Source organism: Peromyscus californicus, unplaced genomic scaffold, assembly GCF_007827085.1.
Source record: "Peromyscus californicus insignis strain IS unplaced genomic scaffold, ASM782708v3 Scaffold_14__1_contigs__length_90479793_seg_2, whole genome shotgun sequence".
Taxonomy (NCBI): Eukaryota; Metazoa; Chordata; class Mammalia; order Rodentia; family Cricetidae; genus Peromyscus; species Peromyscus californicus.
In genome coordinates, this window is record NW_026294436.1 from 28,772,458 (window position 1) to 28,844,546 (window position 72,089).

Sequence of the window (72,089 nt, forward strand, 5' to 3'; positions counted from 1 at the left end):
GGAAGGGATATTAAACAAGAATTCAGACAGCTATAAAAGTTCAAGCAATCATTCTGGAACCTATCTTTTTACATTAACGGTTATTTAAGACACAAATCTAATTCTCTTATGTAAGATTAGTGGTAGTTTCCAAACTCAAGTTAACTCCTCATATGAGGAGCTATGATTCTGAGGAGTATATAATTATACTGAAGAATACACATGAAGGTACATGGGAGCCCACAAAAGTTTCCTAGTAAGATCTGAGCATGCTTTACATAGCAGGGCTGCATTAAGGGATGGCTTGACTACGTGCATGGTCATCAGGTGTTTGGGATGGTCTGCACTTGGCTGTGCTGGGAGGAAGTCTTTTGCTTCATCCCTTGGCATTCCTTTAAAAGCCCTTTAGTAAAGACAGAAGGGGCTGGTGAGTTTTGACCCAGGCCCTCCCAAGCTACCATGTGTTCATAACTGTCTCTCTCCTCTACATTTCTATCTACATATTCCTCATTTCTCCCGCTCAAGAGTATCCTGGGGGAAAAAGGGTGGGGGCAGGCCCCCCACAAAGGTTAAAAAAATATCCCTGGAAGAAACTTATTACATTCTATACATGTTTCTGTTTTGGGTGTGATAAATGTTACATATATTTTTACATGAAACATATGTATATTAATATCTCTCTGTCTCTCTCTCTGCATGTGTGTGTAAAATTATTTGTCAAATATATCCCTATAATTCACTTATGTTGTATTTAAGTACATGAAATCAGTCATCGCCACTCTTTATAAGCCATTTTTCATCTGTTAAGTAACTAACAAACTCTGTAGTGAACTTTCCAGTGTCCCAAATTATACCACATTGAGTGTCCTTTGATGGAGCACTCTTTGATTTTCTTCAGCATGTACACTGAGTAATAGAATAGATTCTGCATAGTACTAATTTGACTTAATGCTGACAGATTTTATTCCAAAGTGGTTTTTCTGACCTGTGTTCTCATCAGTAGAATATGAAAATACCCTGTCCCTTAACTTACATTTCTAAATCTTATTTGTCAAGTAAGCATAACATAATGTCTATGTTACCATTTTTTGTTTTACTCTGATTATAAATGTGTGCTTCATTCTTCATAGGATTTTAGTTTTCCAGACTTCTCTGCCATCTGTCTATCATCATTGCCTGTCCATTGGTGATTTAGTCTTTTTCTAGGTGATATTTGAGAGTCTCTTGTTTATCTTAGTCATTTCAGATTTTTAGATAATTAGAATATTTTCTCATTAGGTGCTACATACTTGTCCATGATAGGTTTTGCTTTCTTGAATACAAAAATCTGAGTTTGGATACACTCTAATTCATCTATTTAAATTAGTTTCTGCCTTGTGTTTTGGGATATCTAGAAATATTTTCCACCTCACTAGCAACAATATTCCCAGAATATTCATATATTTTCTTTTTTTCAGATTTGTAGATCATAATTAGACCTTATCTCCACTGGATTATATTAGAAACTCAGTCTTGGATGTTTCTAATTTTGTTTTTTCAGGTTGTCATCATATAAATTTATATTTATATTATTGTTTATGTTTGTAGTCTATTGTATATGGTACCTGGCCTACGATGCCAGCATTGCCAGATAGGATGTATAAATTCCCTAATGCCCTTATCATCATCATTATAAGAAATATCAGGACATAACATGCAAAGAAACAAAGCATTGAGGGAAATTAACAACAGGTAGACAATGAAGAAAAGTGCAGTACATAATTAACCCCTGAAAATTAAGTATCTCAACTCCTTCTCAAAGTCAGAGTATCACTATTTGAACAAGACAAGGGAGTAAGATTTGCAATTATACAAAGGGAAAGCACTAAAAAAAAAAAAAAACTCAACAAATTGTTGCTCTGTCTATAAAGGAACCACCTGGCTCAGATCATGTGGGATCACTAACAGGGCTGTTTTGTTCCTTTTACTCTTATTTGTTTGACTTCTGGGACATCCCATGACTAATTGGAAGAACTTATACAATGTCTAGGTCCATCTCTTGATAGCCTTTGTTTTATATGTTCCCTTCTTTTTATAACTATTTATTTCATTTTGAGATTATACTTACAAAATATCCCACTTCACTTTCCTCATTGTAAACCCTCCTGTATACACCGCTCACTCTACTTCAAATTCATGCTCTTTTTTCCCACTAAATGTTATTGATTTGTGCACATGTATGTGTATTAGGAGTATGTTGTTAGGGACTATGTGTGATTAATATTGCTTACATGCAAATCTTCAGGGCTTAATGTTTGGCGGTGGACAAAGAATTGGGGTGCTCTTCCCTAGAAAAGACTTTCTTCTGTTACCTGTACTTCCTTATCTGGGGTTGAGGCTTCATGGTCTTTTATCCATCCATTTTGGCCTTTCTATTGGCACCATCATTTTTAAGGTCATATTTTGGAATCATGTGGCTAAGACTTTATGGGTGTAGCCTCTGATATTACTAGAAGACACAGTCTCACACCAAAATCCCTGATCCTCTGGTTCTGATAATCTTTCTGCCTCCTCTTCCATGTGATTCTCTGAGCCCAAAGTGGGGAGATTTTTATGGAGACATCCCATTTAGGGCTGAGTGTTCCAAGACCTCTCACTCTCTGCATAGTCTGGCTTTGGGGATCTATATTTTTTTCTTTATGTGGCAGAAGAAAGCCTCTTTAATGATGCCTCACCAAGGCATTGAGCTATGAGTAGAGCAGAATGTCATTAAGAATCATTTTGTTATCATAATAACAATTTATTTTGTTGTTAGGACAGTAGTGTTTGGTTTTATGTTAGGATCTTGAGTTATATAGTATCTGGTTATTGGTCACACAAAAAGTGTTAGGTATGAATTCCAACTCATGGAGTAGGCATTAAGCCTAACCACATATTTATTGGTTACTCCCAAAAAATTTGTGCCATGATTGCCCTAGCATATCTTGCAGATAAGACTAAATTGAAAACTAAAGGGTTTGCAGCTGTTGTGGATTTTGCATTTCTCTTTTGGTAGTGTACAGAGTAACTTTCTTGTAACAAAGACACTAAAACATGAGTGAAGTCTTTATGTAGGCACTAGTTCGACTTCTCAGTGTTCCATATGTTGAATAAGTGTTGTCTTCAGCAATGGGGCTTTGCTCTTTGTGGAGAGCAACCCATACTCTAGGTAATAACCTGTGTTATTTGGAGAGATTCCCTTTGAACCCTTTGGAAAACACATCAATTAGATGTAACCCAAATCCAATACTGGAAGGTGGAAACTTCTATTATCAAGTTGGGATGCTTGTCTGCCTCATTATATGGTGAATTAATTTATATATCCTACATATGTGTGTGTAGGAAGTTGCTACTGTATTAAGTTTTCATACTACCCCTCAAATGGCCCTCATTTTAGCTGTTCCCTCCCTGTATTCCCTCACTTGTCCCCCACTCTTCCCTCCTCCCTCCTTGATCCTCTGATTCCAGCCCCCCCATCCATACATAACTATTCAAGATGTATAACTGTTCAAAATCTTTTTCTAATCTGTGGGTTGCTGCTTTATCTGAATAATGGTGTCTTGCAGACATTTCTCAATTTCATGAGGTCCCATCCCTTCATTGTTGACCTTAGTGCCTATACTAATATTGTTATATTTAGAATGTCTTCTCCTCTGCAAATAAGCTCAAGATTAGTCCCTGCTTTCTCTTCTATCAGGTAAGTGTATCTGTTTTTATACTAAGTTCATTGATTCCTTGGACCTGAGTTTTATGCAGGGTGATAATTATGGATCTATTTGGATTTTTCTTTTTAATTTGTTATTATTTAATTGAAGATAGGTTCTTCTCATACAATACATCCTTACCACAGTTTCCTCTAACTCCACACCTCCCAGGTCCTCCCACCACTGATCTCTCTCAGATTCACTCCCACTTCATTTTCTCTTTTGAAAAAAGCAGGCCTCCAAGAGAGGACAGCAAACACAAAATAACAAGATACAATAAGACAAGGCAAAGGCTCTTAAATCAAGGCTGTACAAGGCAACCCAATCAGAGTAAAGACGTTTCAAGAGAAGGTAAAATATTCAGAGACACACCTGCTCTTAATATTAGGAGTCTCACAAAACACCAGGCTAACAGCCATAATTTTTATGCAGAGGACCTGGTGCAGCGACCCATGCAGGATTTGTGCTTGTTTCTTCAGCCTGTGAGTCCATGTGAGCCCCATGTAAGTTGATTCCATTGGCTGTATGTCCTCCTTCTCCTCTGACTCCTATAATTTTTCCTCCCCCTATTTTTGTTCTCTAAGGGGATGGACCCAAAGGAGACCTCCTGTTTAGAACCTTTCTCTGTATGTCTGGATGTGGGTCTTTAAACCCACTCATATCATGTGCCAGAGGAAGCCTCTTTGATGATAACTGGAAAAGGTACTGATTTATGAGTATAGGAGAATAGTATTAGGAATCATTTCATTGATTTTTTTTTTGCCAGTTGTATTTGATTCTTGCAGCCCTGCAGTTCGACCAGCACCATTTGTTGAAGATACTATCTCTTTTTCAGTGTGTGATTCTAGCCTCTTTATCAAAAATCAGGTATCCATAGGTGTGTGGATTAATGTTGTCTTCAATTCAATTTCATTGATAAACATGTAGATATTTTTTGTCCCAATACCATCCTGTTTTTATTACTATAGCTTTGTAGGACATCTCAAACAAGGAGATTATAGTACTTCCCACAGTTCTTTTATTGTTCAGGATTGTTTTAGCTATCCTCTTTTTTTTGTTGTTGTTGTTGTTGTTTTGTTTTGTTTTTGTGTGTGTGTTTCCATATGAAGCTGAAAACTGTCTTTTCAAGATCTGGGAAGAATTGTATGGAATTTTGATGGGAATTACATTGAATTTGCAGACTGCTTTTTGTAGGATGGCCATATTTACTATATTAATCCTTCTGATCCATGAACACAGGAGATTGTTCCATTTTCTGATATCTTCAATTTCTTTCTTCAAAGGTTTGAAGATTTTGTCATACAAGTCTTCAGGTTGCTCGAATAGAGGTAGCCCAAGATATCATGTATTATTTGAGGCTATTGTGAAAGGTGTTGTTTCCCTGATTTCTTTCTCAGTTTGTTATTTGTATATAGGAGGGCTACTGATTTTTGTGAGTTGGTTTTGTATCCAGCTACTTTGCTTAAAACATTTATTAGCTGTAGGACTTTCCTAGTGGGATTTTTAGGTTCACTTATATGTATTAACACATAATCTGCAAATAAAGATAATTTGATTTCTTCCTTTCCAATATGTATCCTCTTGATATTCTTCAGTTTTCGTATTGCTCTAGTTAAGACTTCATAGTATATTGAATAGTTATGCAAAGAATGGATAACTTTGTCCTTTTCCTGATCTTAGCAAATTTAGTTTGAGTTTCTCTCCATCTAATTTGATCCTGGCTATGGGCTTGCTGTACTGACAACCAATCAAAATCCAGGTCTGTGGTTCACAGGTTGATGAATATATCCAAAAACATTCTTGTATATAAGGCTTATGCTGTGTGATGTCTTTCTGCATGCTGTGAATATGTGTGGCTCTCATTGGATAATAAATAAAGCTGTTTTGTTCTATGACAAAAAAGCTTATAGCCAGGTGGGAAATCCAAGCAGAGATAAAGAGAGAAGAAGGGTAAAGTAGAGAGAGATGCCAGCCATCAGTGAAGGAGCAACAAGATGCCAGCAGACCAGTAATGCCACTGCCATATGGCAGCATATTGTTTAATAGGAGTGGGTTAATTTAAGATGAAAGAGCTAGCTAACCAGAAGCTGGAGCCATAGGCCATACAGTTTGTAATTAATATAAGCCTCTGAGTAATTATTTTATGAATAGCTGCAGGACTGGAGGGCCAGGGAGTAAGAAGCCCCACTACTTCACAGAGTGCATGTGGAAATACAGTCTATATAGGAAAAGGATTGCGTGCATACCAATTTTCCACTACAGATTTCTAAAAATAGTGGGTAACATGGAATTTAATAACTGCTGTATACAGCCCCTAATTCTTTGTTGCTGATATGAAAGAAAAAAAATAGTAAAACATGCAGCAATCTTATGTCTGATATTTGCTTTCTCATCTCAACCAAGTATGATCTCTCCTCAGTTTCCTGCTCTTTGTGTTACAGTTTATCCAGAAGTAGAGAAGAGGGTCACCAGGGCACTCATTTTGAGAGGGTCTCTTCTCTGAGTGATTGAGAGGGTCTCTTCTCTGAGTGATTATACTCTTGTTCTTCCAGGATAAAAATTGTCACTATTTTCTATCATTTTCCAGAACATATAATTCATTATAGTAAAAGACAGACTTCAACTCAATTACTCTTAAAGTAGGATCACTTAACTCAAAAATGTGAAGAATTATGTCTTAAATATCCATGGGAAGAGTGACATTTAAAATCCTTATATTGAAGATCATTGATTCTCAGGTTTAGTGACATCATATATCTGATTTTTTTTCAGTTCCAGTTTTTTCCACTATTTTGTCTTTAATGTATTAAAGTGTTCCTCCATAGATTCATTGGCATAATAAACTATTTAGTCTTATTTCCATTCAGTATGTCAATAAATAAGACTGTGTTGTATATGCATGTCCGTGAAATGCCTTGAGTTTAAATTGTTCTAGGTCATATGATTGAATTGATAGGCTTTTCAGATTTTCCCTCATTTTACTACCCTGCTAGTAAAGTTGAATGGACCTAAAACCTTGTAGGAAATTTTTTCAGATTCTATAATATTCCGGAGAAATGTGAAGTATTTCTGTTATAGTTTTTTACAGAAAAAAAAAAATTGCTAGATGAGGAAGTACTTATTCTTGCAGGAGAAGGAAAGGTATTTAAAGAGAAAACATCCTAAAATTCCCTCTCTCAACACTTTATGAGTGAAGACCTGATTAGGTTCTAAACATCTGTCCACTATTGCTTCAAGGTTCTACATCGGGTGGGGGATGTCCTGACATGTATGTAGTAGCTGTGCCAAACATTAAATTCAGCAGCTTAGCTAACATTTTTTCCATAGAGCGACTATTTTATAGGACTCCCCTTGTTCAAAGGGTGGTATCCATAAATCTTCTAAGATCTTTTTTAAATTATCTTGCATATTTGTGTGGGCAGAAAGGCTGTAATTTATTGCTGAACTGAAATTCAGCTCTCACATATGAAGGAAAAATAAAATATGCCTTTAAGTTTCAAGATACAAGGATAGTCTATATTTTTGAGCTTTGAATGATTTTTAAAAAGAATATTATTTGCCATGTACTTATATTTATCCAAATGAGGTAATAGTAAATGTCTAAGAATTACTATGCTAAGAATAAGGTATGAAAACAAAAGAATAAGGTCTGTTTTAGACTACCTTATAGATGTAAGATGTTTGTACTTACAGTAAAACTTTTCTTTCTGACTCTTTCCATTTCCCTTAGTGTGTGTGTGTGTGTGTGTGTGTGTGTGTGTGTGTGTGTGTGTGTGTGTGTAAATTAGTCTCTTTCCCCCAACAGTTTTCCCTTCCAATTTCATGTACTTTATTTGAAACCCACTAAAACCTTTTACTTTTTCCAGTATGCACAGGGATGTTGGGCCATGTATTGGAGCATAGGCAGCATTTCATATCTACAATATAACATATAAATATTATATGATTTTTATTATATTATAGAATAATATATAACTATACAATATAAATATATTATATATAATATTTGTCTCTCTATATGTATGTATATGTGTATATATAAGCCAGTATTCTGATTTATTAATTTAGGACATTTTGAATTGAAAACACCAAATTAAATATCCTCTTCAAAACATAATCCTTCTTTCTGTCTTTATTGATGAGCAGGAGTTACAGCAGCTGTTTTGATTACTGTGTCTAGGACTAAATTCGTAAGTAATTTTTATTTAAATATTTTAAATAACCATCTATGATGACAGCACTGTAGGCCTGTGGGAAAATAAAGATGATCCAGCTTTCACAGATGTCAACACCACAAGATTACTACCATCTATGCTTCCATGACTTCTGACATACAAAGTCTGACAAGTGGGACCAATCATTTCTTTCTCACCTCCTCATTACCCAAGATACCTAACTTGTTTTTACAGTCTTTTTTTTTTTGCGTCACCCACGTGCAAAATTTTATTATTATTATTATTATTATTATTATTATTATTATTATTATTGGAAGAAAGTGGATTTATTAGAATGTCTCACAAACTGTGGTTTAGATAGTCCATCAATGGCTGCTATCAATGGAAATTTGAAGAATTCAGTAGCTGTTCAGGTCATGAGGCTGTGTATCTCAGCTGGTCTTCAGTATACACCACAATTCTATGGAAGTATGCTCTAATGCTGGTAAAGTGGCAAACTTGGTAGTCAGAGCGAGGGCAAGCAGGGAAAACGATAGTTTCCTCCTTCAGTGTCCTTTATATATGTATGCTGCCACCAGAAGGTATGATCAAGATTAAAGTTGGATCTCATACTTTGTTTTATTTATTTTTTTTTTTTTTGGTGTTTTTGAGAAAGGATTTATCTGTGTAGCCTTGGTACTCATTTTGTAACCCTGGCTGGTCTCAAACTCCGAAAATCCAACTGATTCTACCTCCCAAGTGCTGGGCTTAATGGTATGCACGGCCACTAATTAGATGAAGGTGGATATCACCACAAATGATTTAGATTAAATTAGGTCTTTAATTTCAAGACCTTTCAAAAATTCCTCTCAGGTGTACTCAACTCTTTTTTGTTTCATTTCTATTTATTTATTTATTTATTTATTTATTTATTTATTTATTTATTTATTTATTTATTTTATTATCAGCCTGATATAGTACAAACTCTTTTTTATTTTATAATTTAATTTAATTTTACATATCAGCCACAGATTCACTTGTCCTCCCCCCTCCCCCTGCCTTCCCCCCAGTCCACCCCTCATTCCTGTCTCCTCCAGGGCAAAGACTCCCCTGGAGATTGAGTTTAACCTGGTAGATTCAGTCCAGGCAGGTCCAGTCCCCTCCTCCCGGGCTGAGCCAAGTGTCCCAAAGCAATCTACAGATTCAATGCAATCCCCATCAAAATACCAACACAATTCTTCACAGACCTGGAAAGAATAATACTCAACTTCATACGGAAAAACAAAGAAACCCAGGATAGCCAAAAGAATCCTGTACAATAAAACAACCTCTGGAGGCATCAGGATCCCTGACTTCAAGCTCTACTATAGAGCTACAGTAATAAAAACAGCTTGGTACTGGCATAAAAACGGACATGTGGACCAACAGAATCGAATTGAAGATCCTGACATTATTCTGCACACCTATGAACATATAATTTTTGACAAAGAAGCCAAAACTGTACAATGGAAAAAAGAAAGCATCTTCAACAAATGGTGCTGGCATAACTGGATATCAATGTGTAGAAGGCTGCAAATAGATCCATATCTGTCACCGTGCACAAAACTTAAGTCCAAGTGGATCAAAGACCTCAACATAAACCCAGGAACTCTGAACCTGATAGAAGAGAAAGTAGGAAGTAGTCTTGAACACATTGGCATAGGAGATCACTTCCTAAATATAACACCAGTAGCACAGACACTGAGAGAAACAATCAATAAATGGGACCTCTTGAAACTGAGAAGCTTTTGCAGAGCAAAGGATACGATCAACAAGGCAAAGCGACAGCCTACAGAATGGGAAAAGGTCTTCACCAGTACAAATTCTTATCCTAATAGTGAAATGTTTCACTGAGGCTTGCCCAGTGATTGAGTAATACTAATGGTTCTGGCATAACTCGATGTCAATATGTAAAAGATTACAAAAAGATCCATATCTGTCACCGTGCACAAAACTCAAGTCCAAGTGGATCAAAGACCTCAACATAAATCCAGTTACACTGAACTTGATAGAAGAGAAAGTAGGAAGTACTCTTGAACACATTAGCACAGGAGATTACTTCATAAATATAACACCAGCAGCAAGACACTGAAAACAAAAATTAATAAATGGGACCTCTTGAAACTGAGAAGCTTTTGTAGGGCAAAAGACACGGTCAATAAGACAAAGCGACAGCCTACAAAATGGGAAAAGACCTTCACCAACCCCACATCTGACAGAGGACTGATCTCCAAAGTATATAAAGAACTCAAGAAACTAGACATCAAAATACTGAACAATCCAATTGAAAAATGGGCTAAAGAACTAAACAGAAAATTCTCAACAGAAGAAACTCAAATGGCTGAAAGACATTTAAGGAATTGCTCAACATCCTTAGTCATCAGGGAAATGCAAATCAAAATGACTCTGAGATACCACCTTACACCTGTTAGAATGGCTATGATCAAAAACATTAATGACAGCCGGGCGGTGGTGGCCCACGCCTTTAATCCCAGCACTCGGGAGGCAGAGCCAGGCGGATCTCTGTGAGTTCGAGGCCAGCCTGGTCTCCAAAGCGAGTTCCAGGAAAGGCGCAAAGCTACACAGAGAAACCCTGTCTCGAAAAACCAAAAAAAAAAAAAAAAAAAAAAAAAACATTAATGACATTCTATGTTGGACAGGATGCAGAGCAAAGGGAACACTCCTTCACTCTTGACTGGAGTGCAAACTTGTACAATCACTGTGGAAATCTGTATGGCAGTTTCTCAGAAAATCGGGAATCAATCTACCTCAAGACCCAGCCATACCACTCTTGTGCATATACCCAAGGAATGCTCAATCATACCACAAAGATACATGCTCAACTATGTTCACAGCAGCACTATTTGTAATAGCCAGAAACTGGAAACAACCTAGATGCCCGACAACTGAAGAATGGATTTAGAAAATGTGGTACATATACACAATGAAGTACTACTCAGGAGAGAAAAACAATGACAGCATGAAATTTGCAGGCAAATGGATGGTACTAGAAAATATCATCCTGAGTGAGGTAACCCAAACCCCAAGGACAAACATGGTATGTACTCACTCATAAGTGGATACTAGATATAAAGCAAAGAACATTCAGACTGCAACCCACAGAACCAGGGAGGCTACATAGTAGGGGGACCCTAGCATGATTGTGGCTTATAATAAGTTTTGGTTTTTATAGTCTTTTATATCTTTTAATTTTTATTATCTGAAAATCTCATGTATTTAATAACAGAATTTTGTTCAATATCATCCCAGATCCTCCCCTGCAACCACTGTTTTCCTTTCCAATTTCATGTCCTCTTTTGGAAAGATATTATTTAAAAAGGGAAACTCTGGAAAAGTATTAATTACATTTACTTCTGCCAGTCCTTACATGATGTAGGACCATGCATTGGAGCATAGGCACTCATATCAAGCATCATACCTTGAAGATAATTGATGATTGGCCAAAACTAGCACTCCATGAGCCCCTCCTTCATCAATGCTTAGATTTTGTGTACCTTGACACTCTGTTTTGTTTTTGCATTCAGCCATGGCTACTGTTGAGTTCATATGTATGATGGCCCTGTCATGTTCAGAAAACTTTATTACCGTTGGCAAGAAACTCTTGTTCTTACAGTCTTTTTACCCCTTATTTTGTGATGATCTCTGAGCTTTGTAGGATTACAATTGTGATATAGATGTCATTTTCCTTGCCTCACACTGTACATCCTCTTATTCTCTGCACACTGATCTTTGTATTAATTGTTATCTTTGGCAAAGAGTAGCTTCTCTGATGAGGATTGAGTGCTACAATGACCTATTGGTATAAAATCAGTATTTAAGGAGCAGCTTAATAGTATATCTGTTTAGCAAAAGAGTAGGGGTAGATTCGCCATTTAGGTCTATGGCCTATCCAGCCATGGTTTGGACAGTTGACATGTGTCTAGAATACACAAAACATTGTGCATCAAGAAAACAACTCAAAAAATGGGTCAGGACATTAAATAGAGAAATAATACAAATGGCAAAATTGTGTGTATGTGTGTGTGTTTAACAATTTAACCAAAAGGGTGGGGCAAAATGCTTTGATATTTTATCTGAATGATATCCTAATCAGAAGGACTAATATCAAAAAAATAAATGGCAGCAAATGCTAACATGTGTGTGGGCAATGGGTAATGACTGTTCACTGTTGGGGGGCTATACAAACTTGTACAGCCACTGTGGAAATAACTTTATAGATCTAGAGATCTAGAAATAGAGTTTCCATATGACCCAGTTGACTCACTCTTGGGTATGTATTCAAAAGCCTCTATAACTTACTAAGGAGATACTTGCTCATCTATGTTCATTTTTCTCTCTCTTCATAATAAGCAGGAAAAGTAAACAGCCTAGATATTCATCAACTGATGAAAGGGTAATGGAAATGTGGTGCATTTACACAATGGAATCTTATGCACTTGTATATAAAATTAAAATTTTGAAATTTCCAGGTAAATAAATGGAGCTGGAAATAATTATTCTCAGTGAAGTGTCCCACACCCAGAGAGACAAATGCTTCATATTATTTTACTTTCTCATTGGATTTTAGGTCAACTTCACAAGATGCAATTCATCCTTGGTATTGTCTCCAAAATTGCATTGGCCAGGTAACCTTATCAAAATCAGTGAGCTGTAGGCTCAGTGAAAGTCCCTGTCAAAGTTAATAATGTGGATAGTGACAGACCAGAACATATTGTGTTGTCTCTAGCCCCTATATATGGTGCACACACAAACATGGAAAAATACTACAAAAAAAAACCACAGAACTTAGAAAATTCTAAGGTTCAACAAAATCTGTTTCATGAGAAGCTCTAAGCTATTGCCCTTTAAATTAGATCTCCATGGGATTCTGAGTACACTAAAATTTGAGATTCATTGATATAAATGGAACCAAATAAAAACTGAAGAACAACTCATGAATATATTGGCTACAGGTGTTCTGTAAGGATGCTTTTACAAAGGTACTAATTGTATTCTTTGGTGCTTTTTCCCCATGACAAAATTTATCTCCCAATGGCCCCATCTCCTAATGCCATCATTTTGGCAATAAAGATTTCCAACCCTGATGCTGTGATCAGTAACAGGGTTGTACTTTAGCACAAAGTGGGCATAGTCTCTAACCGATGATGTTAGTGAGTTCACTTGGATTGCTTCATGAATTTCTCCTTTTAGGATTATATTAGCTATATGTTTCTTGTATATAGCTTTTTATTTTGTTAAGATATATTCCATTTATCTCTCCATTCTCTAAGACTTTTATCACTGAGACATGTCAGATTTTGTTAAAGGCCTCAACACTATACACACACACACACACACACACACACACAAATGCAAGCAACTGAGTAAGCTGGTAGTGAGCAAGGTGGCCCTCCTGATGGAAGACAACACTAATTGGTGGTTCAGTGCCAAATCTTCAGACTTACAAACATACATGCAAGTAACATTATATGGACTCAACAGGTTATATTCAGAAATATATATGTATATACAAATACATATAAGCATACAAAAATAATTGATGAAAACAGTGACCATGAATTTGAAGGAGAGTAGGGAGGGCTGTATGGAAGAATGGAAAGAAAAAAAGAGAAAGAAGAAATGCTGTAAATAAAATACAATCTCAAAAATGAACAAAACAAAATAGTGAATATTTCACCAATGTTTAGTCTAAAATTATGTCCATGCTTTTATAGGATCCTACTCATTCTTTTCTCACTTCAGACATTTGGATATTTATTCTCAGTTACCATTCTAGATAAAAGATTATGATTATAATTTATGTAATTTTTTATTCTTTGTCTTTGTCCCTGCTATAGAAGACACTTGCCAACTTCTCTGAACTTGGCATTTGATCAAGCAATTCTACTCTGACTTCCAGACATGAAGTTTGATCAAGGTAAATGAATGTTTTTATTTCATTGAAAGAACATATTGTCTGATTCTGTAGACTACATATTTACTCCAACTTTTAATTCTTGGGTGGATTTTCTTAGAAGTAATTACTGTTTTGTCCTTGTAAGTAAGGCAAAAGTCTGTAAATTTTCTATGTGGTGTTTCTACCTTAATCCCAAATAGTTGGATTTTGTTAAGATGTAGGTCACCTGTCAACTTGAATCAGATAACACATTCTATGTCTATTGTTAGGCACAGTCGGACTATTTTGAGTGACTTGGCTGTCTTGTTCTGATTAATAGCACTATTTAGTATCTTTGGCCTGTGAACATCATGTGAAGACCATTTATCTAAATGATTAACAAGGAGAAGGAAGTACTTCTCATGAAGCAGCTATTCAAAGCAAGTAATGTGAGACAAGAGAAAAAAAGTTGTCTAAAATGCTAATTCTCATTAAAACATACAGGAAACTGAGGAACAAGTTATGCAACTTGTCCTATATTTAAAAGCCACAGATCATTAGTTAATTTCAGCATATGTTTGGCAGGAAGAATTAATCAGAAGACCCATTACGTTATTTACTAGCTTTGAAACTAAAATTATAGAATTGCAGAAATCCTAATTTTTTCCTTAATCATGTGAAAAATCAATTATTTCACCATTGTTAATTTGGGCCATTAATATAAAATGTAAATGTAACTGTAAAACACCATGGAACTTTGTGACTATAGTCATAAAACATAAAATATGAAGGAGTATTAAAAAAGTAGGCTCAATTTTTTACTTCAAACGAAAAAAATTTAGCAAGCTTTAAAAATCAATACATTAGGGGGCTGGAGAGATGGCTCAGAGGTTAAGAGCACTGGCTGCTCTTCCAGAGGTCCTGAGTTCAATCCCCAGCAACCACATGGTGGCTCACAACCATCTGTAATGAGATCTGGCTCCCTCTTCTGGCCTGAAGGGATATATGCAAGCAGAACACTGTATACATAATAAATAAATAAATTAATTAATTAAAAAAAAAGTTTAAAAAAAAAATCAATACATTAGATCCATCCATTTCCAGCATTCCCTCTGTTACCAGGGAGGCTACCTGGAAAACAGGACCCCAAGAAAGACACAGGGATTGCCCAATGACGGAGAAATGGATGAGATCTACATGAACAGCCTGGACTTGAGTCAGGGTAATGAAGGGCGAAGGTCGAGGGAAATAGAGCTTGGGGGAGCAGGAGATCCCAGCTGGATCAACAACAGAGAGGGAGAACAAGGAATAGGAGACCATGGTAAAATGAAGACCACATGAGAATAGGAAGAAGCAAAGTGCTAGAGAGGCCCACAGAAATCCGCAAAGATACCCCTACAATAGACTGCTGGCAATGGTCTAGAGACAGCCCGAACTGACCTAGTCTGGTGATGGGATGGCCAAACACCCTAATTGTCATGCTAGAAACCCCATCCAACTACTGAGGGATCTGGATGCAGAGATCCACGGCTAGGTCCCAGGTGGAGCTCTGGGAGTCTAATCAGGGAGAAAGAGGAGGGTTTATATGAGTGAGAATTGTTAAGACCAAGGTTGGATAAAGCACAGGGACAAATAGCCAAACGAATGGAAACACATGAACTATGAACCAATGGTTGAGGGGCCTCCAACTGGATCAGGCCCTCTGAATGGGTGAGACAGTTGATTGACTTGATCTGTTTGGGAGGCACCCAAGCAGTGGGACCAGGCCCTGTGCTCAGTGCATGAGTTGGCTGTTTGAAACCTGGGGCTTATGCAGGGACACTTGGCTCGGCCTCAGAGGAGGGGACTGGACCTGCCTGGACAGAGTCTACCAGGTTGATCTCAGTCCTCGGGGGAGGCTTTGCCCTGGAGGAGGTGGGAATGGGAGGTGGGCTGGGGGGAAGGGGAGAGGGGCAGGAGGGGGAGAACAAGGGAATCCGTGGCTGATATGTAGAACCGAATTGTATTGTAAAATAAAATTTAAAAAAATAAAAAAAACAAAAAAATTAATACATTAAGAAAAGGTGTTAAAACTATTATAATTTGCAGAAAGTATGGACATTCAATAAAGTAATAATTATCCCAATAAATGAAAATGGAAGTTCACAATAGGAATACACACAAACTATCTTGATGTTCATTTCTATAGAGGAAATGGGAAGAGTTTTATAAATTGTTTCCCAATATGCAGGGTAGAGTAATGGTTTTCTTTCACTTCTTACTCTATTGCAACACTGTATGAATTATCCAATGCTTTGTGGAATTAAAATGTTATTAAATTAAAATTTCACGAATATAAGGAGCTTGGTGATGTGGGACATGACTTCATAATAGCAAGAAGGGTATTAATCTAAAACATAAGTATAACACAAATATATTCTGATAAATAAAATACATTGTATATTGTAGTGCCTTAATCAATTGAGTATCTTACTGATGTGTGTGTGTGTGTGTGTGTGTGTGTGTGTGTGTGTGTGTGTCTCATACTCTTAGAAAAATTATGCATTCTTTTTAGGAAGAATCACTTGAGGTAAAATTGAAAAAATTGGAGTTCAATCCTATGAACTACCATGAACATACACAAGAACAGACACTAAGCTAGTGTCAATTATTTCATTTCCTTTATTGCCATCCTAGTCTGTTCTGAATAGATAATATGTCTATTGCTAATCTAAATAAATACTACATCATATCTGAACTTTGAGATGCATAGGTATGTATATATCTGCATGGGTATAAATCACAATAAACATATCAAAATATAGAATTTGAAAATTTGTTAGCAGTGTAATAAAATATCATTTACTATTTTAATACTTTTGAGGTTATAATATAAGTACATCATTCCTTTCTTCCCTATCCTCCCTCTAAATCTTCCCATGTACCTCCATTGCTGTGTTTCAGATTTATAGCCTTTGTTTTTAAGCTGATGCTGTTATTGTTTTAAATTACATATATGTAATTTTATGCACACATACCATAAAATATATGTATAATAACCTGCTCAGTCTGCACACATGTAATCATTATTATTTTATGGGAATATTTTAAAACAAACTCAAGAAATGAAAATTTCTAAAATGTTAATTATAGCCATATCCAACATGGGAGATTACGTCCTTATTAATGTTAGTGTTACTGAATATAATTTGCAAAAGTGTTATGGAAGATTTAAGCAATGCGACTTAAATGTTTTTTTAAATGAAAGGAGCCACAGTTCTTTATCAAAACTGTAACTAAGTTTGAAAGACTTGTTGAGCTGATCTGTGTTACAGAAAATGACACTCTTAAGAGTTTTTTAAAGATGGTGGCTGAAAGGAGAAGACCTATATTCAACTGCAAGATGATTGGACTGTTATTTCTGTGAAGTCAAAAAACTTCAAATAAACAATATAAGCTCCAATAAATAACATTTGTAAGATTTAAAAAAGAATAAACAGAACAAAATCTTCAAGCATTTGTACACATTATCAAGATTAGTGATATGCTAAGAGGTTACACATAGCCATGGAAGAAATACCATATGTTACCAAGAATCCTTAAAAAGAATCCAAGTAAATATTTTTCTATATTTCATTTTGGTTTAGATAAAAATAGATCAGTTTTAGTGGTTAGGATCTTTGGTTTAATGGGATCTAAAACAATAAAACAAAGTCCAGGAAAAAAGTGTATAAAATCTAATTTTAAATTATTCAAATATAATTAAAATATCAAGTATTTCTGTCTTAATAATAAATAATACTAGTATGAAAATAGTATGGCTATTTAACATGGAATTTCCTACAAACTGTTGAAGTTCTGATAGCACATCAAATGCACTAGTATTTGGTGGAACATTTCTTGGAAGTTAACTATTATCCTCAGTGAAGAAACTGAAACTTGGAGAAGGAAGAAAATTCTCTGTAAGTGGTACAAAGTTGGAGAGCACTTTGTGGCAGATTTTCATTCCCCGGTCTCAATGAATTGTGAATCAAGATTTAGTAGGGCTCACACACAAGGAACACTTTTTGTGGGAACACTTTTGTCACAAACAAAGTAAAGTCATTGAGTGCTTCCAAGCAGGCTATACTCAAAACAAACGGCTCTGTTGAACACACAGGATTTGTTTTCTCAGGGGAATATCTTTATCAATATAGCATGAAAAATCACTTTTAGCAGTCAAATACCACATCAAGTGATGACTGTATTTGTGTCATAGAAATGAAAGAAGTTGGCTACAAAAGAAAAAAAATGTGCCAAATGAAAAACCTACTTTTCAATTGTTCATCAAGGATAACCAAGTCTCCAAAAACAAGATAGGCTATCCCTATTTTCCTTCTTAGTCTCCTAACAGTTTAAGGTAAGTCCCTATATACTGAAGACACCATAGACATTAAACACAGAATTCAGAGGAACTGAGGTGGATCTGATCAAAAAGCTTCCTCCATAAGGTCTAGTTTTCATAGAACCTAAAGATTCTATGAAAGATTCCAAGGAAGGAAAGCATCCACAAGTTATACCCAGATGTGACACCCATAAACTACAACAAATGTCTGATGATGACTCTTGTATCTTAGCAATAACCAACAGTTGTCTAATTGGACCTAAGACCCACCCCACAGGAGGGAAATCATGCCTGGTACTGTCACTGTAGCTGTCTTCTCATGGCTAGTAGTGTCATCGATCTCAAAAGAACTTATTGCTGCTACTTTCCTACGCCAATATAATTCCTAATTGCACTATAAATAATTTTCCTTATATACACAAACGCATGTGCATACTCATCATAAAAGAACCTTTTGTAGCAGCAGATGGAGATCATTGCAAGAAGCCATGACTGGTAAAAATGAAGAAAAGAACTGACCATCACATTCCCAGACACAATAATTGCATAACACAAATCCTATATGCCTAAGGCTAAGTGAACATCACGGAAAAAGGGGCAAAAAGACTATAAGAGCCAGAGGATAGGAAATCTTGTGTGGATTAATATCTTCTAGATATTATGGGGGATCAACATACAAGAAATCACAAAATATACCTGTTTAAATCCTCAGACAAAGGTATTATCAGTTGACAATGCTAGTGTAGATAGGAGGAAGCAGGCCGCTAGACAAAGAGCTACGTGCAATTTAAGCCTTCTGAAAGAGGGAGAATTAGTCTTCTTCAGACACGAATCCCCCGAAATGGCTATCCAATTCCAGGGGGTCATCCCTAAAAGCATATACTTACAAGCATCCCTAAATGAACCCAGCAGGTAGCATTTATATATTTTTCATCTCTGTGTTCATAACCATAATAATTAAAAGAATGAGAGGCCATGAATTTGAAAGTGGGGATGGAGAGAAATGGTAAGGTTGCAGTGATTGGGGGAGATGTAGCTACATTTTAATTAAATATTCAAAAAGTTCTAGAATACATAAAGTGGAGCATGTTATTGTAAATAATAGAACAGAATATAATAATAAAATGCTAACTGTTGATACAAAAAAGGTCCTGTGGCATGTTGGACTTCCATTGTGGAGTGTAAGAAGGATATCACTGCTGCTGTCTGCCTCAAAGCCTGACACAGCCCATCCTACAGAAGAGCAGAGGCCTGTGAATCTACACTTTCTCAACCTACAGCATAGTAAGGTAAATTATACAGGCATTCTTTTTCTAATTCTGCCTTGAAATACTGACTACTATGCTCTAAAGACTAAAATCACTGTGACACTTTGCTCCTGTAGACTGTAATTTTAGCTTACAAATATTTGTACAACTTCTATTTTATTTAGTTTCTGTTATATAAAGTGGTGCATTATATAGACCAAAGTCACGGAGTCTGGTGTGTGGTTTAAAATGATGATTGACTGTGGAAAGATACTTTACTCTCTGAAAATTCTTTCTCCACAGAACTAGTTATATATCATGATATTAGAATAGAGTTCCTCTATGGGAAGAGATTACTCTTACGTGGAAGTACTACCAGAATAATTTTATATTGTTAACAATGTTTTAAATTTTAAAAACCAACCTGTATATATCACAAAAGTAGACAACTGGAGATTGTTTGAAATTTAAATTTTATGAAATTAAAATTAAGAAGAGAGCTGGGACAATAAAGCCATTTAGTCAAATAGTTGAGAGAAACTGAAACAGACCCATGTTGTTCTTATGTACACTGAGTAGTCAAAATGTTAAACATGAACTAATGGCTCAGTGGATAGGAATACATGAATACTTCTCTTATAGAAGACTGCGGTGTTTTATAGCATCCATATCTTATAGCTCATGACCACTTGTAACTGCAGCTCCAAGGAATCTGAACCTGTCTTCTGGCCTCCTTGGGTACTGTCCTCACATGATTGGACCCATACACATAAATAAAAATAATATCTAAAATATAATTTTAACATTGATTCATTTAAAAATAGATTATCATATAGAGTTTAAAGTCTTAAAGGCAACCATTAAAACAGATTGGTATAACTGCCTGATATTAAGAGAGGGGAACATTGAAATATGACAAAACATTTCACATTTCACTGGTAGAATTCAGAGATTATATGAAGTTTTATATTAGAATGAAGATAGTTTAGTATTTTTAAACTTATAATGTAAAAAAAACCAAAGGTGAGAACAAACCTGACTTTTGGAGTTGAATTATAGATTGTAGTTTGACTTTGAATTATAGGTTATGCAGCAAGCTATTGTATAGTTGGGTCTTCATAATAAAATAAAATTTTAAGAAAATGTAAGAACATACATTAGATATTTTAATGATAAAAAGTCTGTATAGCAGAAATTCATTACTAAAATCCTATTGTTCAAGGCACCATGCATTTTGGTCCAAGGACATGAAAAAATAAAGAAGGTACTAAGCAGTCATTTTATTCCTCGCTGGCTAGTTTTCATGGGACATGAAAGTGCTATGCAGGCTGTTCGAGAAAATGCCATCAACAGTTTTATCCTCTTCCAAAACATTTAAGCTGTAACACTTAGCTGTATGGCAAAATATCCCCCTGGGTGTAATACAGCACACATGTTATGGAAGGAGCCAACCACTTTCTGCTTACGTTTAAGCTCATCTGTAAGAAGGAATAAGCATTGTATGTCTTGAACTGTTATTACAGTTATTCATGATTAGGGAACTCACGGGCCACAGAGGTGAATCTACTATCAATATTTTGCTAAATGGACATTGTATCACATTATTCACTATACTCATATCATTATACCCATATATGAGTGTGTTCTTTGGTCCCCCTCATCAAATTTCTTATGCACTGTAGAACAATTAACTCTGAAGCTAACTCAGGTCAAAGTGTGGAGAATAAGCGCTCAACCCACAAATGAGATGTCCATACCATACCCTTTGCACAAGGCTCAGAGAGAATTTTGGAAGAGGAGCCAAAAATGTGTAAGAGCCAGACGTTAGGGAGGACTGGAAAGAAACAATATCATCTGCACATGGTAGGACCACTGAACTCATCATAAACTCATAGCATCTGTAGTTGCCTGACCGAGATTGAGTTAGTCAACATTCTTCCATGGAAGAGGATCATAGTTCATGAGCCCAAACCTTTAACTGAGGAGCTATTACTGACCACTGATGGCTTTTGTGGGGACAAAGGGGATATTTTCTTTAAGGGTGTGGTCTTCAGTAAATTGACCACATTTTATCATGTGGTCCCACATCCATGAGTATATGATCATTAAAAATTGAATTCAGTGTTTTGGTTTTTTTAAGGACATGAAATTGGGAATAGACAGAAAGTTTTGAGGTAGATATCAGCAAAATTAGGAGGAGTGTGAGCTATGTACGAAAATTCATTTTACACGTGAAATTCTCAAAAAATTAATAAGAATATTATACTGATTTTTAAAAGATATTTTAGCCGGGCGGTGGTGGCTCACGCCTTTAATCCCAGCACTCGGGAGGCAGAGCCAGGTGAATCTCTGTGAGTTCGAGGCCAACCTGGACTACAGAGTGAGTTCCAGGAAAGGCGCAAAGCTACACAGAGAAACCCTGTCTTGAAAAAACAAACAAACAAACAAACAAAAAAAGATATTTTAGCAATTAATTGCTTCAGAGTAAAATCTTCATCAGATTTGTTTCAAGTTTCAAGACAATAAATTGTCTATTTATTCTCTATTTGAGAATTATTCTGATATCACCAAATATACGTGTCTAAGAAAGAAGGCAATAATTTATGCCTATATTATTGCATTATAAATACAGTATTTCAGAGTCTCTCAAATACAATGTAAATCTATCTGGTAAATTTTATTTTAAGCAATGATTTGTTACACATCTTGTTATACATCTGTGGAACATTGGGGAAAAAGCATGTTTCAATCTGAAATTAAGAACATCACCAGAGCGACACAGAGGTTGACTATAACTATACACAAAAATGTCCTCATTATGCAAAAGTACATTAAGTGTATCTTGATTTAGAAAAGAAAACAAGCATATGAAATTATGCTAATGTGCTGGAGAATAAAAGAAGTCTTTGCTTTCATATCTTAAATATATGCTAATTCCAGAGAGCAGATTACTTTCTTTTGATTTTTTTTCTCATTTAATTTCTTTATTATTGTCCTTTGACACCAGTGCAGTAAAATACAAAATAACTTTCATTTATGAAGCTCCCATAGTCAAGATGAAATGTATTTTGCTTTTCATTAGAAATTTCTATTAAATTGTCTTTTAGCACAGAGAATTAATATGCTCTCTTAATGTTATAATGTCAAAGTAGGATCAGAATTTGTTATTTTAATAGTGCTTTTTAAACTTCACTGTTTTCATTTTCTAAATATTCCATTTTTATGAGTTTCCATTAAAATGGTTATGATGGTTCAACATAAAAGGCAAGTTTATACTCTTCGGAAGATAGAAGAAGATAGCATTTTATGATTTAGAGACACATTCATTTGTCCATGCTGTTAGACTCTTCACTGACCATCTGCAATAGACTAGTAGCATGAGTCAGCACCTAATCCTCACTAAATGTCATTCCCCAAAGTCTTTATTGCTCACTTGGCAAAGTAACACTATTATCTTTGAATGATCTTATCTGCTTCTGTAAACATTGTCACATATAGACCATTATGTAATATTTCAGTTCCTGGCGGGGGGGAGGAGTGTTTCAATGATTTTCTTTATCTACACACCTTATAGGTATAAGGAAAAAATGGTTAGAATCACTTTTGCAACAAACCAAAAACTGTAAAATTTCATAAAATTTAATGTAACAAATAGTTAGATGGCTCTAATCATATTTCTCCAACTGAGATTCAACCATGTTTATGTTTTATACTCAACCTTACCCAATATTTTCCTTTCCAACCCTGGGTTTCCTATTGGGATACTGATTCTGACAATGCCTCTTTTTCCCCATTATCCCACATGGGATCCCCTGCTCCTTCCATATATCCTACTCTATTGTCCTACAAAAGCAGAAAATTGCAAACACTTAACAAATGCAGCAGTTGTGCACCAGTGTTCACATCTGTGATCAAGTAGTGTTGTGAAATGCTAGGAACTACCATTGAGAATCTAATCTCCACTTCCATTCATGTGGCAGTACCATCTATTATTCCTTTAGCTTTCTTTCATCAGGATGTGGATGTTGTGCATTTTTGCACACTGTCCTTATGTTATTAAAGTTTCTCATTTGTTATCTTTAATTCTATTCTCAATAAATAGTGTGACTTTTCCCAATTTTATTAAAAAAATAAAAACTATCTGCATGTTGTTAGTATTGTTACTTTCTTTTGAGATGTGTGATGGTATTTCTTCACCCATCTGAAGATGTGTCATTCTTAAACATTTAACCTTCCTTCTATCCTTCCTCATCTCTGTCAAATTTTTATCTTAATAATTAGTCCCTTCATAATATCAACTTCCAAATCAACCAAATCTTTATTTGTTCCTTTCTTAGTTCCCAGAAACCACATTTATCTTTTCCTTATATCACAAATAGGCAGCACATATTCAATGCAGAATCCAACTGAAGAACTACGATCTTGACTTCCACACCCCATCATTTAGCTAACCACTGTATATACATATCTTCCCCTGTTCCAATAGTTCTTTCCTCCATCAATCTTTTGCACACGTTTAATAAATTTTCTTTAGTTCTTTTGATTTTCCATTCTTATTATATCTATTCCTTAATTGTTTGATTTCCTAGATTCTTATTCTTTTCCTTTAATCTTGGTCAATTTCTCTGCTCATGTTTAACTATTATCATGCACCTTAAAAGCATACATAAGTACAAAGGGGCCTATCAAAAATCTGATAGATGTGACTTAAGTCTGAATTCAAATATTTCACATTTCTTCATATAATCTGTGTAATCTTCTTAAGGAAATAGCCATGTTTGTGGTTCAGAAACATCACTTTGAGAGTGAAGACCATTTGGAGGTTGAAGCTAGATATTGCATTAACTCTGAGTGGACCTCATAAATAGAAAGTTCCATTCCCATGATTTACAAAATGGCAAAAAGATCAGTCTGACAAGCCTAGTCACATTTATGAGGCTTTGTAAATGCAATGTTTACTTCAGTGATCAGAGGAATCAGCGATGTACTCCTGATATCTGAGAAGAAAAATGCCTGTGGTAATTACAGGGTGAGAAACCATAAAGTGTGGTAGGAGCTGGATGTTCTACTTAGCCAAATGTTCCAAAGGCAATAAGTGCCTCATCCACATCACCCTAAAAAACCTGAATTCTGCCAACCAACTTGGTGAATCAGGAATTATTCTCAAATCTCAATTGAAAATACAGATAGATTAACACATTATAGTAGCCTCTAAGATCATGAATAAGGGTCCAGCCAAGTCACATCCAGGCTTATGATCAAATATATGTTGTTTTCTGGTAATTTATTAACATATTTTGTTATATTGTATATTATGTCAATAAATCTGCTCTGTTACCTCATTTTTTCAACTCAACTCATGTCTGTTTCCTTAGAGTAAGTATAGTAAAATATTGTATAATCACAGAAACTGTTCTATATGAGCTATTCAATATGGTACCCACTAGCTATCATGGCATATATATATATATATATATATATATATATATATATATATATATATATATATATATATCTAGGAACATATATTTATAAACGTATCCATATATGTATTCAATAATTATTGAGGAAAAAAAGGCCATGAATCTGAAGATCAGGAAGGGGTATATAGAAGGGCTCAGAGGGAGGAAAGGGAATGGTAAATATTGTAATTAAATTATAATACAAAATTAAAAACAATTTAAAATATAATTATTTAATTTGAAAGACTTGGTTGTCAATTATACATCATTTCAATTTCAATAGTCACTTGTTGCTAGTGAACCCTGTACTAGACAGAGAGCATTTAGAATGAAATATTTATGTGTGTATCCTTCTTTTCTTTCTATGATAAAAATAAACATTTTTTCACATCATCACTAATGCCCAAAGGGTTTCAATATTCTTAGAAATCCCATGTATGAAGACACATGTATAAGATGTGAGAGGTGGGAGTGGAAGGGACTGAGAGGGTTTTGTGCTCCAGACTTATCCATGAAGAATAGAGAGTAAACAATAGAAGGGAGATTATAATAGAATCAACAGAATAGGTATGCATACCATATTCATAGTTCTTACATTTTGGCCCACTAAGGATTTTTCTTTGAGTAACTGTAGATGACTATAATTGAAGCATATAATAGAAATCTCCACTCTATAGCAAGATTTGGTGGCAAAGCCACACCAAGAGCACAAAGCTGTGGTATGCACCACCAACAAATGCTTCACATGTCAGAAACAGAATGGTTTTGTCCTAGAAAAGACAACATGCAGTACTAAGGGTTGTATCATATACAGGCATCTCATTTTCAGTACAAGGCACAAAATGTAGAGCATAGCTAAAGCTCTGATTGTTAAGAGAAAGGCTGGCACCTTTGTTAGCCTGGAGAGGGGGATGTTTGGTCATTTTTCTACTGTGGACAGTGTTATATTTATTGCTGCTCAGACATGAGTATAGAGGGGCTGATTCTGTCTCACTCCATCATTGTCACAGAATGCCCTTGTCTGATATTAGTATTCTGTGAGATGGTATTTTTCAGTAGAACACTATGCCCCGGCTGTTAATGCAAGGTCAGCTTTCAGCTGACAGCTGAGGGGGCTACTTCTTTTCTTTCTCAAAGGCAATAATTGGATAAAAATAAAACCATTTTGGATTGTACATCACTGATTTCCAGATTGGTCAATAAAGTAGTGATGTGCTGATGGCAGACTATTTTTTTCCTGCTTCCCAGGCCTCTCACACAAATTTCTGACTCATGCATCCAGCTGTATCCTTCAAATCTTCAACAGTGTCCTAATGCACTTCAAAATCAGCATGTTCAAAATGCTCTCATGATCTATACCTCTAGTCTATGGTTCTTATATATTCTCTTCTCTGTTGTGAGTACCAATTTCTGTTAAAAAAAAAAAGCTACACCTTGCATTCTTTATGAAAATTCCAGATCAACCTATACAACAAATCATCCACTGAGTTCAACAGATTTAACTGCCATTGTCTTTCTAATACTCCCTACCTCTATAAGCCTATTCCTGAAATGTCTTCAGGAAAATGATAACTAAATATTTAAATACCTGTACTTGTAAGAAGGAACACTGCTTCTTATCTATTTTACCTTGGTAAAACATTAATATGTGTTCTACTTTAGCAAATGACACTGCTGTAGCTAGGAGCAAAGTTGATCTCACACATGCACAACACCTTTAGTTCTGTATAGGACTACAGACATGACTTTAGCTTCATTGGGCAAAATGTCCCTTGAAAGATCAGGATTTGGGCTACAGCAAGCCCAAGGAGGGAAGGTTTCTGACTTCTAAGTTCTCAGTAGTTTTTGAGACAACAAATAGGTGTCTATACTCCAATTGTTCTATAGATCATCTCAAAGCTGTGGTTTTTGTCTACAACCCTCAGCCAGCTTAGACTTCAGTGGGAATTACATTTGGACTCCTTCTTCCAGGAAGTTCAATGTATCCCAGAAAGTTCACTGAACTCAAAATGTGACCCAGGTTTTCATTCCGTTTTGTCACCTTGTTGGTAAGCATGTATTGGTGTATGTCCAAATAAGGATCAACCTAGCCACAAACACTTCACCAAGTTGTGCTAGTACTCATAACTGAATTTCATGCAGACATTCTACAGGAAAAAAATCACAGAGTATGAAGCTTAGAAATAATTTTTAAAGAAAGGGGAGTAAAATAGTGGCTGTGGAGCACCCATGGGAATGGACTAGGCCCCCTGGATACAGAAGACGGTTGTTTGACTCCAAGTTTGTTGACATCCAGGCAGAGGGATCAAGATCCATCCTTGATACATGGGCAGGCTTTGGGGAGCCCGTTGCCTGAGGTGTGACCTCTTGCACAACCTTGGTGCAGTGGGGAGGGGCTTTGACCTGCCTAGGCTCAGTGTGCCAGGCTCTGGTGACTCCCCATGCGAGACCTTGATTTGGGAGATGTGGAGATGTTCAGTGGCTTGGGAGGGAGGGCTGGGGGGTGGGAGGAGGGAGTAGGTGGGATCTGTGGGTGGTATGTAGAGTGAGCAGAAAATTTCTTAATAAAGAAAAATGAAAAAAGAAGAGGGAATAAAATCTGAAAGATAAATTCACTCCAACAAAGATACAAAACACAAAAAATAGACACAAATGCAAATCATGACCTATCCCTAACTGACCATCTTTCCTACAATAGAATACACAATCACATAGACAGCTAAAATGTCTGAGAAAGATTTCAGAGTTTTACTTTTAAAGATAAATAAGATTTGTTTCACTTGGAATTCCATCAAAGATCAGAGACTTTCTAAAGGCTAGAAAAGAAGGCAGCTAAAAAGCACTGGAATAAAGGGAAAAAAGAGAATTATAAAATAAGAGATAAATTAAGGTGAAGGAAAGGCAGACAGAGTAGAAGAAAACTGGTAGGAAAAAGTTGTACTAGTAATTGCCCAAAAACATAATATGGGAATTCTCTACTGAAGAAGCTTTCTAAAATGCATCTTTACACATACATGAAAAGCGTTATGCTATTACAGGGAAACAATGCCCCTCCTAGATATAAGAAGCTAACTAATATAAAGCTCAGTGTCAGGAATGGATTACTTACTTTGGAGATGTTGGGCAGTAAATTCCTAAAGACCCTCAAGCATTATACTCTATAATATATATAGATATATTCCAATAGAATAAGATAATATTGCTGAAGACAAAATTACTTTAATCATAAAGCAAAGAGCAATGAGCTTGCTGTTGATTCTCATGCCTCATCCCTAAGGTCTATTTTGCAAAGTTCTGAACATTACCAAAGGAGAAAAGTAATCGTCAGTCTTACTCAACTGTGAATCCTGTGAACTCTGATAAATACTATGAGTTTGAAAGATGTGAACACTGGCACAACAGTGGGATGAACATCACGAGAATAACCAAACACTTTCTGATTGGATCAACTCTGGTGAAAACTAGTTTGATCAGAACACCTGTCATAGACCCAAAAAGAACCTACTGTTATTATTTTGATGAATGGGCACAATATTAAACAGTATTGAACACAATATCAAACAATATTGAACCCTAGTAACATATCATTTTGCCCATTAATTTAGACACTTGCAAACCCTCAACAGAGAAGCTTCTGTTTGCAGTAGGTGTTTATCAACACAGAGACCCACAACTGGTCACCGTGCAGAGAATAAAAGGCTACAGAGAATTCAGCCCTACTGGGAACATTATATACTACTCCAAAGACTCAGGGATCAGTGCAGGAAAAAGGGTTAAAGGGATCTAAAAGAGTATCTTCTGAATATTGCAGGACAACTAAACATATGCATAGACAGAGGCTTTGAAAGTATTCACACAATGAGTGCAAGTCCTAGACAGATCAAATCTCAACATGGAGAGGGGAGCTGGTCATGGAATTGTAACCCAGCTGAGGAGCTATTGGCAATGGCTCACAGGTAAGAAAGGAAAGGTCCATCTTCCCTAAAAAGAACAGACCCTGATAACTTGAGTGTAGCTGAAGTTTTCTCCGGTCCTACAGAGTCCCCACGGACCCTGCAGCCACCTACAAAATAATCACTCAGAAGCTTATATTAATTAAAACTGCTTTAGCTCAGGCCTACCACTGACTAGCTCTTACATTTAAACTCAGCCCATTTATGTTAATCTATATGTTGCCCTGTGTTCCATGGGTTTACCTGTGTGACATTACATGCTGCTCTGGACAGCAAGCTGGTGTCTACTGACTCAGCCTTTTTCTTCCCAGAATTCTCCTTGTCTGTTTATCCCACCTATACTTCCTGCCTGGCTACTGGCCAATCAGCATCTTATTAAACCAGTGTACAAAAGCATTATCCCACAGCAGTTGAGCATGCTCCAATGGATGACCACACATCCAAGAATACCTGGGCACCAAAAATTGGCCTAGAGGATTGTGGTGCAGGGTATGCTGTTGGGTAGGAAGGGAAGGGGTATATCTGGAAAGAGTTTGGTAAGGAGGTTCAATAAAATCAAAACTCATTGTACAAAATTTTCAAAAAATGAGTAGGAAATAACCTAATGGTTATAAAAAAGATAAAAATCCAAGAGATACATGAACTAAGGAAATCTATCCATGTTTTCAACAATATTATCTACAAATTCAACAAAAATGTTAGCAAATTACATAATATATCATATAAATGTAATGTATAATTTGTATATATACATACATAAACACACATTACATATTATGTAATATGTTTGTAATATATGCAATATATAACAAGTATAATATGTATTATATAATGATATGTAATATATGTGTGTAAGCTTATATGTGTATATGAAAAAACTTAGGACCATGAATGATATTTCCAATAATTCTCATATATATTTAAGACACCAAAGCTGAGAATTTATCAGATAGCACTGAATATAGAAGGGCCCACAATTGTTTTAATGTTATGCTCTTGTCATACTGAAATTTTTAATAAATGTTTACAAAATAGCCTCAAATTTTTACCGCTAACTAGATACTATTAGCAGCTGGTCCTAATTTTGAGAATGATTCCTACAAATCTTCAACTATGAAAGGTCTTTATGACTTAGGAATACATTTACCCTATAAACCAGAAAATACTGGTGAAGAAATTAAAATCACAAATATGAAACATCCATATCCATTAGCAATTATTCACAACTTATTAATAGGATATCTATATTACCCAAAGAAACTTAAAAATTCAATGCTGTCCTCATCATAAACCAAATAACCCCTTTTTACACAGAAAAATTTTAAACAGAAAAATTACTAAAATACAGTTGTGCTACATATGATGCTCAAAAGTTCCAAAGTCACCCTGATAACACAAGAGAATAAACCTAGAGCCTCCACACTTTTTAAAAACCTTGATCTATTGTGTGTGGGAGTGGCTATCTGCCTGCCAAGATGCATGTGTAAGTCCCTTCTCTCCTACAATGTGTGCTCAAGGAATCAAATTCACATCATGGTGATTGTCAATAGGCAACTTTACCATTTAACCATCTCACCAACCTCTTTATGGTATTTTTTCAAGTTTTTGAGACTTCAGACTCCCTAATGTCAAATTATAAGGTTATAGTTATTAACACAATATGGTCAATGCATAAAGACAGACCAATGGAACAGGATAGAGAGCTGAGAAATAACACATACATATAGTCAGCTAACCCTCGCCAGCAATGCTAGGAGAAAGAATGGCAATTTCAGTAAATGATACTACAAACTGGATATTGATGTGCATATGAATAACTAGACTCACAATTTATAATATATACAAAGACCAAAAACAGACTAGATTCATTTTAAAAAGCTATCACCAAAAATCATGGAAAAAAACATAGAGGATAAGCTAAAAGAAATAATCATTGATTTCTTGACTGAAGTATTCAAATCACAAGCCATGGAAGCAAAGTTGGACACGTAGGGAAGCATTATATGCAGAGATTCTCTGCACCACAAAGGAAATAACTGGCAGTGAACATAGCCTAGGAAGTGGTAAGAATCACACATAAAACTTATCTCAGAGAAATTGATCAGGTTTAAATATAAACAGAACTCTTACAATTCAATCACTGAAATAGGAATACAAACATTATTAGAGACCACGAAGAATGATTCTTGACAAAGGATATATATGTTAGCGACCTAGATTTACTCATTCTATATTATACAGACATCAAATATCAAAAGATTACCTTAGAGCCCTTATGGATATTGAGTTTTACTTTAAAATAAGAAAATAAAATAAAAATTATTTTTGTCTGAAGCTTTTTAAGACAGAGGATCTATATGTATGCCAGAATACATGTGAAATTTAAAAAAATTGAATTTTAAACTGTTTTTTGTAAATATGGGAAAGACAATCCACAATAAATATGAGCTGATAAAAAATAAACAACTTGAATCTCTTTCTGGCAAATATGACTTCAAACCAATGTAATTGGCAACTCCAGGGAATTTCCAAATTTCCATTATATTTATGGTTGACAGAGATAATATATGTATATATGTATTTCCATTTTCAAGTTTAATTTTCTTTGCAAAGACAAAATATTTAACAGGGCACCATGAGAACATAACTCATTAATTTTTTCTAATAACATTTTCCTTTTGAAGTTGGATTAATATTTTTTAACATTGATGAAAAAAATTACTGGATAAACTATTAAAACATCTGTCTCTTAGAAAGGTGATAATGGAGTTTCATTAGCCTGCCATGTTCTAAAGATAAATTTCCTGATAAAGGGAACCAAGCATCATATAAATATTCATTTCATAGCTATCATTTTCATTGTAAAATTTCTAGGAAATATCAACTGACAAACATGAATAGCTGAATTATGACAAATACAATATTTTTGTACTGCATAAATATTTATTTTCAAAACAATTTGAAAATTATTTAAGTCACACTTACTATTCTCTAATAGAACAATATCTGGACAGGATACATAATATATAAACACCAAGGGTAAGATACTCATTATGAGAGGATTTTTGAAATTTCTTTTATATTATAAGGTTATAATGACCTTATTCCCCTCTTCCCATTGACCTATCTTTCCCATATACTCCTCCTTGCCCTTTTTCAAATTCATGCCTTTCTTGCATTAATAGCATTAATTATTACATGCATATAATGCATATGTATACATATGTTTGCATATGTATATGACTGTGTGTGTATGTTCCTGAATATAACAGTACACCCTGCTCAGTCTATATAATGTTACTCTTATGTATGTTTTCAGGGCTGATCATATAGTATTGGATAACCAATTGATGTGCTCTTTCCCGGGAAAGGTTATTTCTCCCACTCTCAGCTTTCAAAGAACTACAAACTTTGTTTTCAAAGATATAACCATATAAACTTCAAGTGAGATCATGGCACATCCAAGGCAGTATGGCCCTGAACAGTATAAAGTCCTGTCTTTATTCTATCATATTGTGTGGTTATTTCACATGAATGGGAGCATTTTCCTTGGGGAGGAGTAGGTAGGCCCTTAAGACCCAGAAAGATTTCCAAATTTATAAGTTTAAGAAGCTAATGAAATAGAAAACTCCCAAGAAATTCAAAAAGTTAAAGGATTCCTAAGATGATCCATTCCCCTGGCAAAAATGTTAAAAGTACAAAAAACAATTACTGGTGAGAGAAAACTCTGGCTGAGTAGCATACATGCTACACAGAGCTCTACAGGGATGTGGTTTCCTTTGAGATACCATGGCCCTGAAAGGAACTCCAATACACTCACCAGTTCAGCCAGCTTAACTTGGGTAGACTCATTTCTCTGGTCCATTACTTGTTGCACTATCTGTGGTGAGGGAAAATTTATTCAGATCTCCTCAGGCAAAGCTAACAGAATACACCATTGTTTAAAGTCTCATCAAAGTGTTAGTATACATCTGAGTCCAGCTTATCTGCTGATTAAAAAATATCAACAACAACCAAAACAAACAAAAAAAAAAGCTAAATAACAACAACAAAAAAAATCCACCACTTTATTTAAAAGATAGCTTGGGCCTTGATATGAGGGTTTGTGTCTTTTTTTTTGTTTTGTTTTGGTTTTGTTTTTGTTGTTGCTGTTTTTGGCATCTTGTTATGCAGTGTTTTGGTTAATATCCCTGGTAGAACCGTCTCTTTTCTGGGGAGGAGTGGGTCTGTGGGAGAAGGGAGGTGGGGAGCTGGGGGACTGGGAGGAATGGATGGAGGGGAAACTGCATTCAGGATGCAATACATAAGAAAAGAATTAAAAAATAAAAAATAAAGATGGCTGGGGCAAGAAAGCCATTCAATTTTATGTTCCAGAAGTGACATAATTCATCCTTAATGGTAGAAATTTATCCTGTAAGTATTATAGCAACTAATAAAAAAATCATCTATAACCATACCCAAAATTGTTGTGATGGGCCTCTCCTTAGGAAAAAAAATTAAATAAAAATACAAATGAACTGAAATATAATGATGTTCTGCTCCTTATCTTTGTTTGATGATGTGAGCACAAATATTTTTGCTCAATGGATCTGGCTGTAATATTATATATTCCTTAACTCCCAAATTACCTTGAAAATTGAGACTGAGAATCTGTCTGTTCTCAACTATCTGATGCTTTGCCAGCACTTCCATCACTCATAAAAGCCAGAATAATCATGTCATTTTTGAAATATACATTACATTCTGGACACAATGTGCTGCAATGTAAAAGTATTTTTGAGTAGGTAAGGAAGTTCTATTTCAGGGAAGTCATTTTTTTGTACATTATAGTATCAACTGAAATTACACTATGAGTTCCTAATGGAAATGATATTTATATTTTTAAAAATAAAATCGTTATGGTATAGATATGATCTAGCTAAGGAAATCAAAACAACCAATTTCTAATCTCAACATAGACAAATAGAATCACACTAAACAATGCCATTATACTATTTCCATCAATTAACATAAACATGTCAATTTCCACTTAAATACTAATAATAATGTTAAAACTGTTTGATCCCAAAATGTACGTGAAAATAAAATGTACATGACATGTACAGTATTATGTCCTGACCTATCATATAAGAAGTAACACATTTATACATTTTATTTACAAAATGTAAATGATATCCATGCTTATAAAATTATGATTGGTTTCTGGATCTTGAAGGAAGTTTCTTTTTTCCTCCCAGAATTTAAAAAAAAATAAATATTTACTGTTTAACACAAATATTTTCATTGAATATTTCCTGGAAATATATGTATGTAATGAAAATATATCTACATCTTAGATGGATAATGGAAATAATTATTCTTAACTTGGTTTGGCCTATGAGAAATTTTAAAACATATTTGCTGAATTTTTTATAAAAATATTCTGTACATTGCAATGTTTATAAAATCATGATTTAAAATCATAAAATCATATAAAATTTGTCATTCTTGCATTCAGTATCGCCATTACCAACAAAGTAATCCCTTAAAAATTGTAGAACATGATTGATTTTCTGTGATAGCCTCTGTCTGCTGCAAGGGTAGTTTCTGTGATGGAGCAAGAACTTCACTTATCTATAATGTAAGGATAATTTTTTAGAATGCAGCTAGGAATTATCCTACTTTAGTGAAATGGTGGGAGTAGATTCTCCTCTAAGATCCCTGGTCTCATTAATCATGGGTAGTTGGCTAATTTTTCAGCACCAGGCAGGATTTCCCTTCTTTTGAGCAGGTCTCAAGTCCAATCAGAGAGCTGTAGCTTGCCACCTGGATTTGAGTGCCCCTAAAGCACTTGTTGCCCTATCATGCAGGGCTAGCCATTATTGTGGCTCATGGGCATTATAGCTGGGTAGAATTGTTGATTGCTTTACCAGTTTGGCAACCTGTATATTAACTTCTGGTAATATGAAAAGTACTCATGGAGGAGACTTTCAGGCCAGATCCAGCATGAATCTTCTGAGTCCTGTGTCCTAATTTACATGGTGCCTTCAGCAATAGGGACATACCTTCAACCTCTGGGGGTTAACTAAAAGCAACAACTATATCCTGTATTGTTTGGGGAATCCCTTAGACTCTCCTTATCAAAAACTAAGAAACAGATTTCTCACGCCTTGTAGTGAGGTTTCTGTTAGGTGGTCTACAATGCTCGGGGAAGCATTGTCAGCCCAAGTGGCAAAGACTTTACTTACATACATACATTCATACATACATACTTATACATATTATATGTATTTTTAGGTAATGAAAATAATTGTTTTCTTAAGGATTTATCAAGCATACTGTTATTTATTCCACTTCCCTCCATCTCCTTCTGTATTACCTATCTCTCCTCTTCCCAATTAAGGTCCCTTCCCAAATAAGGTCCCTTTTCTATAGGCCCTTCATGTAAGTTGTATCATGCTATTCCCCTCTCTAACCTTTTCCCCAAGATGCTTTTTTGTTTTCCTAGTTTCTGTTGCTTCAAAGGTTATTTGCTCACCCTGAAGATTTGGAGGTTTGCTACCACAATATGGCCACCTAAACAAAACCCCTAAGAGGAAAACACCAATAGACATAATAACATGAAAGAGGGAAATTTCACAGAATGCTTCACCTAGACAAAGAACTACAGACAAATACCCACTGCTGGAAAGAGAACTAGTCTTCCTGAGGGATGAGACCCTGACTATTTATATAATACCAAGTGGTTATCACTGAAGTCATGTACACACAAGCAACTCTAAACAGGACTCAGCGGGTTGCATCTCTCTATATGTAATAACAGTTATCATAGAAAAGGAGGTTATGAATTAGAGTGAGATTAAGAGAAGGCATGGAAGGGCTGAGAGAGGAAAGGGTAAGGGGGAAATGACAGATGTATATTTTAAAAGAAAAAGAAAAATATCTCATTTTTAAATGTAGAACATGGATTTTTGTTTGACCTCTCAAATGTTGATTTTCAATAAAATAGATATTTTATGAGCAACTTAAATGTTTGTATTACTTTATACAATACTGTTTTCACTTTCAAAATTGACTCACATAACACTACTGTTTAGACAGACTTTGATTAAATATTTTAATCTACAAAATTAGTATTTTCTACATGAGAATTTAAATATTCAAAGCAGTCTATTACTCGATTGTTAAGAAATTAAATTCCTGCCTTACTAACATTTGTACAAAATTATCAATGTAAAATATCTAATTGGAAAAACAAGTAATTAAAATGAATGCAAAGTTGCAAATAAATTTTAGAAAAAATACCATTATTAATTTTAAGGCTACTAACTTGGTAGATTTCATTATTTTGAAATTTATTCTCATAGTCTTAAGATTATACAAACTAAAATTTCAATAATGAATACTAAGTTCAAATAAAAGGTATATAATTTTATGCTTATATCATCTCTTGCATCATGGATCTACTTAAAATGTCTATAAGTTCACTGTTTAAAGTGTGCTTCAGTGGAAACTCAGAGAGTTACTTACTCCTTGTCATTGGGGAAAAGCACCTTATAGGGTTTCCAGCTTGGCATTCTTTATCAACAGTCACCACACATCCAGTTCTGGGTCTAATTTTTCTTTCTTAGACAATATATAACAAATTGTAAAAGACTATAGGAACAACTTTTTTTTTAACTCAGAGAAACTAAACTCCTTTAAAGTATCACGGAGAAGAAATTTGACAAAAGGATGAGGTAGATGTTGAGTTGACGGATGGTTGATCCTAACATGGTGACAGAAAAGAGCACAGAGACTGATTCATAGTCACAAGCAAATGCCTAACTTGACTCCCACATGGTGTGGCATGTGAGAAGAAGCTACTCTCATGCGGCTTCCCTTTCCTTCCAAATACATGTCAAGCTGAAGAGCAGCCGAGACAACAGCAGATGCTGTTCATGTAAAATAATTGCATCTCTGTACAAGTAACGTCACATACTGCTTTTATCTGCCATCCTCATGAAATTACTTTTAGAAACATACATGTGTTATGACTTCGACCCAGTTTTCTATATTACTGGGAAACTTTCAAAAGTGGGAGGATGAGGTACACCCTGTAAGTCTTTTTAAATCGAGCCTGCTAAACGCTCTCTCTGAATACAGAAGACCTCAAATGATATTGCATCTGTTATACCACCAAGAAGTGCTTACTTATACTTTTGAAAGTGAATTACGTTTTATCCATATGATTATTTGATTGACGTTTTGAAATGAAGGTATGAAAATAATATTTAGTCTTCTCTGACAGAAATAAAAACACTTCTACTTTTAGCCATAGATATGTTTATTATCGTAAGATTAATACGTTCGAATTATAGCCATGAATGGTGGCAAACATCTGTAGCCCAAGCCCTATGTATGCTCAGGCAGTAGCACAGAGTTCAACCAGGCTTGGTAGCACAGTGAGGCCTTGTCAAAAATTTAAAAAATAAAAAAAACAAAACAATAAAACAACCCAAACACACTGCAAATCATAGTGAAGGCAGATGAAAGAATTGTTTTCAGGCATTTGTATCTAGAATCAAAATCAATTTTTCAGGAGGTCTAAGACTCAAACTTTGGTTGTCATTTTTTTTTGCAGCATAGCATGAAAGCTGGGCTTTCATCTGATTTATTGTGCATCAGATCCAATAGACAATATACTGATATTCCCTGTCTCATTCTATCAAAGTCAACATTGCAGTTGCACTGAATCCTCACATAAGAATATTTTATTAGTGTGACTAACTGAATCTCTGGTTTAATAGAATCAGAAATGACACCTGGTATGTGTTGGTAGCAATCAATTACAGTGTTTTACAGAAATGTGTCTTAGTATTTGGAAAAGGAAATTTTTAAATGACATGCAAGAAAAATATTTCAGTTTCCTAATTATTTAAATTGCAATCTAGATTTCAAACAGCATAATCATCAGATGTTTTATACATGGCTATTGAACATTACGTGATACAGAAGAGTAGCAAGCTGATGATAAAAGTTAAGGTTATTTTATAGTAAAATCAGTGCACAGTAAGATATACAGAATTACAAAATGACTTATGTATGTGTTCTGAAAATATCCTCCACAATCTTCACAATAATTTATGATAAGCCAAGTCACCTGAAGAGACTCTTGCTGACAAGTAGCAGCACCTGAATTTTATATGAGAAATCACAAGATGAAAAGGAATTTAAAATGTATAAAAGTTATAATGTGTAAAAGACACAATTTAACATTTGTTTGTTAATGTTTCCTTTATTGGTATTTTTCACAACGAAGATTTATTACAGGATCCAATAACATAATATTAAAAAATAACCCTCTTCAGCTGGGGCTGTGACTCTATGACCCCTTTCTCATCCATACTGGAACACTGACTAGGTGTATCGTGTCTTATGCAGGAAACCACAGTTGTGAGAGTGTATGGGTGCAAGGGCCCTGTCCTGTCCAGAGGACACTATTTCACAGCAGTCCTCACTGTCCTCTTGCTCTTATACACCTTGTGCCCCATGATAAAGACAGACAGTGGGGTTTCGAGGTTTCACATTTTCTCTTGCAATTCTTGATTTTGTGAAGAAATTTTTAACTATTAGCAAGTTGTTAATAGTTGTTAAATAGTAGGAGGGGGAATATAATCAAAATATAACATACACATATCAAATTATATATGAATTATCAAATAATTATTTTAAAGTTAAAGCAATTGCAAGTAAAATATACTTTGGATTTTACAAATTAATAGCATCAAGGTAATAAGCATTCTGTAATCATAATTGTGAGTTTATATTAATTTGATTATACATAAAAAACTTATTGGGCTTATGAGATAAAAAAGCAATGCCTTTTAAAATTGTATATTTCAAGTACAACCTTTCAAAGTAACCAGAATTTTTAATTAGTTACTTAATTTATTCAAAGTAATACTGCATAATCTACCTTTCTAAGATCTTCCCTACTTGAGATTCAGAACAGCACAAGCATAATATTAATGCATTTAGCAACCGAATTCTCTAAGGAAGACAGGGCAAGCAATGTCAGAATTATGATCTCTATACTCTAGAGTTAAAAGCCAGATAGCAAGCACAATGGTCCTAGCTAGAACAAAGAGGTTTGTACTTCTAGATAAATAAATGTATAACATCCTGGTTTTTGAGTGTGTATTTGAAATGACAACTGCTTAGAAATGCAATTCAGCAAAGATCCCTAGATTTTAAACTGACTCTAAATTTTCTGTCAGTCAATACTGATGAACCATGAATAATTGAGTCTGAATAAAGATTTAAAGATGCTCATAAAATAGTGTGAATTGAATATCAGATCAACAACCTAGACTATATCCTTGAATGTATACTCTTTGAATTCCTCATTTTTGTAAAAGGAAAACTAAACTCATAATACACATCTACCTCACCCTGCAGCAGGAGATGAGTAGCACTATAATGTGCAAATACTGATGAAGCGTCAAAGGGTCTAACTAATATCACACCACAATCCTCACACCTCAGGACCTCTCTAGAGGGTTCCACAACATTTGTCCATATTTCCTTGTGTTGCTTTAAAACTCAGACACAGAAATACTCATGTAATTATTGTATTATGTTACATGTAAAACCTGACAAATTATAATATATTATGACTATCTCTAAAAACTAAAGATGATGAAAAAGTCCACTTCACAAGGAAGCAATAGTAACATCAATTACTTTCATTTAACAAATTGTGGTGTATTAAATAGTATTTTATTTCTCTGTGTCCAAAATTATTTTTCTAATATAAGAATAGTACAATAATGAATTACCAATACACATCAGAGGTAACATTTGATATGATCATGATCCGGTCCCCATTTCAAAGTGTGAAACTGTATCAGTGTCTATCTGCAATTGATGAATTTATTCAGGAATTCTTTTTAAAGCAGTAGAACTAAATTTACTTTTCAGAAAACACCAACTATATACCACATACATGCCATACTCTTTTCCACCCACTTGACTTACTAATTCATATCAACAAATCACACAGAATTTAATCCTTCCCTGGTGGAACTTAAATTAATTAGGTTGAAGACAAAATATTATTAATCTACAAATATAATTCTCTGGAAATGCAGGTTTTTTTTTAAAAAAAAATCCACTAAAGAACACAAAACTAAGAAATAAGAAATTAATACAGCACAGCTTATTAGGGAAGAAGGAGGATCCTGAGTTGGAGACTAGCCTGAGCTATAGTGAGTTTAAGGCCAGAGAGTAAATTAATTCTTCTAAGGACTGTGGATGTTGTTTAGTGGCAGAACTTACCTAACTTGTTTGAAGCTCTAATTTTTATGTCTAGCCCCAAGAGAAAATCACTATGTACCACATATTCACATAACTTAATTTGCTTAAAATGTAAGTAGTTAAAAATAATGTGCATGAAGTAAAAACTAAATGTAAAGTGGCAATCTCAACAGTGCCGTTTGTTACTATCCATAAATGAGCATTCAGTGATGTTTTAAGAACTAGGAAGACTTTTACAGAGAAGTAGGACTTGATTGAGTACAGGTAATAAAAGCAGTCGTTCAAAGTGTATCCCAAAATGATGAGGAGATACACCCTTAATCATCAGTTACATTAAAACTATAATTATTAATTAGATTAATTATTTCATTGAACTTGAAAACAAAATAACAAATGTGGAACAGCTATAATTTAGCAGTTGTAAATCTAAATTCTTATATGCTGCAAACTTACATTATCCATTCGTTTATTCACTGAACAAGTATTACTGAGTGACTGCCATCTTCTGGAATGGAGGTAAACAACACCACTGAAGTAGACAATCCTTCAGAACTGTGGTGAACGTATCATTTAGACATACATGGTTCTCATTTTATGAGTAAAAGAGATTTCTAATCTATAACCAGACTTATCAGAAAACAGCTAAGAACTGGATGGCTTAGTATAGAAATGGATACTAACATTAGGACACCACAGTCCTTGCCTGTAACCACTCCGCATATCAAAATTTGATCATCTCTCTGTGTGTTTAGATTATGGAATGAATATTTATTCATGCACATTTAAATGATCTCTCTCTCTCCTGGGATCTGTTCTATCATTTCTTGAACCCCTGACTTATGCATCATTTGCATTTCTTCCCTGGTAGCTGAAGCATTTTCCTGGCAGCAATGGTCATAGGTCTTTTCTCTGCTTGCTGGGTGTCCATTTTTTAATGATAAAACCATATTGTTCTGACAGAAACAATAAGGAAGAGGTCTTCCTTGTTGGTGTTTCTCTCTTGAATCCCTTAACACTTTTAACTGATTGCACTACAGGATTGACACTGCATTTTAAGTAGATGTCTGTGTTCTGAGAGCGGGTGTTGCTCACCTTCCAGCCTCCTTTCCACAGTGGTGTCTTCCAGTTTTACACTCCTAGCTGCTAGGCACTGCTGACACCAGAAGAGAAACTATTTGTGGTGACTTCCTGCAGTTGCTTTCTTTGTTATATGTTCACTGTATTGGTCCAGATATGAAAAGAAGAAAGATAATTGCATTCAAATCACTTTGTCAGTAATGGGTCCGTATATGTATTCATAATTTGTAGCTAACTCAAGCAAACCTAATATAAGACACAAACACTGATATTCAGGAATCAATTGGCAGTGAGCAATAAAAGCAAATCATTTTAAAGGTCTATTTTCCTTTTAATTAGGATGATGTGTGTATGTCTGTGTGTGGTATGCACCAATCAGAGAAGGCACCTGTAAAAACCAGTATTATAGATCAATGGAGCTGTACATTGTATGTTTATATGTAAAATATGGATGGCACTCAAAATTCAAAACAGAAGCAATCAAAATGCTTCAATTATCTTTTTTTTTCAATTTTGCAATACAATTCAGTTCTACATATCAGCCACGGATTCCCTTGTTCTCCCCCCTCCCGTCCCCCTCACCTTCCCCCCAGCCCCCCCCCATTCCCACCTCCTCCAGGGCAAAGCCTACCCCACAGATTGAGATCAACCTGGTAGACTCAGTCCAGGTAGGTCCAGTCCCCTCCTCCCAGGCTTCAATTATCTTTAACAGCTTAAACTGAGAATAACATTTAAAACAGAAAACATTTATGTGTGTTTTCTTCCACGTTATGTCTAAACATAGAAGGAAAAAAACTAGCTTTCAGAGAGTTAGACAAATATTTGATTTTATATGATAAAAATCTCTTATCCTATCCATTAGAAAGCTGACAGGGGAAGATCACAGTGAGTTTAAAGTTAGCTTTTATTATATAGCAGGTTGTACACCATATGAGGAAGTGAGACAGTGTAAAATAAGCATAAAAACAAATTTTAAATAGTGTTTGATGAATTAATTATATAGATTTTGGCCAATAACAATTCTTTTTTATGTAAGATTATATCTATATTAATTCACTTAGCTATGGCCATTTAGTGCTTTATTAAATGAATCAGAAGGTACATTTGCAAAGAAAGATCGTCACAGTGTACAAAACGAATATTCCACAAAAGTTATCCAATATCTATTCATCAGCCATGAAAACACACATACAAATAACAATATACAGACTGATTAGGGTGTATTTATATATTTGTGAATATAAATAGGTGTGTTTGTGTGTGTGTAACAACAATACAATAGAGGCCAAAAAATTATATTAAAGCAAAGAGGGGGGTTGGGGGAGAGGGATTAGGGGTTGAAAAGGGAAGGTGAAAATGATGAAAATTGATGTATTATAATCTCAAAAATAAACAAAATATTAATGTTATACTGGAATATTTTATAATACCCTAAGATCCCATGTGGCACTCTTTCCTATTATTTTAAGTCCACCTTTACATAGTCCATAAATTTTGTAGAGTCAAGGTTTTAACATTTGGTAGTAAGTGTCAATGTAACATAAAGTTACTAGTAAACATCTATAATTTAAGTACTATGCAGTTTCCTAAATATTAAGAGAATGAATCAGCAAAGAAAAGCAATGGGAATAGAATTTCAACATTCACAAAATACATTTACAATATCTGAAACCTTTTTAAGCAGTTTCAGTATAATTATCTCCAATAAGGTTTTAGACAAACTGGGGTGGGATTCACCTTTATGTGCCTTCTTTAACAGTATTTCATCATACAATGTTATGAATGTCTGTTTACATCTCCATTTTCCACACAATTAGATTTCAATAAAATCACATACAGTACTGTAAAGTATAATTTTTCCTTCTCTTGTGGTAGTATTGTGTTCCCCGAAATATTGTGAGCGCTAATAAACTTATCTGGGGTCAGAGAATGGAACAGCCACAATATTAAAAATAGAGGATAGGCAGTGGTAGCACACACCTTTAATCCTAGCATTCCAGAGGCAGAAATCCCTCTGGATTTCTGTAAGTTCAAGGCCACATTGGAAACAGCTAGGCATGGTGACACATGCCTTTAATCCCAGAAAGTGAACCTTTAATCCCAGGGAGTGATGGCAGAAAGCAGAAAGGTATATAAGGTGTTAGGACCAGAAACTAGAAGCATTTGGCTGGTTAAGCTTTCAGGCTTTTGAGCAGCAGTTCAGCTGAGATTCATTCTGGATGAGGACTCAGAGGCATCCAGTCTGAGGAAATAGGATTAGCTGAGGAATTGGCAAGGTGAGGTAGCTGTGGTTTGTTCTGCTTCTCTGATCTTCCAGCATTCACCCCAATAACTGGCCTCAGGTTTGATTTTATTGATAAGATCTTGCGCCCATATACTTTTGCGAGAATTTGATGATTAACCCAAAATTTTTCTTTTCAGAATAAGGATACCTTCACCCATACCCAGCAGGAAGGAATTTTATGAATACGACGCCCACATTGCCAAAGAGGTGGTGTGGGGCTGGTGGTGGTGTGCCCTCAGCGGACTGCAGAGGCCTCAGGATCCCACCTGTGAGAGCGCGCCAGCTATCCTGAGGGAAACTTTGGAGGGAACCAGCTACTAGATGGTTCAATTAGTCTTTCGCCCCTATACCCAGGTCTGACCACTGATTTGCATGTCAGGACCGCTAAGGACCTCCACCAGAGTTTCCTCTGGCTTTGCCCTGCCCAAGCATAGTTCACCATCTTTCGGGTCCTACCACGTGTGCTTGTGCTCCATTCTCTAAATGTCTTTAGAAAAAATTTCATTAAAATAATTTTCAAATGTCCACCAACATTATGAAATAGCACTCTCAAGGAAGAAAAAGCATTTAAATACATAATAATACAGCAGCTGGATAAAATGAAATAGCAACATTTAAAAATGCTAATCAATATATACATGTATAGAAACTAAAATAGACTGTTTTACATAACTGTGTTCATACCCCTGTGTATACAACATACATGGATGAAGTGGTTAGTTTCAGTTATTGTTCCTCAGCCACTGCCCTCCCCATTTTTTTTTCTGAAAAAGGGACTCATTGGCCTGTAGTTTACCATGTAAGCTAGGATGGCTTATCAACAAACCTAAGGGATCTACATGTCCACACTCCCCTAGAGCTGGTTTTACAAACAGGCACCCATGTATGTGACTTTTGATCATGAATTCTGGGAACTGAATTCAAGTCCTCATGCTTGCATAGTCAAGTACTTTACTAACTGAGCTATTTTCCTGGCCTCTAAAAATTCATACCATAAATGAACATAATATTATACAATTTTAGACACCTATTTAGAAGTTTCTTACTAAGCATGAATTATTATAAGCATTAAGCATGAATTATTATAATTCATGATTCTCCCATCTAATATATATTCAAAATAAATGAATGTATGACTTGGACCAATAGGCTATCCCTTAAGTGACAGGGTCCTGAGAAGGAAGGTCTAAGGGATCAGGGATAAACAGAGAGAACATGTGGGCTCAGGATGTCTTGCATAAGCTATGTCTTATGATAAACAAGCTTATTAAGAAGTACAGCATCTTGTATACTATTTCCAGGTTGAAAATTGGACTAAGTAAAAAGAAACTATCACATAGTGGGATGAAGTCAGAGGGAGGCTAATCAATCAATTTGCATAAGAACACAGGATATTAAAGTGTTGTAGAACAAGCTCAGAGATATAGGCATAGTCCCTTATGGTGGAAAGAACTGGATTCCCAGAGTACAAAGAAGAAACTTGTTCAAGGTTGTGGGCCCTAGGCCATTCCTGGCTCCATAAAGCACATTCCTGGCTTAGAGAAGGAGTTATGTTCCTTCTCCATCCATCAGAATCTCCTGAAAAGCCCTGGATTAGCCTAGCCCTCAACAAGTATATACATCAACAAAAGGCAAAGGAGAAAGTATGAGAAAGTTAATGGTGATATTACGTAAAGCAACAAAAAATAATTGAGAACAAACAATGATACTTGTCAATAAGTAAATTAATTAACAACATATAGCATAGCCACAGAGGATTTTCATGGTCTCACAATGTAACCCTAACTGGCCTGAGTTTCACTGTGTAGACCAGGATAGTCAAAACTCATACAGAGCCACCTACCACTTCAGGGATGGGATAAATGCATATGACACTACACCGATAATAAAACCTTCTTTTAAAAAGTACCTAAACCTATGACACACATGTTTTAGCTAGGATTGCTATTACTGTAATGAGACACCATGATTATGACAACTCTTATAAAGCAAAACATTTAATTGCGGCTGGCTAACAGTTCAGAGGTTTAGTCTATTATCATTATTATGGGAAACATGGCAATATGCAGGCAGACATGGTACTGAAGAAAGAACTAAAAATCTACATCTTGAGCTACAAGCAGCAGGAAGAGACTGTCACACCTAGGCCTAACCTGAGCATATAAGCCCTCAAAGCTCACCTCCACAATGACACACTACCTCCTCCAAGGCCACACCAACTCCAACAGGGCCACACATCCTAACAGTGCCACTCCCTATGGGCCAATCATTCAAACACATGAGTGTATGGAGGGCCTTTCTTATTGAAACAACCATAACACAGGTATTGATTAATCTAAAAAATACTCATAATGAAAAAGTATAAATAGAAATAATTATGTATAATTCCTACCCATAAAAATATTCAAAATTAGGCAAAATAAATCTGTAAGTGAAAGTTTCTGCCCCACCAGCAGCTCCCAAATAAACACACTGAGGCTTATATTAATTATAAATATTATAATTATAAAACTTTATTAGTTGTAAAGCTCAGGCTTGTTACTAGCTAACTCTTATATTTAAATTAGCCCATATTACTTATCTATGCTTTGCCACATAGCTTGATAGCTTTTGTCAGTACAGTATGTTCATCTTGCTTCTCTCTGCATCTGTTCACAAGTCCAGTCTTCATCCTCCTTCTTCCCAGCATCCTCCTAGTCTGGCCATCCCACCCAATCTCTTCCTGCCTAGTGATAGACCAGTCAGTTCTTTATTAACCAATGAGAGTAACATATATTCACAGTATCCAGAAGAATAATTCCACAGCATTTTCCCCTTTTGTCTAATTAAAAAGGAAGATTTCTAACCTTAACATAGTAAAACCATATATAACAAAACTGTTATTAAATAAGAATTCTAGCCCATTTGTATTTGGCAAAATCAGGGAAAATATTCTATTATCTATCTTAACTTTGTGAGTCTAAACTTTTATATCTAAGTTGCCTTTTTATCATAATTAAGAAAAACTTTAAATCTAATTATTTAGTCTTCAACTCCATCAAAGACCCCAGAAGAGTGAAACGTTACCTAATGACAGGGACATCTGGCTGCCTGGACAATCACCCTGGTTCTGCTGTAATGTTGGGCATCCAACTTTGGTCTACAGGCCTGGCATATCTGATAGACATTTCTAAGAAGCAGGGAATTTTGAACGACTGTCCTATCTTGTCTTGGCAAAGTTTGGCAGTTGCTTTCTTCTGCATCCTGCTGGTTCAGTTTGGAGAGTATACTCTCAGCAATTGAAGCAAGGACAGTTTCTTGCCCAGTGGTTAACTTTTACCACAAAGAGAGCAAACTCTATATGCAGTTTCTTCAATGGCCATCATCTTCTCTGAAGTAAATTTGTGTTGTCAGGAAAAGACATGTCTCACTGTCATGAAAGGCCTTAGATTATTAAAACATTGTATGTAATCTTACTATGTAAAAGTTAAAACCTTCCTTTTTAATTAGACAAAAAGGAAGAAATGCTGTGGAGTAATCCTTTTGTACACTGTGAAGTTTTATAAAAAGCTGATTGGACAATAGCCAGGCAGGAAGTATAGGCAGAACAAAGAAACTAAGGACAATGGGAAGAAGGGTGGAATCAGAGGAGTCTCAAGCCAGATGCAGAGGAAGCAGGATGTGTATAAAATGAGATAACAAGCCATGAGCCATGTGGTAGAACTTGGGTTAAAAAAAGTGTTAATTTAAGTTGTAAGAGCTAGTTATTAATAAGCCTGAGATACTGGCTGAGCATTTATAATAATATTGAATTTCTGTGTCAGTTATTTGAGAACTGACAGGCAGGAAAGAAAAGTCTGCCTACAAAAATCCATCATAAGGGCTGGAGAGATGGCTCAGAGGTTAAGAGCACCGACTGCTCTTCCAGAGGTCCTGAGTTCAATTCCCAGCAACCACATGGTGGCTCACAACCATCTGTAATGAGATCTGGCGCCCTCTTCTGTATACATAATAAAAAAAAAAAAAAAATCCATCATAAAATAGCTAAACTTGCCCAAGAAGAAAATACTCTGTATCTTGGTGTTCTTGATTGTTTACTGATTTACCTACATTTACATAATAATGGATCAATACAATTGCTTAATACTAAGTAATGCATATTATTTATGTACTTTATCCCTCTCAAAGAAGAATATGATTGATGAAAACTTGAGGAAATATAAGATGGTGGTTTTGTTAGATAATAAGATTGACATGAATGTTTGAATAATTAATGTAAGAAATGACAAAATAAACCAAACAAACATAGGGATGAAGAAGACCAATAACAAGTTTTAATCCATAGAGGGAGGATGGAGTTTTCTAATAATAATGGCATTATTATAGAATTTTCATGTCAGAAAAGGACTGAGAGACATAAGGAGAATAGACAGAAATGAAGAAAGAAGGAGAGAGAGAGAGAGAGAGAGAGAGAGAGAGAGAGAGAGAGAGAGAGAAGACTTGGGTCTGGTGGGAATTCTTACTCAAAATCTTCCCAAAATCATAATGCATAAAGAATTTTTTGTTTCTGAATAACCACAAATCTATCACTTAAAATATACATTATCACATTAGTTGGATTTTCTCTTTAGGCCCTCACAGGGTAAGGCAGTATGTGGTGTAAGCCTATCCTCATTCCAGGCCTCTAAAAGGACAGAAGAGATGCCCATCCAGGCTCCTTGAACTTTTTGGAAGAATTAAGGTCTAAGTGTTGATGAGTGATATCCCTCTCCTCTTACTCTAGCATTTGGCTGGGGACCATATTCAGCTACTACCTCCATAATCCCTCTTACATTTTCAATCTGTCTAAATTTAGGAATTGCCTATAAGCATAAATTCTCCCATTCTTAGTTTCTAATTTCAGGAGAACCTGGTTTCTTTTAAAGAACATGCCAGAGATTCCATCCCATTTACCGTATCCTGTTGTGTGATGTTTTGATTGGGTTGTGACAAATAAAGCTTGCTTGGTGTCAGAGGGCAGAGCTAGCCGCTAGCTGACCAAAATTAACCATAGAGGTGTGGAGGATTGTAGACAGATAGAAGACAGGACATAGTAAGATGAGGCTGAGAGAGGATCTCTGCCCTTTTGGAAGAAGAGGTAGGAGACAATGGCTGGCTGCTCCCCTGCTTTTCTGATCTTTCAGGCTCTTACCCCAATATCTGATTCCCAATTTTTTATTGATAAAGATTAATTAGTTAAGGCTTTACTATCTAGATGTAAATGTTAATCTCAATCATCAACTTGTGAGATAAAATCATCTGGAAAAAGGTTCGTAAAGCATGCTTGTGGGGCATTAACTTGATTAAGAACTTGATAAGAACTACCTATCTGGAGTGGTACCATTCTCTGGGTTGGGATTCTCCATTGTACAAAAAAATGAAAAACTTAGCTGGGCACATGGATTCATTGTTCTCTCTTCTTACTGTAGATGCAATTTTGAATACTGCTTCAGGATCCTGCTGAAGTTGACTTCTGTTTTTACTACTGTGGTAAAAGAGCAGCAAGTGCTCTTAACCAGTGAGCCATCTTTTCAGCCCCACAAACACTATTTTAAATAGATTTATTCTTTTTAGGAAGGTAAGACTACATCACTCCTGAATGAAAACAATTTTGCAACTTATTTTTCTTAGAAATCTAGATCAATGCTCACTTTTTGTGAAAGACCATATACGAATCAAAGATTCGATATGATTTTCTTCAGCAACAAAGATTCTATACTTTATATATAAATATATATATATATAAAGTATAGAATATATAGAATAGATACTATCTACTTTCCTATACCATCAACCTTCAAAATCTATTCCACATACTTACTGACTACATGTACATTTATGTTTCCAAATTACATCTTTTTATTAAAGTAACAACTATTTTTACAATAACTTCAACATGGGTAACCAAAATATAATAAAGTGTAGGGTTTTTTTTAATTTAAAAATTAGAACATCTCAACTTAAATGTGAAATATTATAAATCAAGACGAATTTGACATTGATGACAGTACAGGTTAAGTTTATGAAAGATGACCCGATCAAGTAGCAAAGAAAATATTTCAAGAAGTTTTAAAATAAATATTAGGTTTGCAAACACTAGACAGTTGTTAAGTATTTAGATAAAATAGATAAAGCTTATTCATTTCAACACATAAAAATATCTTTCTTTCATATCCTATGTTGTTACTCCACTGTACATTTAAATATAAAAATAATATGAACCAAGTGAAAATGTTCAAAATTTCAATTCCTTTAATATTTTTGAAAATGTAAATCATAATTTGAAGAATGTTCCTCCAAATATATTTGATAATAAATGTGATTTCTATGAGAAAAATCTGGGAAAATAAGCTTTACATAAATATAAAGTCAGGTCACAGAGATCATAGGAGATATCCATTCCAAAAGTAATAAAAATAAAAATGTGTATTGGGAGGTACGAATTAAATAAAATAAATACAAGTTTTACTCTTGAATTTCAAAATCGACAAATGGAAACATACTTTCCTAGTATCCATAAATGTAAACACTACAAAGGCAAGTCAGATTTTTTTAAAAATGCACAAACTTGTGAAAGAATTTTCTATCAACCTTGAGATCATGTAGAGAAAGAGGTAAAAAATAAATTGAATAATAGAACACACAGCAAATCAAACATGTAACTCAAAAAACAGAAAAAAAAATGTTTAGTGATGATTCTTTTCACTGAAATACAAAATCAAAAGACCCAGGTATCAGCACAGTTACACACAGAAGGTGGCTGAATAAAAACAAAAGTGCACTTCTTTTTATCATCACCAAAGAATGTCATGCATTGTCAAAAGAATGGTGTACTTGCTTCATTTGAAAGTATTAAAAACCGACTTAATTTAAAACGTAAGTAAAATTTTATTTATTTATTTTTTTATTTTTTATTTTTTTTTTTGTTTTTCGAGACAGGGTTTCTCTTTCATTGCTCTCCCACTCCATCCCTATTCCCACTCGACAGTCCTATTCCCTTATGTTCTCATCTTCCATGCCCTACCCTCTATTTCCCCTGCTTGCCCCCAGTTTACTCAGGAGATCTCGTCTGTTTCCTCTTCCCAGGATGATCTATGTGTCCCTCTTAGGGTCCTCCTTGTTAGCTAGCTTCTCTGGAGCTGTGGGTTGTAGTCTGGTTATCCTTTGCTTTTATTTAGTATTCACTTATGAGTGAGTACATGCCATGTTTGTCTTTCTGAGTCAGGGTTACCTCACTCAGGTTGATATTTTCTAGTTCCATCCATTTTTCTGCAAGTTTCCTGATGTCAAATGTTTTTTACTGCTGAGTATTACTCCATTGTATACATGTACCAGATTTTCTTTACCACAAGGATGACCCCAGCTTAGACTACTAGCAATAGTGGAGAGGGTGCCTGAGCTGGCCTACCCTGGTAATCAGATTGGTAATACCCTAACTGACATCATAGAGACTTCATCCAGTAAATGATGAAAGTAGATGCGTAATCCACAGGCAAGCACTAGGCCAAGCTCCAGGAGTCCAGTTGAAGAGAGGGAAGAGGAATTATATGAGCAAGGGGCATCAAGATCATGATGGGGAAACCTACAGAGACAATTGAACCAAGATAGTGGGAACTCATAAACTTTAGACCAACAGCTGTGGAGTCTGCATGGGACTGGACTAGACCCTCTGCATACAGGATACAGTTGGACAGTTGTGTAGCTTGGTCTCTTTAAGGGGCTCCTGGCAGTGGGATCAGGCTCTATCCCTGGTGCATGAGCTGGCTTTTTGGAAGCCTATTACCTGTGGTGGGACACCTTGCACATCCTTGAAGCAGGGGGAGGGGCTTGGACCTGCCTCAACTGAATGTACCAGGCTTTGCTGACTCCCCATGGGAGTCCTGACCTTTTCAGAGGAGGGGCTGAGGGTGGGTTTGAGGGAAGGCTGGAGGAGAGCAGGAGGAGGGATGAGAGGGGTTTCTATGGAAAATGAATAAAAATTTTCTTAATAAAGAAAAAAACCAAAACCAAACAACAACAAAAAGGAATAGGAAATTATACTATTGTGGTTTCTATAGCTCTGACAAAGAACAAGATTAGACACAAGTTGAGGCGGAAAGGTTTTGATCAGCTTATAAGGCCTGATCATGAAGGGGAGACAAATCAGGAACTCAAACTTGGAAGTAACCTGGTGGAAGGAACTAAAGGAAAGACCATGGAGGACTTCGGCTTACCACCCTACTCCTTGTAGCTTGCTCAGCCTGCTTTCTTATATAAACCAGGACCACCTTCTCAGGTGTTCTGAGCCTTCATTCATACATCATTAAGGAAATGTCTCATTGACTTGCCTATAGACCAATCAGATACAAACAATTACTCAATTGAGCTTCCCTCTTCCCAGATGACTCTGGTTTGTGTAAAACTGACAAAAACAAAAGACCAAGAAACAACTAATTAGTAGAGGTGGACATTTAATGAGAAGGACGCTGAGGGTTGGGAACATCAGGTGACCTGGTATAACACACACACGACCATGTTCAAAAATTTTTTTTTTTTTTTAGCCAAGGCGCAAAGCTACACAGAGAAACCCTGTCTCGAAAAACCAAAAAAAAAAAAAAAGAAAAGAAAAATAAACAATCAAAGAAATAAATAAATGGTGACAGCACATCTAGGATATAGCCAGGATGATGAACAACGTACGAAGATCCAAATTCCATGTGTTTATAAAATACCAGTTGCCAGAAAGACAATACCTTAACCAAGCCTGTATTACATACTTTAATATAACATAACAGAGTAATTATGCCCACAAAGGTCCCAAGCGGAAGCATGAGATTTCAGACAAAAGATGGTGAGGATTAGAAGCAGATCAAGTGCGAGGCAGAGAAAGCAGTAAGGAGCACTGTAAAATAATCACAGAAGCACCAGATAGAAACTATCAAATGCATCCTTTTCACGGTGGGAATCACAGCAAGAGGCACAAAAATGAAAAGAGAGTGGGGAGGAGGGAGAGTGGGAGCAGAATGCCGTAAGAGTAGGAGAAAAGTGTAACCAAAGAAAGTACAAAGGCACAAGTATTTCAGATGAAGTGATAAATACAGTAGAAGGAGGAATTATAAAGCAGCCTGCAGAAGAAAACTTAAGTACACAAAAGATGAGTCCCCCCCGAAGAAACCCAAGCTTGAATTCAGCTCACCAAAACTATTATTAGAGAGTTCAATATCTTAGCTGATAAAAAGTAATATAAAATATATTAAGGTATTTTTATATTTCTTGAAAAGGAATTTGTTTTTCATATAATATGTTTTGATCATGGTTCCTCTTCTGCCAAGCCTATCTAGATCTTCCTTAGCTCCCGAACCTACCCAAATCCAGATTCTTTCTTGCTGTCTTTTATTAGGAAACAACAAACAAACAAACAAACAAACAACAACAACAACAACAACAAAAAAGGAGACAGTTGTGTAGCTTGGTCTATTTGAGGGTACCCTGGCAGTGAGATCAGTATCTATCCCTGCTGCATGAGCTGGCTTTCTGGAGCCCACTACCTATGGTGAGAAGCCTTGCTTAGCCTTGATGTGGGCGGGGGGGGGGGGGGGGGGGGGGGCTTGGTCCTGCCTCAACTGAATGTATGAGGCTTTGCTGACTCCCTCCCCATGGGAGACCTTACTTTTTCTAAGGAAGGGATGGGGAGGTTGGGGAGGGGAGCCTGGAGGGTTGCAGAAGAAAGGATGAGAGGGGGATCTGTGCTTGGTATGTAAAATTAATAAAAAAAAAATTCTTAAATAGAAATAAGAAATATTTGTGAGCTATATTAGAAATAGTGGATAGTTTGTGGGGTTCTGTAATTTTTCTAGGTTACCTTCCTTGACCATTGTGTTAAGTTTATTTTATTAAAATGTTGTAATCATAAAAAAGAAAACAAACAGAAATCTAAAAACAAAAAATTAAAAGAAAATAAGTTAAAATAAAGCAAACCTGAATAGGACAAAACAAACAGAGAAAAACTAAGATCTAAAGGAAAAGCACAAGAAACACATATAGGCACAGAGACACACACATTCACAAACACAGAAATACCATGAAAACACAAAATTGGAAATCATAACATATAAGAAAAAGTCTACAGTGTAATAAAAATTCCCAAAGCATTATGAGACATACATACATACATACATACATACATACATACATACATACATACAATAAGCAAGCAAGCAAACAAAAACAAAAATCCTCCAAAGCTATTTGTGTTGTCTGTGTTCTGCTATGAATAGGGTCTGGCATTAAGTATGGTTTGTGTTCACAGTCAGACTCCTCTGCAGAAAACTATTTTTTTTTTTAAATTTCCAATCAAGTAGCAATTGGAGATAAACTCTGGGTGAGAGAGTATTACGATTTAAACTTGATCTCTTCTAGGTATAGTTTTAGTGGTTTGGATTTATCTAGAAATTAATTTTCTGCTAAATTTTTCCAACTAAATGGAGTATAGTTTTTTAAAGAATTCCTTTATAACATTCTGAATTTCTTTTGTGTACGTCATAGTATTTCCTTGTTCATTAATTATTCTGTTAATTTGGTTCATCTCCTTTTATCTTTTGGGCCAAGGGTCTGCCAATTTTGCTTATTTTCTCAAAGAATCAGTTCTTTGAGTTATTGACTCTTTGTATTGTTTTGTTTGTTTTAATTTCATTAATTTCTGCTCTGTTTTTTTTTTTGGGGGGGGAGGGGGGTTTGCTTTGTTTTTTCCAGACAGGATTTCTCTGTGTAGTTTTTGTTCCTGTCCTGGATCTTGCTCTGTAGACCAGGCTGGCCTCGAACTCACAGTGATCTACCTAACTCTGCCTCCCGAGTGCTGCGATTAAAGGCATGCACCACTGCCTCCCAGTTCTGCTCTGATGATTATTATTTCATGACATCTATTGGACTGGGGATTGCTTTGTTCTTTAGTTGCATCACTAAGTCATTTATTTGTATTATTTCTGATTTTTTTTAAATGTAGGAACTTCAGGCTATAAGTTACTCCTGAATATCAGGATATAAGTGTTGATTAAGGAGACAGTAATACATTTTATATTACATCAAAAATATAAAATGTTATATAATAATTATTGAGGACTGATGAGGCATCAATAAATGAGGATTGCATAGATCAACTAACAAAAGTTCTTTCTCTTAGAATAAAAGCAACAAAACAAAACAAAAAAGCTAAAAATCAAAAATCAGTTGAAAATACTCTATGTATAATATACTGAAAAATTGTCCCAGCAATAAAGATCATAAGGAGTGTTAGACACAAATAATCAGATGTTATTATTTCTTGAAATTGACTTCATTCCATAGCCCAGCATTTTATGCAAATAGCCACATAGCCCAGGTGGACCTCAAGTTTAAAACAATTCCCCTGAATCATTTCCCAAGTTCCTTTAAGAATTTGCTAAAAAATCTTATTTATTTTCTTTAAAAGAGACAGGTTTAAAATTGAACTGTCTTTGAAAACACATCTGAAGTTGAGGTGATGACTCACTCAATGAAGTTCTGCTGTGGGATGGTCTGTATGTCAAGTGTGTTGCTGATTGGTCAATAAATAAATCATTGATTGGTCAGTGGCCAGGCAGGAAGAATAGGCGGGACAAGGAGGAGAAAAAACTGGGAAGTGGAAGACTGAGTCAGAGAGACACTGCCAGCCGCCATGATGACAAACAGCATGTGAAGATGCCGGTAAGCCACGAGCCATGTGGCAAGGTATAGATTAATGGAAATGGATTAATTTAAGCTGTAAGAACAGTTAGCAAGAAGTCTGCCATGGCCATACAGTTTGTAAGCAATATAAGTCTCTGTGTTTGCTTGGTTGGGTCTGAGTGGCTGTGGGACTGGCAGGTGAGAGAGATTTGTCCTAACTGTGGGCCAGGCAGGAAAACTCTAGCTACAAAGTTCTTCCCACACAAACATGAACCTCTAAGTTCAAACACCTACATTGATGCCAGGCCAACTGCCCAGTCACAGTGCTGGGCAGACAGAGACATCAGGTCAGAAGGCTCCCAGGGGCAGGGCATGCAAACTGACTGAATCAGCCAGCTCCAGGTTCAGTAAGAGAATTTCAAATAAAGGTGAAAGAGACTGAGAAATATACCAGACATTGTTATTTAATCTCCACACATATGTACATATGTATATAAACATGCAAACACATAAAAAGTTAAAGAAAAAATTATTTTCTAGAGAATTTTACATTTTGCTCGGAATAGAAATCGCCTCAAAATGCGCAAGTGATGTATAACAAAAACAGGGCTGGGCATGGTGGTGCATTCCTTTAATCCTACCACTTGGGAAGCAGATGTGGAATATCTCTGTGAGTTTAGGTCAGCCTGGTATACATAGTGAGATCCAGGCCAGCCAAGGCCACACAGTGAGAATAAACAAAAGAGGGGATAAGAAAATTAAAAAAGAAACAGAATTATAGACAACACTATAGTGGGAATAAAAATATTTTTTTAAAAACCAGGAACAGGGTAATATCAATATCCTCTTGTTCAATATAGTGCTTAAAGTCTTAAGTCAATAAAGCAACACAAAAATAAAAGATAAAACTTGTATTTTGAGGCACTACCTATGTGCCATCATGTAAATATAAAAAGAAATCAGAATATCAAAACTATTTCAAATGACAACTTTACTACCAGAAAATTGTCAGTTATGTGGGGTATGTAAGATGCATCTCAGTTGACTTTGAAAGGCTGTTACTGTAGTTTTATAGAAAGTGTGGTAAACTCCTCTGAAATGTTTCATATGATTTTATTCTCCTTTTGACTAAATATATCATACCTACAATACCATTGAACTATGCAAAATGATGTGCTAAGAAACTTCAAACATAATAGAAAGAGTGACAAGAAATGAAAATGGTTGATAATTATGTGAATGAAGTTAATGGTAGCATGATTAACAAAATAGAAAGTGTAGATAATGTTTGGAATCATTTTTTGTTACTCAATAATTTTTCAAATTGGGAAAACGTATTTATTTGTAATGCAATGTTTAATAGAATTGAATATGAGCTAAGATTATCATTCAGGACTCATTATTAAATTTGGGTGTATCTTAATATAATGTAAAATTGTATAGAGTATATCTATATGTACATATATATATAAATGTATATATCTGTAGGTGTATGTCTGAAAGTGCATATATAAGAATATGATTTCAGTAACAAATGCTATCACATAAAGTTGAATTTAATTGTAATATGCAATAAAATTCTAAATTTCTTCCTCAATTTTGTCCTAATCATGTATAGACACACAAACAAGCACCTGTGTGTGCACACACACATAAAGAGAGAGAGAGGAAGAAGGAGGAGGAGGAGGAGTGGAAAGGAGGAGAGCAAAAGGGCAATGATATTTAGTATTCATATAAAATCCAAAAACCATTAAATTTTTTAAAATGTACTTTTGAAGAACTGACTTACGTTCTGTTCTATATAACTAATATATACACAAAAGAAAAAAATGAATAAAAATGTTACAAAGTCACATATCTGTCAGATCTTATTGAACTTGTCTATTATTATTATTGTTATCATTATTATTATGATGATGATTATAAAAGTAGCTGCAAATGATTAAAGAGCATACTACCAGATATTGTTTGATCTTATCAGTGTAATCAATCCACCCCCCAAATAAAAAAAAGAACAGAAGAAAGAAAGGACTCAAATTACCTTGTTGGAGGTGATAATATCCTCTAGTTAAAAGACATCAATGACTATTGGAAAACACTTTGATCTGATAAACACACTGAAGCAGTGAAATGTAACATGACTGTATAAAATTCAGTAGTTTTCCACATACTGATAACAAATACACTGCATCAGATATCAGGAAATCAACCTCTTTCACAATGTCCCAACTCTCCCCAAAAGAAAGAAATGATAATAAGCCACCCAAGGGGGTGAGAGCCCTATGTGAGATTTTACACCAGCAAAGAAACACCGAGAAAGAAGCCAAGAGAATATGGAAAGCATTTCCCATCCACATGCGTTGGCAGAATGTTTCGCAAAGGTTGTATTACTTGTGGTGACATTGTGTTCCCCAAAATATTGTGCACCCTGATAAACTTATCTGAGGTCAGAGAACAGAACAGCCACTAGATATAGAAGCCAGAAAATGGTGACACTCACGCCTTTAATCCTAGCATTCCAGAGGCAGAGATTCCTCTGGATCTCTGTGAGTTCAAGGCCATACTGGAAACAGCCAGGCATGGTGACTCATGCCTTTAATCTCAGAAAGTGATGGTAGGAAGGAGAAAGGTATATAAAGCGTGGGGACCAGGAACTAGAGCTGGTTAAGCTTCTAGGCTTTTGAGCAGCAGTTCAGCTGAGATTCATTCGGGATGAGGACTAAGATGCTTCCAGTCTGAGGAAACAGGATCATCTGCGGAATTGACAAGATAAGGTGGCTGTGACTTGTTCTGCTTCTCTGATCTTCCAGCATTCACCCCACTACCTGGCTTCAGGTTTGATTTTATTAATAAGACCTTTTAAGATTCATGCTACAATTACTGAGAGCAATCTATAAATTTCAAGCAATTTTCATCAAAATTTCAATAAAATTATACTATTCAGTCATATTATTGTTACTTTACATGGATAAACATAGTAAAGTATTTTCATTTCATTAGGACCTCTGGTACATTTTGTAAAATGGAATGAACAAAATATCTGCCAGATGATTTCTGCTAAAGTATTCTGGATTTATTATTTTCTCTGAGCTTTGGTTATAAACTTATCTTACTTAAAATATAAATATTAAATATAATTTACATTATATGAGGTTGAAATCCCTATAATTCCTAAGGTATTTTTGGCAACCTTATCCTGCTTTCGCTTATATTCACCTTTCTCCATCTTCATGGGGAAACAGACCTTTGACAGTAATGAACAAATAGCCTACCAGGTTTTATAGAGAAAGGGAATCTTCTAGAAAATGAAATAAAGTACAGTGGCTCATTTTTAGGCCTATGTAAATGTGAATATTGCCAAGTAACCTAAATTTATCATAGATTGTTCTTATTAAAAAAAAATCAGGGCTGGATAAACAGCTAGGGACTTGAGAAAGCACATTCCTATTTGCAGAGGACCTCAATCCAGTTCCACCTATGTAGTAGCTCATACCTCCTGTAACTCCAGCTCAAGTAGATCCAATGCAACCTCTGGCCTCCATGGTTAACAGCACTTACACATGTACGCACACACACACACACATACACACACACACACACACACACACACACACACACCGGGAGGGGGAGGGTTGGGGACAGAATAAGTAATGTAGAATAAATTTTTAATAAAAGTTCATAAAGAAGAAAGTATATATGATCATCAGCTAATATAATTTTGCTGAATACTAATAATATGGTCATATATATGTGGGTGACTAAAGTGAGAAGTCCACATGTCTGCTTAAAGGGCAAAAGAATTTATTAGGAGAGAAAAACGCACTGTATAGGACAGAATTGTGACAGGTTCTGGAAAGCTGGGGCAAAGTCTCATGCTGTTCCAGCCCTCTGAGTCAGTCTCACATCCAAGTCCCATGAGGGAGCGAAGAGGAGACTGCCTAAGTGATTCTCAGATCTTTAGGGAAGCTGAGAGGCAATGCCCCCAGGGTCATGTACTTCAAGGTCGTAGGCAGGTACAGCAGTTACCTGCTGCATCTCTAGGGGCAGTGCTTCATGGTCATAGACAGAACAGCTATCCACTACAGGTAACATATTATTTGATTGTCATGAATGGCAGGAGCAGTTACACAGTGCTTTATAAAGACATTGAAGACCTGACTGTGACATAAAAAAGATCACAGGAGCTCACTTAGTTTAAGAATAAGTCACATTTGATAAAAAAATTTTCTTTGAAAAACAGAGTTTTATGCTAGTGAACAACCTGGCTTCTCATTAGTATTGTCCTGGGAACATTGAAAAGTACTAATGTGCAGGACCCAGACTTAATGGGTCTGGGGTACAGCCAAGACTCACATGTGTTTTAACAGCTCCCCAAATGATTCTCTTGTGCAGCCATGCTCAGATGAAAATTGCTCTTGCTTTTATTCCTTAGCTGTATCTAGCAATTTTCCACAAGTTTGCATTCCTGCCTTTTATTCCCTATCTCATTATCTAGAACCCTCCTACCTAGTGACAAATCTCAATATAAATCACTTAATTCTTTGTTAAAGAGTTCTTGGTTATTCACATCTGATATGTAAATAAAAAAATCTGTAATTGATTTTATAGTGATACTGAATGTACACACTAGAAGTTACTGAAATCATTAGGAATCCAGAATATGAAGCTTGGGGATTCTACAGGCATAGTCGTGGGTTACATGTCTAAGGGATATAAACAACACCACTAGAGCAACCTCTCCAAGTTGGGGGGTTATATTTGTCAAAACGTTTATCAAAATAACTGGCATAAAATATTAAATGACTGTTACCTGCAACATTGTTATCCTCTATTTCTGTACTGGATATAGCCAACCAGATACCTCACACAGTATCAGAAAATAAGCTTTCTATGAAGCTTCTTGACCACTTATGTTTTTAATAATTCCCAGAATCTCCTATCTCAGCTTCAGTTACAATAGTAACCACAAACATATTTTAATGTAAACGTAATGCATCATTTGTTGAATGAAACCTTGACTCCACTAAAAACATTTTTAGGTAGGTAAGAAACAGTTTTATACAAATTAGGAAGCTACTTTTAATAAATATCATGACAAAAATTAGCTACCTTCAACAATTCTGGTTTAAATGCAGATGAGACTAGCAGAGCAGTGGTAAAGAAAGAAAACTTCTCAGTCCCCCCTTCACATGGCCTGGATTTGAATGGTGGTTGTCTTCATTTGTATCCTGAAGAACTTAAGTCAAACTTACACATTTAAGCAAGTTTAAGCGACATACTCTGTTTTCAGATATAATCCAGAGCTGTATAGCTCAGCATGTACGGATAAATTTAGGATTGGTTCACAAAGTGTGGCATTCTCTTTCCTAAGGGAAAGGCAATCATAACTATAGTCAGTTTTATGATTCATTGATCCACTCATTTGTGGCTCAGGTAACAAAATTTTATCTAAGGTGAAAAACATAAAGTGTAAATAGCTAATCCTTGTTATGTGGGCTTCCTACTCTTCGGGAATATTTAGTATGGTTTTTCTGTAGGTGCTGCAAGTAAAGAGGAACTATATTTTGCTATATAATAAAGATAATACCAAGCATAAGACCATATTTGACTGTCATATGATAAATCCTTGATTTTGAAGTCAGAAGACAGACTAGTAGAACTCTCTAGACCCTGGTTTTATACAGGCACGAATTAAAATTATTTTATTGATCTGCTATTTTTCTGTAGGACTCCAGAATTAATGTTTTTCACTAATATTTTAATTTCAAATGAGTCAGAGTGAATTGGTCTACACACAGGTTGGAGGCCTATGCAAAATGCTAAGGATGAAAGGAGACTGCTACAGGTTTAAGCACAGCCTAGCTAAGGAATGATATTCTGTTCTGCCACAAAATAAATAAATAAAAATATAGTTATCTCCCAGAAGTTAATCACAGTTCTATATAGATGGAAAAGTGGAGGAATCTGGATTTGTTAGGGCTTTGGATGAAGCCTAGCTTTACCAACCGCACTTAGCAGCTACCAAGGAGAACATGAGAGCTTCTCAAGGTTTATACTGAATTTTAGTGTTGTGATTGTTCCTAAATAAGTACCCTTAATATTTAGGTTAAAAATGAAATTGCATGGATGTAAAGTTTCACAATAAACAAGCAAATATTTTAAAGTAAAGAGTTGAGAGTTCTGACATAGTGAGTGAATTTATAAATGAATTAAACATGCCTGCATAAGGAAAGTTGATAATAAACGCTTGGAATAGCACAAGGACTATTTGTTTGCCTTGATAGGCAAAAAATATTTTTAAAAAACAAGCTAAAGAAGAAAAACCCAGCTGCTATAGCCAACAATATGACACACTGAATACTAAACAAAAGCTTAATATACCTAAAAATATCCTCCCCTTGAAGTCTAAACTATTTTTACAAGGATATTTGAGGCGTCCTCCCTGTTGTAATAACCTTGGTCTTTTATTTATGATATTATTGATTTGTGTCCTCTCCCTTTATTGTTTGGTCAGTTTTTCTGAGTGATGTGTAAATTTCATTGGTTCTTTTTCAACTCACCCATTTTTGGCTTCACTAAATCCATCTGCTTTTGCCTCATTGATTTCTGCTTTTATCTTTATTATTTCCTTCCTCCTATCCATTTGAGTTCATTTTGCTTTTGTTTTCCTGGTCTCATAATAAAGATCTTTAGGTCACTGGCTGTAGACGTGTTACTTGTATCATTTGAATTCTTTTTTCTTTGAACTACTTTTTTTTCTTATATCCAATAAGTTTTAATAGGGGTGTGTATGTATGTTTTTTGTTATTCATTAAATCAAGAGATTTTATCTTTGACTCATTCTTTAAATATGTGTAAATTTCCATTTACATAGACTCTCTAAAATGTCATATTAGTTTGTCTTCTAGTATTTTGTGATAGAAAAAGTAATTCACAACATATAAATCTTCCAAAACTAATATAGACCTAATTTATAGCCAAGTATATTTTCTACCTTTAAATGCAAACTGAAATTTGAAAAGAGAATGTATTCCTGGTAGGTGAATATGACATTTCAAAAGCCTAAATTATATGTGCAATTTATCAGTCTCTCCAGATCGTTAGAATATACAGTTTTTGTAATTGTATTACCTGGATGTTTGAGGTTGTAATTAATTTCATACTCCTGTATCATAATATGAACTTTCCCTTTTTTACTGGCTAATGCTTTTTCCTAAAAATGTCTTCAGGAACAGTTAATGTTATCAGTATCTCTTCTAGCTTTCTTATGCTTGTTTCATGGTGTAGTATATTTTAACTATTAATTTTAACAGACGTCTGTGTATTTACATATAAATTATTAACTTTATAAGCAAAAGCATAAAGCCTGTCCATCATTGGACTCCATCCTTTAGACCCACACTAGGTGACATGTTGCTTGTGATACCTGAATTATCTTTATGTATGCAGGCTTCAAGTTTAACCTAATTACATGAAAGAAGGAAATGCAAGATGGTCTCCAAAGCCCTAGGCTCTAGGGTATCCAAAGTCTCCAAGACTTGGAGTTTAGAACTGCCCCCATAAGATCACAACATTGGGTTTTCCCCAACATTCCAAGCATCAAGGGCTATTGTTTTACATCTAAAGTGCAGACAAATGCCATATAAGCAAATTTTAATCTGTGTCAAGTAGTTCTTACAAGCTCAAGTCATGTGTCATTTCCCATAAACCTAGGCATCAGGCCCTTCACAATGATATTCTAACATCAACATACTCAGGGTCAAGGCCCAACTAGCAGTAGTTCAAGTCTGTTGAATCATGCATTAGACTGGCTTCTAAGGATCCATTTGAGGCCTTCTCTCATTTGGAAAAGAAAAAAAAAAACCACTGGACAAATTTCCAGGGTGAGACAATTGACTCATGCTTGAAGTTCATCCCAAAGTTCTGGACTACAGTCTAGTACCCACACCCCAGGTTGGACACTTGGGTGTCAGACACCATTTCCACCAATTTGCTAACTCAGTTGTGTTTCACCTGCTAGACAATTAGAAAAGTAAGCTGCCAGATGGCCCCGTTCAAGTTTCTGGATTGGTCAAATTTTGAAGGCGATTCCCTGATGAAATCAATCTGAATAGACTGAAATAGATGCCTACTTCTTCAAAGGAGAAGAAACCAAATACCACCATAAACGGGAAGGAGGGAAAGAAGGAGAGAGGGAGGGAGGGAAGAAGGGAGAGAGGGATAAAGGGGAGGAAGAGAATGAGACTAAAAATCCTGTAGGAGATTCCAAAGAAATGAAAATTCATGAACTGCCCCACAAGTAATTTGTTGTAACAACTTAGAAAGAAATTGGGTAAAGTCCAGGAGAACAAAGACTATTCAAAATGAGGGGAAAAAATACTGCATAGAAAATTAGAAGTTCTATGAAGACAGAATCTAGTAAAAAAGCCAAACACAATCTAGAGCTCTAGAACACAATGATCGGGCTACATAATGGGCAACATGGGAAGCATATCAATCCTATAGTAGGAGATGAAAAACCAGCCAGGTGAGTCATAAGCAGTACATCTTTATACGATATGTGCTTTATGAATTCTATATCACATGCAATATCTGCTGTGGGATGTTCTGTATGGCAAATGTGTTGCTGATTGGTCAATAAATAAAACACTGATTGGCTATTGGCTAGGCAGGAAGTATAGGCGGGACAAGGAGGAGAATAAAGCTGGGAAGTGGAAGGCTGAGTCAGAGACACTGCCAGCCGCCATAATGACAAACAGCATGTGAAGATGCCCGTAAGCCACGAGCCATGTGGCAAGGTATAGATTTATAGAAATGGATTAATTTAATCTGTAAGAACAGTTAGCAAGAAGCCTGCCATGGCCATACAGTTTGTAACCAATATAAGTCTCTGTGTTTACTTGGTCGGGTTTGAGCAGCTTTGGGACTAGCAGGTGAGAGAGATTTGCCCTGACTGTGGGCCAGGCAGGAAAACTCAAGCTACAAATATCAGATATCAAACACATATATCATGGATTATACAAAAACCATGCACATACATTATAATAAAAATATGTTCATTAATCAAATCATAATTTAATTCCTATAATTAAATTCTCAAACATCATAGAAAATACTATTTTGAAAACAGAAATATTGAATAAAAACATACATCGAGAAGATCATTTATAAGCAGATTTCTCAGTGTATGTGTTTCAGAGAAGAGAATGGAATGAAATACTCCAAATGTTGAAAGGAAATCCAAACTATCAGGGATCACAGAAGGAGTCTTGTGAGGACAAGGGGAGGAAGAAGCCGCATATACTATTATGGGAATTTAAACTGGTGCAGCTAAAAGGAAATTAAGAAATTCCTCAAAAAATTACCTATGTAACACAATACATGATCTGTCTAAGGACATTCTTGCCTATGAATGTTCTCCTCACAACAGCTAAAAAAATAGAACCAGTCTAGAAGTTCAACAGAAAAACAAGGAAAATGTAATACATAAAAAGAATAGAATTTCCAGTTTGGTTTGGTCATCTCTGCAGGTTTCCCCATCATGATCTACATTGCACGTGCTCATAGAATCCCTCTTCTCTCTCTTTGACTGGACTTCTGGAGTTCTACCTGGTGTTTGGTTGTGGATCTCTACATCTGCTTCCGTCAGTCTTTGGAGAAAAGCTCTGTGATGACAATTAGGGTCTGGTCACTGGAGTAAGCCAGTTCAGTTCAGGCACCCTCTCCACTATTTCTAGTATTCCAAGCTGGGGTCATCCTTGGGGATTCCTGGCAACTTCCCTAGCACTGGGTTTCTCTATCCCATGATATCTCCCTCTATCATGGTATCTCTTTCATTGATTTCCCACTTCATCCCTGTACCAGCTCAACCATCCCTTTCCCTTAAGTTCTCATCCCCCATCCCCTAACTGCCATTGCCCATCCCTCATCCCCTGTTTACTCATGGAGATCTCATCTATTTCCCCTTCCCAGGGCCATCCATGCATCCCTCTTTGGGTTTTCCTTGTTAGCTAGCTTCTCTGGAGTTGTGGGTTGTCTGGTTATCCCTTGCTTTACATATAGTATCCACTTATGAGTGAGTACATACCATTGTGCCTCCCCATGGGAGGCCCTTGCCTTCTTTTTTGGGGGAATGGGGGGTAGATTGGGAGGTGGAGGCTGGGGGAGTGAGAGGAGGAAAGAAGGGGATCTTTGATTTGTGTGTAAAATGAATGAAAAAATCTTAATTAAAAAAGAATAGAATTATATTCAAACAAAAGGAAAATTATAAGGATGACATGTGTGAAAAGATGGGTGGAGTTAATTATCTGAAGTGACATGAGACATATTTACAAAGATAAATCGATTAAGTTTTCTCCCCTATGAGGAACCTAGACGTAAGGGCATGTGTGTCATGAAAATGGAAAGGTGATCTTGAAAGGGTAAGAAGAGATTTTAAATCAGGAAGAAAGACTGGGACATAGAAATTCAGTACACTAACATGAGAGTACAAGGGAGAACGGTTCAAGAGGAAGAAGAAGACTAAAAAGGGGGTTCAGGGGAAATGGGGGAGGGAGAGAATGAGGATGACGTAATATATATGGGTGAAAATTCCATAACAAAAATCATTACCTTCTATGCTAACACAATAAAATATTGAAATGTAAGAACAAAATATCTTTTCTTTTCATTCAGAAAGGAAAGAGATTCAGAAAAGAACTTTGCTGAGCTAGTTATAGGAATCGGTCACCCAGGATGTGCAAACCTAGTTCCTGAAGTAGAAATACAAATGACTAGTAATGTGACTATATACAAAATAATCACTGCAAAAATGATAATACATTCAAATAAGAATATTCTGCTATCACATTAATAGCATGCATGTCACTTTAACTCTAGTACAAAAGTTAAAATGGTAAAATATTTACTATAATTCTATCTGTAACAATTAGAAAAGGGCATGTCATTTACAAGGGATAAATTGTAGCGTGAATAAAACAAAACAAACACAAGGAAAGTTGAAGTTTAAAAGTAGAATTGTTAAAATAAGTTGTTATTGTAAAATACTGTTTAAAATGTGGGTAAGAACAAACTCCTCTACATAACTGGTGTGAACATAAATTAGTTAAGGCACTGAAGAAAAGTGTGGTGGTTTCTAAATAATCTAAAGATAGAGATCGCATATGATCAACAATTTCATTCTAATTCCTTCTCGTGAACAACAATGACTTGCTCAGTTATGTTATAAAATGGGCATGTTGCTGAGATTCCATCACAAGCTCCAACTTTTCCTGTGAGGTTCCCGATAAGCCATGCTGTACAGAGCACCAGGCCTTCAAGCCCTTCTTTGCCACACCACATTTCATAGTGAGAATAAGGAAAGCAGTTGGCTCAAACCACAGCATATATCTGGCTTTCTGGCCCTGTCTTTTACTGTTCGCAAAGCATCCGTTTCATTGATCCCTTTTAATGATCCCAATTTAAAGAGACTGTGTTATTGAATAATCTCACCCACTCAAAATGTCGTTTGGTCAGAATGAAGAGGAAATTTTCTGAGAAAAGAGTTTTCTATTTTGCAAAGGGGACATTCAATTCTTAATTAATTCAACCGTACTCTGTTTTCCTAGTATACTCAGAAATATTTGTTATCTGAATAAAATAACTAAATAAATCACCACCATACAATAACTATACCTTAGATACTAAATAATTTGATTTACTAAATTCTCAGAACTTTTATTTCATTTCTTTAAAAGCAAAAATTGAATGAGTAATTACTGTAGTCTTAGAAATTCCGTAATCATACAATAGCATGGAAATTATTAAGGAGTAAATGTTTAGGTCACAGTTTTGTATTTGGAGTACTATATTAAAATCTAAATGCTGTTACATGTAGAGTTCCATTTCCCAGAAAAAAAAAAAACTATAGAAGTTCTAATTCCTACAACTTCCAAATGTGATTTTATTATACAGTAGAATCTCTTTACAGAGGTCGTCAAGTCAAACCGAGATCACTGACATCAAACTTCAGTCAGGATAAACAGAATCTTATGAAAGAGACTGTGAACATGGGGACATACACAAAGGGAGAATACCACCTGAAGGTGACTGCAGGGTTGAGGGTGATACATTCACTTGGCAAGCTATGTCCCTCATAGCCAACAGATCAGTGGGTGCTGAGAAAGAATGTGTGGCATTTCTCCCTCACAGCCTCAAAAGAAAATTGCCCTGGCAACACGTAGGTCTTGGACTTCCAAGGTTTGCCACAGAGCCACTATGACAACAGGTTTCTAAAGCCATACCTAGCAGACTGACATTGTAGAATAAGGACTCGGTTACTTTTCCATGACAGGAAACATAGCTGCTAATGTTTTTGTTTGTTCATTTGGTTGAAGTATTATGACATAAATGAATAGCTATGTCATGAAATAACAATGTTTCAAATTTTAAAAACATCCCAGTCACCATAGAAATGGCTTTATTTGTGATTATTAAGCTGTTCATATGCTAAATAGTCTGGTGAAAATGATACTGTTTCACAGAAAAAAAAAGTTGATACCTTAATTTCACCAAAGCATTCTAGGTATTTTTAAATATAAAGTTATAAATTTTTGTTCATGGGCGATTCAGTTTTAGATCATGCACCTGTAGATACTCTAAGTGGGACGAAGATAAAAGTTCTCCCAGTGAGAAATGCACAGTTCTATAGCATTAAGCTAAAATCAATTCCAAGCTCACTTGCCCAGCACAAGGAAAAATAAAGCATAAATAAGAGAGACTTGGTGAGAAACTGTTACAAGACTCTCAGCGTGATCTTGAGAGAATGCCTCAAATAGAACCATTTCCTGTGTTTATTGATGCCATTGTTTTCTCCCCTTCTTCAGCCTGGAAATGAACATGAATAATTCAATTAATGCTACCCATGACTGCTGTGTGTTTTAAAATATTTTGCTGGCTCCCAGAGCTTAACAACAGGGTCTATAGATAGGATGCCAGATCACCATCATCAGCAAGTGAACCAGAAAATAGGTTTTATGAAATCTAATCATTCTTCTACATTTGACTACCAGATTACTGTTCAGGGATCACATGCTATTTTAAGAGCTCCTTCTACAAACCTCTCCTCTTGCTAATAGGTTATTAAATAGAGTGCTAATTTGACTGAAACAGTCTTTTAATCAAAAGGATAATCTAGATGAAAAGTATTCCTGACAGAGCTGTGGTATGAAACCTGTTTATAAATGTTTGCTTTAACAGGAACTTTTTTTTTTCTTGTTTAAATCCTAAAGCTTTCTTAGACAGATGTGTTTGTCCAATCTTAAGAAGAAGGAGCAGCTGCTCAAATTCAAAAATAATAAACATGAGTGATCCAAAATAGCAAACACAAAAGTAGATGTCCCCACCTTGCATTCTGCCAAGCAGCTGGGCAGCCATGAGGCACACTAACTTGATCAGTGCCAATTAATTGCCATATGAAGTCAGATCAGTGCTGAATATAGTACTGTAACATACACCATGCCAAGTCTAATCAGATACATCTCACAGAGTATCTACAGACACTGGGTTTCATGGTTCAAATGGCAATTTTCACAATACCTCACTGTAGAAAGGGAATACGTACTTTTCAGAAATATGAAAATATGGCCCATGGCAGCACAAGCATGGAGGACTCATATCTCTTACTGATTACAACCCACAATTTGGATAAATAACAAAAAGAAGAGAAAGCAAATTGAATGGACCTCTGAACTCACCACAGAAAAACAAGTGACACAAGTGACGGGTGAGTTTCCAGTTTTCTGCTCTCTCTTCTCCCCTTGTCTCTGTGCCTCGGGTGAACACCAACTACACACTGGGACACAGACATCTAACATTCTAGTCAGGGGAGAGCAAAGAGAACATCACAAAAGCCAGGGTAGCTCAGAATATGTGGAGGAAAGCCTAGAGCAGACTGGAGAGAGAAGCTAGCCCTACTGAGTAACCCTGTCGACAAGCCCACATGTGTTAACTACACATGCTTCGTGAAAACACAGTGTCTGAGACCTGAAATAGCCTTTAAACAAGCCACAAGTTCCCAGCCCACTCACAAGAAGATCTCTTTTGTCTTTGTGGCTGGAAAAACGTGTGTGATTTAAAAACATGATTTCTTTATTCATGGCTGGATCAAGGTCGTATTTTGAAATTTTTGAGGAAACTCCACATTGATTCCAAAGCAACAGCACTAACATATTTCTACGGATGTATGCAACAGGCTCACCTTCTACATCCTCATGAGCATGTGTGGTTTCTTTTCTTGATAATAAGCGTTCTGAGGAAGAAACAATATAATCTCAATGCCGTTTTGGTTTGTATTTCCATGATGCATTAGAATATTGAATACTTTCAAATTACACTGAAATGCTAAACTATCATTAAAATTTAAATTTAAATAATTTTTGTTTTGATTTTTTGAGACAGGGTTTCTCTGTGTAGTTTTGGTGCCTATCTTAGATCTTGCTTGGCAGAACAGACTGGCCTGGAACTCACAGATATCCACCTGGCTCTGCCTCCCAAGTGGCATGCGCCACCACTGCCCAGCACTATTTTTTTTTAAAGGAAAAAATAAACATGAATTTAGAAGAAATGAAAAAGTCACATAAATGATGTTTATTTCCAGACTATGCATAATCCGTTTAATAATCCTTATTTTCTGAAATAGTGACATCCTTAATAAGACAAAATATAGTTTTACCCATAGAGCTGCTCAACAAGAGTAAAATTATGCCTGGTACTGGGAACCTAACCAACACCTCAGGGCTAATGAAGTCATGGATCTTGGAGAAGAACCTATAACTACTAGTCTTCTAAACCAGCATAATCCCTAAATACACCTCAAATACGTGTCCTTATACCCGCAGAGATGGAGACAAAGGGGTATATAATAACAATTGCAAAAACAGGCAATATTCTTGACAGAGAGCAATGAGCAATACATGGAAAGATTTAGAAGAAGGAAATGGGAGAATTGATATTACATATTTTCCCAAAAATAAAGTCTAAAACATGTTTAAATTATTTTACACAATATGAATTTGTGTTAAATTAATAAGTCATATTTGAGAAACTCACCTAAAGACATTCAATTATAAATCTTTTAAAATTTATTATACTTCCAGGCATCCTAGAAAAATGAGAACTCTGGAAACATCCTATGGAAGTTAGTAAACTTGGCCAGCAATGTTTAGGTAATTACTTTCCTTAAATACTTATCACTGTTTTAGGAAATGGAGGCCTACTTAATGAGATTTGCCTACTGTCAGCCTGGACAAACTAATAAGGAATGAGACAAATACAAAGAAGCATTGTGCTCCCCTCCTGAAGACATGTTTGGCCAGGGGTGGCATACCTTTAATACAAGTAGTAGGTGGAGTGTGACACTCATGCAGCATCCTTACCACAACGTGACCTTATAGACAAAGTTCTTGTTAAAATCTTGTAAATGTGAAATCCTTTCCTACGGAAACAGCAGCAGAAGCAGGACCTAAAAGTTTCATTTTCTCTTTAAAATAAGTTGTCTTGATGTGTATTTGGCAGAATGATAAAGACGACTTAGCTAACTAGTGTATGATTGTAAAAACTGACGACATGGTTCTAAATGAAAGAGGCACACGAATATTTGTCCCAAAACAAAAACCTCAAAAAGCTGTGAAAGCATATTCCTCCCCCTCTATGTTGAGGAATGTCCAATCTCACATACCGTATTTATATAATGAGAATAAGATACAAAGTGCTGGTTGACCACTGCTCTCTCAAAAGTAAAGTATTTTTCATGAAATAAAAAGGTAATGTAGGGAGACAGAGAGTAATTTGAAGTGGAAATGGGTTAATTATCCATTATAATCATTAACTATTATGATCATTACATGATAACATAAATATGAATATTTATAAGCTGAGATAGTTTTGCATATATGTGGAGAACTAAAGGTTCTATTCAGAATAAAACTGAAATATATTTGGATATTCACAAGTAGCTCTCCTGAGTACTTACAGGATTTGTGTTGAGGTCTCAGTCAACTTCAGTATCAGTATGTGCATATCAAATGCAGACTCCATTAGCAAAGGTTTGAGAGCTTACAATACATTTTAGCTATTCATTAAATCATAATATACAAACAGAATTTGCCATATTCACAAAGCATAAGCAACTTTGAGAGTGAATGAACCTTGAGGCTGACACTCATGTATAAAAAGAGTATTAACTGTTCTTAAGTTCTCACATGGTCCCATCCAGAAATGACAGCCCTAAGGATATACCCAATTATTCATAAGGAACACATTTGTTTTGCTATGTCATAATAGGTCTAAGAGTATCTCCTCTGCCTTCTGGTTACAGTGTTGCCTAATATAATTATTGACAATTCATAGAAATACATATAATTATAAAGATCATATGTGCTAATGGGCTATCTACTATTGCAATAGAGAATACATATTTTATTTAATTATATCTCATTTTACATTTGATTTGTATGCATTTATTATATACATTAATGTATACTATACCTATTTAATCTTTGATGATCATGATTGGTAGTTGGATGGTTGGGTAACTATGCTGTCATGACACAGTCATCCTTTTGTTTCAATAACCAAGTGAATAATCTCTTCTCATATTACATGGTGGATTCAATTTTGACTTACTTTAATAAAATAAGGCATTTCTTTGAACACTCTCTTGCTGTATGAACTTGTAGGTGTTCCTGGAATTCTCTTAACTCTTTTGTCTATGAGTTATACTCATATCTCTGAATATCAAATATGTATATATTCTGGTATCAATTCTGTTTTATGTGCTTCATAGCTATTTTCTTCTACTGGGTGCATCTTTATTTTCTCAGTAATGGCCCCTGATAAATTCAAATATTTTAATGTTTTTAAGTTTCATTTGCTTGGTGTGTGTGTGTGTGTGTGTGTGTGTGTGTGTGTGTGTGTGTGT